This window comes from Watersipora subatra, chromosome 8 (assembly GCF_963576615.1).
Source record: "Watersipora subatra chromosome 8, tzWatSuba1.1, whole genome shotgun sequence".
Lineage (NCBI taxonomy): Eukaryota > Metazoa > Bryozoa > Gymnolaemata > Cheilostomatida > Watersiporidae > Watersipora > Watersipora subatra.
Genome location: NC_088715.1, coordinates 54,786,298 through 54,843,353, shown reverse-complemented (window position 1 = coordinate 54,843,353; position 57,056 = coordinate 54,786,298). Strand labels below are relative to the sequence as shown.

Sequence of the window (57,056 nt, the reverse complement as noted above, 5' to 3'; positions counted from 1 at the left end):
CCGCTCTGTTGTAAAACAATATTTAAAAACGTGGTTGCGTCAAAATTGAGTTGATTTTAAAAGAAAGAATTTTTCTTTGTCTATCAGTTGATATATTGTTTGTTTTTTAGGCGATCTCATTGTCAAGATATTTGAAGATTAAAATCGGAAAAAATTGATCGCGGTAAAAACGCTCAGGCCAAAAAACATGCCCAGACTGGCCTAAAATGATGTAACTTGTGATACAACCTGTCTCTACCTCTCGTATTTACTAGCCCCTATTGCAATAAAAGTCTAGTCCTACGCGGCACTATTGACATATATTTTATCTTGTATTTGCTCGTGTTGGCTAAAATAAAATTTTAAATCCAGCTACAGATACATTATTACCAGTGTCTCGAATGCCTCAAATGAGGAAAATTAAAAACTTGTCATACTAGCTTCTTCTAAATGCTGTGTAAACATCTTAGTACCGACTACCAATTCTACCGGTCTACGGTAATCATGTCAAGCAAACTATGTAGAATAAGGTCTTTGTAACGGCACAGTTCCGTCGCTACACACACTAATGATATACAGGCCCGCAAAAGCCCCGCCCACATGATGCCCTTCGCCTATCCTGAGGGGGGGAGAGAGGGGAAGGGGCTGTATATCATATACAGGGCACACACAATCAATTAATTTGAGCTTGTTTTTTATTGATGGAAAAAAAGATAGGATTAAACTTTTTGAACTTCGAGAAAGTGTAAAGCCTTATCGTGCAGACTTTGTAAGCGACTTTATGAATAATGAGACAATGCACTTACAAGTTTGTTTTTAATTACTTATTATAATAAGGGCAAACATTACAAAATACAATTTATTACAAATTATAAGGGCAGCTATCACATCTAGGGCCATATGTTACAAAAAGCATGATAGTATGATTATCAAATTATATCAACTCCTAACTTCAAATAAAATGAAATCACAATTTTACAATTTGGTTTGCTGTCTGTCAAAAATCGACAATGACTTGCTACTTAGCGATGCATGCTTGGGTCGAGCAGTATGGTAGAGAAGAGGTGTCCACGGTTCTCAGTATGTACCACATCCGGAACTGTCCGATTAACCTGAAGGGATACCTTTGCAGAACGTCCAGTCTGACAGAGCCAGGTAGCCATTTCACTTGCTGAATTTGCGAAGGACAGAGGTGGATCTTCAACATGCCCACATTTTTAGTGTGGTACACGGGGCCTCCAAGTTATGGTGTAGATCCGAAAGACCCAGCGATTTAAAGTTGAAAGCTTGCTGAGAGCTTTGTGGCAGATCGGCATTAAGCAGGTCTCGAACCACCAACCCCATAGTTGACAGTCAAAGCCGCTATTATTAGGCCACCCTGACACCCTTTTACAATTTAAATTGTTGTAAATCATCCAAATCTGTTAGAACGAAGAGAACAGCGTGTTTCTCATGACTAAACTGAATTGCCACAATGATTTAAGGGAGAACACCAAGTAATTCATAATTTCAGTAAAACTCATGAAAATTGAGAGTTGCAATGCCTTTATAGCTGTTGTTTTGATATACAATCGACCACCACTTATTCGAGCTTCACATTCTTGGACTTTCAATTGCCCCTTTGACTAATAAGTGGCTCTCGTCACAAAACTCGCTCTCGTTTCCCCCAAAATGTTGTATTGCAATTTTCATTTGTTATTACTACTGTTATTAATATTATACTGCACCCTATAACAGGTGTAACCATATTTTACACTCTCATGTATGCTGCATATGCATATTTACATATTGTGTCATATGGCAACAAAGAGTATGTATGCGAGACAATATAGGCTGTTTAATGAACAGCGCTCAATTTTCAGTCCGGAAATTTTTTTTGACCAGACATGGCCAACTCTTAATTAGTTCAAACAAAAGAGGTTCGTCTGTTAGGCTGTACGTAAAACTCGGAAAACCGTAGCATTAGATAAGTCCTACGGGTGACCACTGTAAACAGCAGAGAATCAATAATACATCAATTAATGTATGACAACAGTGGATGAGTTGAATATTCAGTGATCATTGCGATACAGTTTAAGGTGGGGGTTACACAACAACAATGCTGATAATAATGGAAAGATAGGGCTCCCGTGATTGAATCCTACATCATGTCAGAGATTGCCTCAGTATATTCTGCTCATGTCCGATATTTACGACCGTAAAATCCACAGCTACCCTAAGAGGTTTTACGAATGACTAGGCCTACCTACTTGATGACTGGAAGATTTACTGAACAAACCCTACACAAATTTAGGTACTAATTGCAGAATAATACACTGCAGAAATTATCAAACAATAATATGTTTGCAAGTTCAATAGTTGGAATCTATATTGAGTCGAATTGATCTCGAGGTGAAAAAATAACAACTATTTATTTATGATATTTAGAAAAACTGTTGCGCCGCTACCATTTTTGTTGATGTCATGTAATTTCATATGGAGGGAAGAGAATGCAATTGGAAAGAAACCTATACAGTTTATGCATACAGTAGGCACTCCTACGACGTAAATAAACCGTTTCAGGAACGATTATGTTATAGGGAATTTACGTTATACAAACAGTAAAATACATGTAAATTGCCTATCGAAGAGCTTTTCAAACTCACCTGTTTGACTATGCCAAAAGGAAAAACTTGACTTTTTTTTTTTAATTTGTAGGCTGTACAGTAACTGCAGTACTATTGGTTTGCATCAACAACTTTTCTCCTTGTTGCTGATCAATTTCGCTGGTTTTATAGACCATGATTGCGATAATTTTACAATAAATTGATGAAGAGTGTACATCTTTGACGTTCATTTAAACATATTCGCTTTTGTTCTTAACAGAAAAGTCTATTCTTCAAAGTAAAACTAAAAGCAAATATTTTATACGTCTACAATAAAACAAGACAACAAAATATTTTTACTATAAAAATGTTCTAACTGTTCTTCGTCTATCTGTACCCAGGAGTCAAAGTTAAGATAAAAGATAACTTTCGATGATACTTCAACTCGTGGCGTTCAGATAGGTGGACTGACGCTATAACACATGCACTAATTGATCACCTTTAAGCATATATGATCAATTGCGCAGCCGCCTGTTCTCTGTTATGACGTCACATCTGACGATCTATCACTATGAACTAGAATCCCATGGAAGTTGTATACTATATACATAGTAGATATAACGCTATATCCATATCATTTTTTTCGCAAGTGCGACGAGATAAATTAATATTAAAATCAAATTAGAGAACTCGCTTGATTTTCACTTTAGTTTATGCGGAATTGTTTCCGTGGTACGAAGCAAAAACTTTCACAAAAATTCTTCATGTTATCTAGAATTTACGTCATAGAAGGTATACGTTATAGGAGCGTCTACTGTATATGCACATATCAGTAAGGCCTTAAAGTTGGTAAATGAGGTTGCTTCAACCTGAATGCACCATGAAAAATTGAAATAATAATTGATGTGAAAAAAATGAAGCGATTTGCAAAAAATATTGATGGCATGTGAAAAATATTGATGGTATGTGAAAAAAACGAAATGATATTTAGGTTAGCCTTAATTAGAAAAATTATTCTTCTTTTGGCATTTGGTTGATAAACCCTTTCAATATGTAATGTATCAGCCATTACATTTAAACATAGAAGTTTGAAACAAGGCAAGTGCTTGTCTGTGTTACAACTGCTGCGCATTTTGGTTTGTTGCAGCAAAGGTAATAAGAGCATGGCATACTGAGTAGTGAAATTCCAAAAACACAACTTCTCACCTCAACTTACTTTCACGTCTTTAGTAACAATAAAACTAGATTAAGAGTAGAAACTGTCTGAAAGTAGCCTGAGTTTTTTTAATAATTTTTCAGTTATCATGTTTGGAAGACTAAATCTTAGTCATTCATCTTCCACGAGCTTAAATTATTTCCTGAGCAGTACAGGGTGGTAGGTGTTTGTTCAAGTTATGCCATTGTAGGAACTGTTAGCAAGGGCCTCCAAATTAGATCTTCGGCTGCCATATATCATGCTCTGCGCGTTACTGTCTTGTTAAGAGAACATTCAATTATCATCTTCAATTGAATTAGATGAAGTCCTCGCAAGGGTGAAAAATACTGGATGGCCAATTTCAATAACTGATTGAGTAAGTCTCAAAAGGACCAACCAGGTTTGACTTATTGCTGTGCAAATAAGCATGGAGAGCAAGCCTGGGAAGTTGAACAAAAAGGACAAGAAATTGACCTTACTTCCGGAAGTCACTAAGCCAGTCTGAAACCTTAATTGGCATAATGCATGCTAACAACAGCAGCTCAGGAAACCGATGCAGAATAAAAAATAGCTGGCTCTTATAAAACTGATCAGCTGGAGTAAGAGAGAATCTTTGGACTTTATAGAGTAATTTCCAAAGGGTATAAAGGGGAGACTCGAGGATAAAATCTCCAATAGTGCAACAAAGCTAATTAGTTGAAGATGTTGGTTGGCTTCAACTATTAAACACTAAAAGGAATGCATAAAATGTAGGTATTGGCGATGTAGAAGAATATATTTCCAGAAGCTTGATGTAAATAAATCACTTGTTGATGATAAATGATGCCCAGAAGTTGTACACAAATTCTTAAAATTGTAACAGCAGAGTCATATAATGCAACTGTAATGTTTGAATATTTTGTCTTGACCGACTTGTACCGACTTAACCTTTTTGCAGGCATAGCAACATTATTGTCGTTTCGCGATACTGATGCCAATAGGCAGAGCAACTATTATGTCGCCATGCGAACATTTTTTATACATTTATTTCTGGTTAGCTTATTGCCTTTTTTATTTAATTTTTTTACTAATAGTAAACTACAATATATTGATCTCTGTTAGCAACCAAAATATTAGCTGTTTTGAGAAAAAACGATCGTTTTTGCAATATTAAACAAACGAAAAATCCGCAATAAAAACGTATTTGAATAAAATGGAGAATTTTGTTTGTAGCTTGTTTATGCTTCTGTTACTGCTTTCTGAATATTTTCCCAGAGTGCAACAACTTTCTTTTACTGTCATGGCGTCCTCCAAAGGCTATAGGCAAAGGCAAAGCTATAGAGGAACAATAATAAGCACATGATGTCAAGACTGGTTGTAGGCCTCTGCAAGGGCAAATGCTTCCAAAATTACTATAGCTAGAGAAACACTTAGGCTACATAAGAATTTGACTTATAAATGTTTATTTGTATTTATCTGGATAATAAAAACAATATGCGTATACAATATCATAAATAAAAGTGTCTTAATGATTTTTTTATATCAATTTGTGAAAAATTAATCTGCTCAGGGGGTCTCAGATAGCCCAAAAAGACTTGCCTGCAAAGGGTTAAACTTGAATTATTTTGACTTAACCTCACCCTGATTACAGTGAGATGAATTGAATTGTGAGAATATTCACTGCAAGTTAATAATGTAAGTTCAAAACTAATCAATATATTTTTAAACAGCAAAAGCTCACCTCTGCTCAACTCCAATGCAAAACTGAAATCAAATGTACTGTTATTATTACAACCTCACCAAACTGTAAAATTTATCCTATATATGGTGGCGTGTGACAATAGGTTATAACATTTCATTGCTTTACTCTTGATTTCAAAATAGCGAAAAAGGGTCAAGTTATGCATTTTCAGATTTCTACAAACTTAGAAAACAGGTTTACTTTGAAAAATCAATACGGAAGACAGCGGTAATTCATCAAATTGAAATAGTCAGGCATTTGACAGCGGTACAAGTGGTTGACCTGGCCAATGCCCTAAGATGATGTTTTGAACTCCATCAATTTGTGAAAACAGGAAAATCAGATTGCAGCATCACGTGTAAACTATTTTAGTACTCCAATGCAACTAGGGAAGAATTGTAGGTAAGTAATTACCTACCTTAGTAAGTAATTATATGTGCGTAATCTGAAAGAAGATGCCTCCCAATCTGAATCTATAGCTGAAGTGACTGAATTAGTTAAAAGATAGCTTCGTAGGTACTCAATTATTATTTATAAAAGAATGAATGTGTCATGGATCTTCAATCGTTTCTTAGTTTTGCTTGTAGTCTGAAAAGTTGAAAATGCTGTTTTAAAGGAATAACAACTCCTAGCGAATATCTTCAAAGCATAGAACCAGAGTTGGTGGTTCACCATGGCAAAGAGCTAAATCTTCATCATATCATCATTGTGAGTTTATGATACAAAAAAAATTTGTGTTCCATAAAGAGAAAAATATGCTTAAATTAACATTGAGGTCATTTTAGTTGACAAAAATCAACTTTATTCATATTGAATTTGAAATAATACTATGGAAAGAATTAAAATCACCCATTCTCATAAAACAAAAAGTAAATCAATATTCGACATGTGATATAAATATCCGAAATAATAGGAAGAATTATGCCTGTTCCCAATAGTAATTTGTACATTTCCTTTCAATGACTTGAAGTCGTTGACAGAAAAAAATCAAACCACATATAAGATTGCGCTTGTCGACAAATTCATGCCTACAAAGCTAAAACTGAATAAAAACCACTCGGTGCACCCAAAATACTGTAACAGTCTAAATGATTATATAAACAAATAAAAATTCACAAAAACCATTCATCAATTGGTAAGCAGAAACACATACAGTATGTACAACAATGTTGTCTTTGGCTAAGTAATTGCGCACATCGTCAAATATCTTGAGTAAAATCGGCATCGATGACAAACAGCATGGTGATACAAGCGATTGCAAAATAAAACAGAAAGACTAACCCCTCATTGATAGATTTACGTTATAACCAGTTAATCAAGATTTTTTCGAAGGATACTAAAAATGTTATATATTTCAGAGATTCCATAAAACCTATCCCAAGTACCAGTGCTATAAAAAAAAGGAAGACACAACCAAAACCAAATTAATGAATAAACTTCCAGCGTGATGGCTTATCGTATAAAAATTCCAAGGTCTATCGATGAAATAGAAGACAACATAGATTAACTACCACTCTTTTCATGAGAACGCTAAAGTTGGTACATAGTTTTAGGGTAGACTATCCAACTAGGTGTACAGTGTTATGTAATTTGTTTTATAGCAGTTACCTCATCTGGCCATCACAGAACAGAAATGCTTCTAGTCCGATTTCCAAACTATGTCAATCATAAACCAATCAACTGTCTCGGTGCTCTTTTTGGAACCAAATCCTTTTTTCTCTATCAATTCTAAGCATAATCTGGGCAGTCAAGATAATCCCCAATCAACAATTTATATACTTCCCACAACAAACTGGGGGACGGCTGAAGGAGAATCCTCCTCCAAGTTGTCATTCGCATCTCCATGTTCATCAAGGCACTCCGTGCTGGATGTTGACACGGTGGCAGAAAGAGCCAGGTCTGACGGCGTCTGCAATTATTATATAGGTGATCCAACGTCCACCTTCGAGATCTCTCCTGACTTCATCTTACACTTTCATGGAACATGAGCTGAGCTCAAAAAGTTTGTGAACTGAAAGAGATGTCTACTCCACCCCAAATGCCAGAGATGTCTACTCTACCCCTCTACCACTATATTTCAGTTCACTCAGCCTGCAGATTTAATTTTTGGTACAACACATCTTGCCAAACTAAATTAATAAGCTCTGGGTGCCACCAAGTCAAACCATTAGGAGTTGGAGCAAATATTCATACAAGAATACAATAAATTTTGTTTAATTCATTCAGAAGCTAAAAAATAAAGACAAATAATTTAAACTATTTTAATAGCGTTAAAACAAATTCATTATAAAAACAACGTAAAATCATAAATTATATAAAAAAAAACTAAACTTGTAAAATTGTAAAGATAAGTAAAAAGAAGCATTTTTGCTCCATTAGAGTAGAGATAGGTGAATGTATACGCAGGGCTGGCATTGCATAGGCTCACTGAGTGATAAAAATACACAGCAGACTTACATCAGATATATTTTGCCGGTTTTACATTTGACTTTTGATGTCTCCAATAAATATATTACTTCTTTAGCAATAACTTCATTTCAATCAGAAATGTTTTTTTAAATTAGGCCATATAACAGTAATAAAACAAAAAAAAAGAAAAGAAGCAACAGTTAGCCATTAAAATCGAATAAATAGTTTGACAAATAGTGTTTAAAATGTTTTTCTCTGCTAAAAGAACGGATAGGCCTATTAGGTGGAAGATTGTTAAAGCAGCTGGCAACGATATTTTCAAAATAATTGTTAGTGGCTGTATGCAATTTGTTTATATCACATAAGTTGAAATGAGTCGAGAACCTGTAACTATCATGTAAAAAATGAGGACTCCAAAGTATGAATACTTGAAAGCTTGACAGTTCTCTAAAATGTGAATTCACATTTTAGAGAACTGTCAAGCTTTGAGAAACTCCTGACGTTGCATGCTAGAAATCATTTCGCATGTCGAAACAAGTATACACTTCAATACACTCAGCGTGCTCATCAACTGGCAGCCAAACTGCAGAATACCTTCACATTTTATTCAAAAAGTCGACAAGTCTATGAAAAACATACAAATATTTTTGAAAAAACTTTTTGAAAAGCCTAAAGACTGTGGTCCCAACATCTAGGAGCAGACATTACAAACAGCTCAATGTAGTCACGAGTCTGAGAGAACTTAGTTTATGATAAACGACTGTGTCCTTTTCCTCATGACTGTACATGCATTTGCAAAACAGCAAAAGCAGATAACTGCTTAAGAGAGCGAGATGCTTGCTAAAGCCTGGTTCCCATATCGAATGCGAGACCCCGGCGGGAATCTCAGCAGCAAAAACCTTGTGGCGCTAGCCTCGGCGGCTAATGTTCACATAAAACTGCGTCGCCGGTGACCGTATAAAAATGGCCGCAGGCCATGCCATCTCGAAAATGATGACCTTCACCTGTACAGGGCATTTTGGGGAGTAAGGTTTTGCCTGCGGCTCTCCGCGAAAGTTAAACCGCGGGCAACTACCGGCGGTACTCGGCGAGTAGGTTCACACCTCACCGCACCTCACAGCGCTGTCACCGGCGCTTGCGACGTATATGGGAACCAGGCTTTAGCTTCAAGCGTCTACACAGCCTCAGACTTCTAGATATATATACCCTCAACTACCTGCATAGACTTGGCTCATACTTACAGCCTCTATGAGTTATATAGCCTTAAATACCTAACTCTCTCTCCCCAGTCAGCGAGGCAGCGATTACCGTTTATGGTTGTGGCTTAATTAGATTATTACATCTACGATTTGCTCCACAGATGCATGCATATGTTGCAGTGATTTCTGGGTTACACTAGCTAGATTCAATCTATCGACAGGAAGGATATGGTATCCACAGGGAAAGAACAGATCGAGACATGCTCGCATGTACATCCTATTGCAATGTCTGGTCAATAAATAGGTTGGTTTATCTTCGCCTTTTGATGCTACTACAGTGCATAGCGGAGTGCTTTTACGGATGCTGTTTCTGGTCTTTTAAGGGTGCCCAGTTCACCCTTCCCATATGTATGGAAAGTTGGTGGTTGAGTCGCCGTCAACCCGACGCATAGACAGGTGATACTAAATTACATGTATAACTGGTAGCAGGTTCGTATAGCCTGATCTGTCTTAACCTAACATATATAGCCTCAGACATATGTATAGCCTAAGATATCTACATAGTCTCGGGCGCCCATATTGCCTCACAAACCCACTTAGCCTCACCACTTATGTAGTATGCGGCGTCTGCATAGCCTCAGATACTTACATGTAACATCATGCTTAAAGTCTTCTTCATGCGGCTGGTGAGTGGAGGAATGTAGGAGCGGGGCACGAGGTATGTGGAGACGTTGAATAGGTCGATGAACACCTTGTACCTGTCACTGCAAGTACATAAAATAATAGTTATTTTACTTTAACCATAAAACAAACTGTGATATCAGCTTCAGGGTACAAACTGAAAATCAGTATTAAAAATAATTACTTCTCTGTATATTTTATATTTCCTCCTTACATAAACTGCATATTTGCTCAAATTACTTTCACCTGGAACCCATTGACCAATATATTAACCGTTCAGTGTAACTAAATCTTACTCCTTTTTGGTTTGGTAAATACAAAAAGGCAAAATTTGATGACATTAAGAGACATCCTTAGCAAAATTAGCAAAATGCACCGGCGGGGCATGGTAAACCCTGTCGACTTTACTTTGACCAAACTGCATAACATCAAATATAAAAAAGGCCCTGCCATGTCTATGCTTACAGTGATGAAATAAAATAATTTATTGTTCGAATACATCGATTATTTTACTGAATTCTTCCACAAGCAAACTTGGCAGTGTTTGAAATGCACAGTTCAGGTTTAGTGTCCTCGGCATCACCCAACCCGAACTGATGATGTTTAGGGTACTGATATCCAGCAGGGGGCATCGCTAACTGATCATGCACACGCACATTGCCTCGCATGAAACTGTAATTTTATAATGATTAACAGCAGTTTATTTAATGATAATTACATTATAGAATCAAGCAATTTGTGACAGGCTTTTACTGCGTTCATTCATTAAAAAATAAGTAAAAGAAAGAGGAAACAACTTCCATTAGTTTTCTAAACAAAAAAACACAAACAATGCAAGTGTTTTGAACAAACGCTGACATGCTGAGCATAGTGTCAATGACATCAGCAGAGTGTACCAAACACATTGATGTCTACAGCAGTGTGACAAATTGGTTCTATTTGCAATTGTGAAGCAAAAACATATCTATGAAGCTGAAAAATAAATACGGAAACATTTCCCGGTATGAAAAAAATCTTTAAAATTTAAAACTAGCACACTGACCATGGGAAATAACTAATAACTTATTTGTAGAAAATTAATTGAAATTTCCCACATCACTAGAGTTTGCAGAAATACAGTATAGTACAGTGGCGTGGGAAAAAAACTAAAGTTTTGCGAGCAGCTGCTATATTATTCTATGGCTCTCAAAAGGCTCTTTAGGGTGGGTAATGTTAAAAACAAGTGCTCTCCACAGCACTTGACACACATGACGGTTATTATGCGAGGTGTGCACTCGGAATACAACCGTGTGTAAGACATTAACTACACAAACAGAGCTGGCAGAGTCAAGTACCCATAATCCTCAGTACTAACAAAACAGCAGAGTCATATGTCAGCTACATTACAGCAGACTCGACGGGTGCTGCAGATCAACTTGCAATTCCAAACTTGTAGATGAATTGACAAAATTTATATGAAACACGACTGGAGAAAGATTGCAGCCAAAATTTTAACATTAATAACAAAATTTTAGAGCATAATGCTTGTGGACAGACAATAACCTCATAACTGAATAGAAAGGATTTCAAAAACTACAAAGTTTTTTAACTTATTTCATCATACTAAAACTAAATGGTTTTGTTTTGATCATTTGTGTACAAGCTTACGTAGTATTTTATATCAGTCCATTTTTTATTAAATTATGTGTCTTTTATAATTCTAAGGCAAATATGGCTTATTTGCTTGAAATTAAAATATGCATTACTATGTATCCTTCGTTTTTTTGTGACGTCATTCTATCGCTGTCTGCCATCTTTATGGACAAATTTTATCGTTAAAAACACGAAGCTTCTGCAGTTAATTATTGCAAACAATGCTTTTGTTTGCAAAATTTTTATTTTAGTATCAAAACAACACCGAAAAATACTATTAATCAAGAGAATGACGGTCATTTTCTACAAAGATGGCGGCTTTTTCGTGGACGAGAGCATGTGCAAACAGGGTGATGACGTCAAAAAAACGATGGATACTGGTACGCTTGCCAGTCCCGTGCACTATGAGAGATCGCCATGAGTAATCAGTACATGCATGATTATCAAATGAAGCCATAAGATGACTGAGTGTGCTAGTGGTAGTATATTCGCTTTTCAATCTTATGCTCCTGGTTAGAATCCTGTAGGAGGTAATCTTTTTTCCTACCGTCCTCAGCATTGCCTCAGACGAACTGACTAACACAGTTCTTATTATAGTAAGGACTAGTACCCTGATGATCTAGAGTGCCGTGAGAGATCGTCATGTGTAATAACTATATGTACAATTATTTCAGAAATCCAATGGGTGGTTGTTTGGCTCAGTTATTAGAGTGTTGGTCTACCAAGCCAAAAGCAGGAAGTTCAAATCCTGTTGAAAGCAATTCTTTTTCCTATTCTCTACGCGTGGCTTCGTACAGACACCCAGATGAATACAGCACTAATTACAATGAAGACAAGCCAAACAGATACAAGCATTAACTGACTTCAAAAATGGCGAGATTGTGATGTCATACTGTGTGTAACCGTAATGAATTATATACCTGATGTTATAACATTAACACGACAAAAAATCTTTGGTGTCATGTAATTTGATAATCAAAGGAAGTTTGTTGCTTTATCGGTCACTAGCAAGCGCAGAGAGGTGTCCATAAATAACACAAATGTAAAATAAAACAATCGTATGAACTACGCATAATCGATAACTGTAACAGTTTGTCATTAGTGAAGTGCTACTCTATGCTCGCAATGTTTTTTTTCACAAATCCATGGCATTCACCTTTGTTGCGACTAGTTCAAAGTTTACAATCCCAACAAGCTAGCGTATCACATTCAGTTTGCTCATCACCGTTCCGATCCAAATACAAATTTATTAACATGCCAAATATCGTTATAGAATCATAGAGCTTTTCATGAAGATTCAAGCAAATATCGTAAGATGTTTTACAAAAACCCCAGAGTGCGACAAGCGTCTATCACGCGACCTGCAAGGGTGTACTCGTATTTTTCCTGAAGAACGGTATGCATGGCAGTAATATAATGGAGCCTTTAATGGAAAAGGCTAAAAACGAGGTTAAAAATGCTTCCTTAAAAAGCCTCAGTGTACATAGAAATAGTGTAATAACCCCCAGAAAAGCCTCGGCTCATAAAGGTGATAATGCCACCCATCCTAAAGGGAATCAACACACATAAGTGTGATATAATGCTTTCATAAAGAGCCTCGGCATGCATAGAGGTGAAGTAATCCGTGGAAAGCCTACTTGAAGATGGTAATGAGATGATATTGAGAAACTCCCTGAAGATGTGTAATCTTAGCTGACCGGGTAAATAGTTTCCATGAATGCTAATTGTGAACCGGGGCTTTCACAATGGCAACTGACTCATCCAGACTAAATGCATCGAGTCAGGCTTTATCTCAACACATTCATATTAATAAAACATTTTTATAACAGAGCTAAAGAGACATATAAAAGTGAAACAGCAAAAAAAGAAAAGCAGTCCCCATTAGGAAAATTATTCAAACTGTCATGAAGAATGTTTCAAAGAGGCGCGTACAGGATAGCGCAATATGGATGCCTTTGTTTTACACCATCTGAGCGCACCGGCAATGTTTCCTTTGATGAATGTTACTAAATGGTTTGCACCAAATTTATGCAAAAAAGTAATTCTCAACACAACTTTAAACATTAGACAATGCTTAAACTGCTTATTCAGCAGTTGCCTGCTCTCCAGTAATAAAGTACCGATAACTCCAATACATTAATTAATCCGACGAAACATTGCTATCAATAGCACTGCTGGATTTTAAAATATTTGTCAAAACTTTGAAGCAGGTTAGGAGGCAGGTAGCAGGTTTGGACCAGGTAGTGAAAGTGTGGAGCAGGTTACATGAATGTTCTGTAAGACAGCACTGTAAAGTTTTGGGCTTGTCAGCTATGGTTAGAGTTTCATTGTTTGGTTGTTTACACAAACTGCGGAGTAACACTGGCTTGTATGAAGTTGATGAAAGAACATAGATATCCCAGTCTATGACATGTCAAACACAAAGTGTATCCAGTTTGAATATTCCCAACCATCCTAGTAGCATTACTGCAGACTACTAACCTGATGGTTGACCTAAGGTACTGATAGCCAGATGAGCCTCCAGTTCCGACCTTGCTGCCAATCATCCTCTGAACGAGCATCACATGACTGTCTGTAAGACATGAAGACCAGGCTACATCATCACATCATTAGTCACACCGTCACATGACCAATTTACAAAATGTGTTACAAAAAACATGAAGACAAGTTTTAAAAATATCTATATAAACCATGAATGAATATAAATAAATGAAAACCTCTAAAAAATCATGTAAAAACATGTACTATGCTTCCATCCGATAGAGGTACGTGAATATCAACTGCTCATAAAAAATTTGTGTCCAATGTTAAATGATGCACAGCCAAAGCATAACGTTCATTTATAAGATTAATAGTTTAGGTCTCATAGAACTGTCGAGGATACGTATGTCATATCATTAAGTTTTACCCATAGAAGCACTAGTGGTACTATTGAATCAAATATTTTTATGTGGTGTCATTTTCATGCTTGCTGTCAGTGTGAGACCATCCAGGTATTAGGGTCACTATTAATAACAACGGATGCACCGACCAAATTTGATTTTTCCATGAAGTAAATCTTCGCTATGCCACCATCACATGGAAGCATTGTGAATGCTATGACACGCAAGCCCATAGTAAAACTAAAATAACAACAAGATTCAAGGCTGCAAACATCTTCCCAATGTTGTTGTGCAAAGTCTACACATTGAGCTGTTTCCCATCCGTGTTGTAAAAAGTAGTTTTACTTGACGAATTGAGCGGCTAAAGTTCAACGATATTTTTACATGCACCAATCATAAGCTAGATAAGAGAATAATCGAGCATTAACAGTTAGGCTGCACCTCATTGGCCAGACAAGTGATAACACGTTTCACCATCACACGATCATAGTTTTTGTACAAGGAAATATCGTTATAACGAAATTCGCTCTCATATGTTGAAGTATTCACAGTGAACAGATGACCATACAAGGCACAGACACCAGGATAGATCGGAAGGGAGACTTACACCTCCACTTGGTGAAATGAGAGTCAAGATCCTGAAGCATGGTAAGCATTTGGAAAGGCTGATGAAATCGTGGCTCATCTCTGTACATGTTTATCATGACAGCTCCTTGAAAGGCCTCATAAGATATACGCCTCTCGCCTGCAGTACACGGACAAACGTTATAGCCATGTCCAGACATGAAACACAAAGAGGAAGCACACTGCCTGCAGGAGACACAATAAAGAATGAGAAGAATGAGAGTACAGTATATTGCTATAGACAATCCCTAGTGTTTCATGCTACAAACTTGTGTCGTATTTTTCATCTTCAAAGCATGTAAATAGTTGCAAATGTCGCATATTTAATTCTTCGAAGCGATTCAAAACTACGATTCAATGGGGGTATTTTTGAAAACATCGTATCAACAACGAAGTACTGCGTATGATGTAAACTTCGATACCTGTATTCATATTATTGCATAAATCTTTGTGATCGGAGGTTGGATCTTCATTGACTTGTTTTCAACGCACGTGTTTTAAAAACATCTCCAAAATAAAAAATAATTAACTCCGAATTTGAAAGAAAAATTTCCCACAGGTTTTGACATTGAGATTTGACCTTGGACGCATTTTAATCTTGTCAGCCGCGATATAAAATTTGCGCCCGGCTGTAGCCAAAAGTGCAACAGGCTAATATAGGAAATGCGGAGTTGTGTGACCATTTCTTCGCAGAATTTAAACTCGTCAGCTACGAACAATTGGGAGTTGTGCGACCACTCCTGTGTATCATGTAAATACGTTCTCATTCCTACGATGAAAACCACAATTTCGAAGCTCAAAAATCCATTGCATGTCACACTAGTCTATGTTTCCATTCACAAGTTTGGGTCATCTACACGATGGAAAAAGCCAAATTCTGCGAGTCAAACGAGTTTTGATACTCGCTAATGTTTGCCAAATGTTTCATGCTTGCGGAAGATTGAAACGGCTCTTGCGAATGATGCACAAAAAATACGACGCAAGATATTCTATTTTAAACATTTCCCACACTTCAGTCATTCTCATTTCAATTTAACAAGTTCCGCATGCACTGTTATTCCCTTTGGCGTATAAATCCTTGTCATTTTAAAAGAAAACGCCTGCGTTAATCCGCAACGCGCAAATGTCCATTGAAACACTTATCACAAGGTAGCTCAACGTGTGCACAACTCCAAATACACATCGTCAGCATCATAGAAACATTGTGATAGGGTGCTGAAACCAATTTACATTAGTTCAATGAATAATTCTGGACAGACAAGATCAAATTAGGACAACTAGAAAACTCGTGGCTCTGAACATTCCAACTATCAGACCATTAATGAAGATTTACACAGCCAATAGTTTTCCATAAATGTTGCCAAATGTACTTATAATGACATACTAAGATAATGATGTTTAATGTTTTATCCAGTACACGCGCTGGTGTGAATTTGTGTCTACTAATTACGTAAAAGATTTTTGCTCGATCACAATGTAACATTGATAAAAAGCTTTGATATTCTAGGCAAGTTTTTAAAAGATTTCTCCAGAGCTCTTAAATACATAACAACAAAGACCTCTATACATAACAACAAAGACCTCTATACACATTTGGCAAGAGTTAAGAATGATTCACAATAATTAAGTGTTGTGATAATGCTATGATATGCACCATCTTCGGAAAAGAGATTAACTAACGCTGGACTTTAATTTCAGACGTTATAGCTTCATGCCTATTTGTATCTTGTTTTGTTACGTGACGAGAAATTAACAAGAGAAAAATGGTCCAAACAGTCACGACTGACCCATAAAGAGTGATAGCAGTTATTAACACCATTATACTGACTCACATAGAGTACTAAACAAATATATCATCTCTTCTCGCTTCATTTTTAAGTCGGAAGGCGCAGTCACAGTAGTTAGCACGTGTCTTTTATTCTAATAGTAATTGTCTCGTAAGAAGTGCCTTCAAATAAATTTTCTGTAAATTAATTTCCAGCAATAGAAAAACTTTTCACACTGTGTCACTCCAACACTCATCCCTGCTAACAAAAATCGGCGAACATCTGTAGCCAGGATGTTGGTTGGTATCATAAATAAAAAATGTTGCATTCATTAATAAATCGGCCTTCGAATTTTCAGTTTTCAGCAACACGGAATATATGTACATGTATATGTATGTTACAAATTTTCTGCTCATGTGTACAGACATTAAAAAAATATGGAACCTCGCTATGATAGAACTACCATAAACAAAGGTTTCGGCCAGTAAATATCTTGTTATGAAGGTGTTGATATTGTAGGAACAGTTACTAGTTAAATATTTGTTATTTACTATTCGCCATTTACTTGAATAGCTGCATTAACCTTTCTATTTAAAAGTTTGCAGCTTTCAATATTGAAAAAAGTAGAAGTTGGGTAGTTTTGAATTCACAGTTCTTCAAATGATATAATGAATCACAAAGAAACGAGGGGTTGTTTACTCATCGCAACTTACTGATTGAGAGCATTGCTCTATAGTTCAGACACCGCTTTATGAGTGTTTAACCAAACATTTGGAGCGAATGTTAACATAGTCAATTACAAGGCCAGTAGTAAATAACGACCGAAGGTCGAGGCAAGTTTTTATAGTGAGGAGTCAGATTTTGTAAATGAGTATAGAAGATTTTACAGTACATGATAAATGATGATTTAATATAACAAAATAAGGAATGCTCCTGAATGACATTGAATTTGGTAACCAAATATAGAATTGGGAGAGATAATAGATTGGTAAATCCTCACTTAAGGATGATGAAAGCTCAGAAGCTGTGACCAGAATACATATGTTTGCATGGAAACCAAAACTAAAAAGTTTCTTTACACGGCAGATATTTTTTACTAATTACTTGAACGGGAAAAAAGTTGCCCTGTGTAAGAATTGTAAATGGTTTGGAGACGCTGTCTGTAGCTACACACTATAAAGAAACTAAAAGATTAAAAAAATACGAAAGCTAAAAACATATACAATGGGTCAAAAGCATTCGGTTGGACATCAAACTGTTCTAATGAATAATTCATGTTTCCATACAAAAGTGTAGCAACACATCCCAAAAAGTGGTGCAATGCCATCATGGAAACAGCCGTATCGCTATCATTCTGTTGTGAATCAGTGTTGCTGTTTGGATGCGAAACAGCCGTGCGATACGCCTTATATGTGCCATGGTAATGGCCTAAGCAACCAACGGCATCACACTTAGGCATGCAAAGGTCTTGCTTGACCTTGACATAAGGCAACGCACAACCATCGCTTTACTACAGTACTCTATAGAACCATGATTTACATGTCAGCCCAGCATAGCGTTTTGGCACTGGTGCAACTACGTGTCGCTAGACTACCGCTGTGTGAAAACTTTACTAACGTTCACATGAAGGATTCTAGGTATAGACAACAGAAATGTCTTGTAGATTCTAGGATGGAAACATAAAATATTCTTGCAACTATAATAACAATATTTCACTTACAGCACAAGCGATACACTATAATGTTTGTAACAAATGATGATGAATGCGTCTTATATTTCTGTGTGTTTCAGAAAATGAAGAAAGCAGACAACGAAACATTTCAGGGAGGATACAACTTCGGGACTGTACAGATCTTACAGGAAAGTGCACAGCGACATGAAATGCTGTGTATTTTAGCCAACTGATGCAGCCACTAACGCTACACTTGTTGAAGTGCCAAACTTGACACTTGTTTAGGTGCAAAGGAGAGGTGCTGCCTTACCTCGAGACAGTACCTTGCTGTATTTCTCCTCATCCAACACCCCATCAAACGAATCCTAAGAATTAGAGTGGCAAAGTGAATGAATTACATATATTAAGATCTCTCATGGCGTGTGAATTTAAATTAAGTTAGTTTAATAAAACCACAACAGAACATCAATAACTTTATTAATAGCAAGTCGCTAAACTAAAATGATAAAAAACAGTGAGTAGGTTCGTTCTAAAGCATACAAGACAGTCTAAACATCAGCATCTATATTAAGAAATTCCATTTTTGTCATTTTGCGTGTCTGTTTTTCCATATAAACACAATGCATTTCCACTATTTTTGGCTGATTTCATCTAAATTTCACATGCCTCTGCTCCATGCCCTTTACCAAGTTGCTAAACTCTGTATGGTTCCTGAGAAACAGCTTCTTAATTCTTTCGCTAGCTACCGTAAGCCGATGTACAGACCGTAAGCAGATGAATCGGCTTATGAATAGGGTTTCATTTTTTTATTACAAAGCCTACACATTAGCTAAACCAATCAAATTTGGTCTCTAATGAAACAACCTTGTTGCCAATCAAGTGCAACCAATCAAAATTTTTTTTGCTAAGTAGCTCTTTTCCTAATCATTTTTCAAAACAGGAAAATCAAATCGCTATCATCATAGCAATATGAAATTCACCGCAATCGTTCAATGCAAAGGAAGCGTAGAAATCTTCCGAGAGTGGGATTCACTAAACAATTTAATACTCTTTTGTAGACAATTTTGTTCTGAATAAGATGCATTTTCCAGCAAGACAAAATCTACATTGATTCTCGAGATATTGCATGAATACTAGCGGTATATCAGATTTCCGAGAATCCGTTCGAACTAATGTGATCAGAATAACGATTTTAGCGCAGTAACGAAAGAGTTAAACACCCATCTACAGGTGATAGAATTGAAAATGAGAAAAAATCTACATGCATCACCGGGCTTACGACTAGCACAACATACAGACTACATATTCTGGATAGAACAAAAAGACTAAGAGTCAAGATTTTCACAGTTATGTGAGGGAAAAAACCTAATGAACACAATAGCTCCTTGTTTGTCAGGTAGCATGGTGACAGCAATGTTGAATGGTTTTTTTTTCCAATTTACGATCAAAAGAGCAGATTTCTGATAGCTGAAAGAAGTAGTAAAGCAATGGCATTACACTATTAATATAGAAAATAATGATAAGACATAGCACCTTGCATAGATACTGTGTCATAAATGCATAAGCATTGTTAGGTTATAAGATTAGTTCCGATATTCAAACAACTGGTTAAACTAAACCACACTGTCGCTAAAGTGAACCATGCACAAACCTTTGTTTTCAAATATTCAGCCATCAAGAGCCTTTTGGCTGCTGGATCCGTCTCTTCCTCAGCCGGTTTCAAGAAGTCATTTTTTAGCCAGCCATTTACAGCAACCTTGTACTTGTTCCAGAAGTGGAATTCGTCTTGGCTCAGACCTGGGGTCCTCTCAAGCCATTTCTTTAAACACAACAACAGTGAATAAATATCTTGCCAAAGAATGCTGTCATACTGAGGAACGAAATGAAAGGTAAGCAACAGGGTATTCATCAGTATAAAAGTAACGTCAAACAAATATGTTTATTTTCTACAGCCAAATCTCTTGTCTGAACTAATAAATTGGTCTTGAAAGGTAGTAGCTAATGCGTCGTCTGGTGGTGGTTTTTCACCATCACCAGAAGTTGAAGAGAACTGGAAACCATGTCAATTCTGTTATTATTTAGCCCAAGCTGCTTTCATTTGATAATCATCATAGAGTAAAAAAGATCCCTCATCACACACAACTCTCTCTTTTCATAACAATGTAACAGTGTGACTATTTCCACCAGCACTACAATCACCACTTTTAGAGCTTTTAAATGCTTGATACCATGGAGGGTGTCTAACAGAATTTAGGATTACGCATGAAGTTATCTTCTTCCTGCATCCTCAGCCGTTTGTGATCGGCACAGTAATAACATTATCGATAACACATGAGCGAAGCCAAAACATTTATTGCATAAACCAAACACATTTTCATAAGGCAGGCGTTCGAATAGGAGCATGAAAATCATTTAAATCTATATAAAGATCTCAGACCACATATTTTGCTGATGTCTCACCATACATGCCTTATCTCCTGTCAGCAAACCTTACCCAACTAATGTTATGTACTATCTTGCATCACAATAGAGGCAAACGCTATCATATTGTTCCTAAAAATGTGAGAGATGAGAAAACAATTTGAATGTCTCACATATACCACGTTGTATCCTAGTCGTCTACTCCTACACATAGAAATTCAGAGGCTTATATTATACACGCATATGAGGTAGCTATAGCCCAGGCCATTAAACAAATGCTAGCAGCTATATAACGTTTGTAAACTACATAAAAACTCATCTATATATCTTATTAAAAGCATCTGTACTATGGAATACACTTAGCAATATGTGGTTAACACAGCAATTACTTCATTAAACCTGCCAACAAATCCAACAGTATACGCAGAGTACTTGTTTACAAAGAGAGCCCTCAATTACCGTAACCTTAAAATGTTAAAATGGTAGTAGAGATCATGGGCTACAGCTTTTGCTTATTCATCGATGCGCGTACACATATATCCCATCAGTAGACTCTACCTGAAACAGTCATCATTTCTACCGGAAGAGGTTAAAAAACTACCGTATTCCTATTGAAATTGTAGAGTACACAGAAACGGCTCAAGTGTACTCAATCGGGTACTCTTTGCGAGTAAGATAAATACATGAATATTTAAATCTATGACAATGTTAATTAACCTTTCACATTTTTAAGATAATATTCGCTAGCCCACTTAGGCATTATTTATAACCCACCTAGGCATTATTTATAGCCCACCTAGGCATTATTATAGCCCACCTAGGCATTATTATAGCCCACCTAGGCATTATTATAGCCCACCTAGGCATTATTATAGCCCACCTAGGCATTACTAAAGCCCACCTAGGCATTATTATAGCCCACCTAGGCATTATTAAAAGACTTTGCTGTATTTAGCCATAGCGGATGTCTGGGCTACGTGTTGGCTACACATTTTGTATGTTTGCTTAGCAATGGCTAAATCACCTAAATAACCAAAACATGGGCTAAGGCAGATATTGCAGATATACGACAATCGGTAGGGGAAGTACTTAAACTGAGCGAAAGACAATGAATAGTCTCGACAGCATCTAGTGATCAAAAGTTCGGCAGGGCTGTAGGATACATTCAGTATACCACTAATATTTACTACAAAAAATCTGCATTCATCTCACGCCATGTTTGGAGACTGAGAAAAAGACTGTATCATACAGGTTTCGTACAACATTTTGCTTCATCGCCTTGAAGGCTATCACCTGCGCCAATCATTCGCCTTAAAAAGTTATAAAATAAGTGTGCACATACTTATTCTCTGTACTTTACTGGCACACTTGATGGTCTCTCACCATACACTGAACCACCAAGGTACCGGTGATAATGATAATAATACGAAAATAGTAATAATGGGTAATTGCCGAACTACTTCCTAACTTTTATCTGATGCGATATATGTGATAACTGGTGAAATTATAAGCAAGAAAAACATTGATAAGGATACTTCAACTAAACACATGAGATAGAGTATTAAAGCCCAGAACACAGAAAATAGAGCTGTCCAACTGCAGAACTCAAAAGCAAAAGCTAAGCTTTTCATAAAAAGAAAGAGTAATCTACATAAAAACAAATGAAAAACTAAATTAAGAATAATTTACACACTCAACAAAAGGTAAGGAATCATATATGTAAATTATACTAAAATAGCAGTGATCTATGTACCGAGTTTTAGATATCTAGTCTAAATATTAAAATCATTGAGGAGTTATCTACCCATTCTTTCAGGAGTTATCTATCCACACGATACTTTAAGGGAACTATCTATCGGATAAGGTTTTATAATGCTTCATGAGGCGTGAGTACTATGAAACAGTAGGTGGAACAAGAAGAGAGCTGGCAGCGAGTTAAAATCATCATCAGAAAAGCAGCAAAGAAAATTACTGGGAGTTACTGGGAGTACCTCAATGAGCTGCAGGAGCGAGGGCTGAGATTCTGACTCTTCAATCATTTTAATAGAGATGGGGTCGTTAAACACCGCCTTGTAGTATTGCTGGTTGTACCTCACTCTGTTCTCCTAGAGTAGACAGTGTGTGATCATTAACGAAAGCGCAGGACTGACAACACATCTTTACTAGCAAGTATAATTGTCAATACAGTGAACCCTCAGAATACGATTACCTTGATATACGATTTTTTCACCTTACAAAGTTGAACAGAGTGATTTTTTCACCCCACCAGACAAATTTTATTTCATCATACGAATTCATCAAATTTTTTGCCCGAATTTAAATTTGGAAGCATGTGCTTATTACGTATGTCAAAATAACCAAGACACTGAAAAGCTGTTGACTGAAAACATTTTTGCAACGCCTGAAACAGATATGATGACTGATTTCTTCCAGTTCAGAAATTCCCGTGTGTAAAATGGTAACATTTTTCTTTGAAAACCAGTAACAAAGTTGGAGTTGCGATCCCTTCAAACAGGTCAGTGGTTAGACAACTTCTCTTAACATGCTAACAAAAATCCACTTCATTATGAAAACAGCATTGCTCGGGCTTTCTTGCCGAATTATGTTGAAAAAGGCCCGCTAAAAGTCATTTTAAAAGCGTAGACAGAAACCGATAAGTGATAAAATTTTAGTGATAAAAAGTTTAAATTCAGTAAAATAGTTAAAAATACATATTAAAACTTAGCTTTAAGTGTTGGTGTCTGGTAAGCCAAACTTCTTTGATGTGAATTCACAGTTTATGTTATACATATGTCTGTCTTGAAGGTAAGAACTACCTACGGTACGTTCTGGACACGGTACATTACAATGTTACATTTTATTGCAGAACATAACCAATAAATACACTAAAGTCACTGTAAGTAACTATAGTTATTAAGGTTAACATACTATTTTGTTACTAGTTTTTAATATGTACAGCACTTACATAAAATTTTGCTGATTTTCACCAGGGGATGTTTGCATTAGATAATTACAATGGTTTCTATACCCCTACATGATTTTTTTCACCTTACGATGCCAACCCTGGAACAGATCAAAATCGTATTTGGAGGATGCACTGTACACTATAATGCATGATAATCCTACAATACGAAAGTGAAAAGTGCATATCCAATCATGTCATGGCATTTATAATATGTCTCTTTGAAGACAAAGACAACAATTTCCTGTAACGTTTGCAATGCTAGATGAATTCACTCACATCTTTAATGCCTAGAGAATTCTCCAGAAGTCTAAACTGCAGACTTTGGAATCCAGAGCTAGTCCCAAGAACCGTCCTACAATGAGTGTACAGACAAGAATTGAAACCCGGGCGTAAGTGGGACCAATTAGCCTTTTCTGCTTATCACTCACCAGTTTTATTGTTCTTCACTAATCAAAACATCGTTGCTTGGGTCGAAGGAGCCACGAGAGTTGTGCATTTGGCTGATGACTGTGGTGGTTCAGCAAAGGGAATCGAACTGACTTTGGTGACCACTCCTGTGCCTCGACACATTCTACTTCCGGTATTTATCCTGCATGTGAGTGTTTTTAAAAACGGCAAATGTTTGTGTCAGTAATTTTTTATTTTCCATAAAATTGTGAGTTTTTTTAATGCAGTTGAACCAGTTGTTGTAAATCTGCTGGTCGATTGTACATTTCACGGTTTCGGTGCTGATTCAATACAGCAGCAATGAGTCACCCCAGACCAGTTATTTAATGCCACTTTAGACACTCGCAAGCTACAAACCTAGCGTAAACCGCTATACTGGGAAATTACTGAATTTGAACCAAGATTAATTAGAGCTCTGCCGACAATGACATCTACATACCAAACCTTTGAGCATACGACACAAAATTTGAACAAAATAATTCTTCGAACCAGGATTTATTGTGACATCCAAAAAACTTTCAATATACCACATTCAACTCTTTTCAAAACCTGTCCGTTTTGTAGGCTAAACTTAAAAAAGCTGATGGAATATAACAAAAGATAGAAGCAATAAACATATAGATATCAATTATGTGAACTTAAACTGTATTTAGTGAAAATTAGAACGGATCATGGCGTATATTTTTATTATGGACTTAGCAACCAAAGCCACACATGCTGAGTCTACACTTACATTCATAAGTCTAAAGTAACCATAAACATGTCTTTTTATTGTTACTTTACCATAATATTTTAAGTTTTGCATAAAATTTTAACTGCATTTGGTAAAGTAAGCAGTGAAAATTACTTTGGCATTTTATAGAAAACGAATGAAATGTATGACAACTCCAAAACTAACCACCATAAATGTTGACCAAGAAGCAGTACGTACAGGAATAGTGAGGTCAGTATAAAAATTTAGATATACTTCTAAATGATCTTGTTATATTGATTGAAATTCATATATATTTTACTCTCTTACCAGTTCAATGAAAATTGTGAACAAACAAAACTTCACCACAATTTAGCCGGGCACTACTTTGTATGACCCTGTCACCAGCCCCCAGATGTTCCACATGATTTATAATAACAAAAAATAAGGCTATAACTAATCGTCTCACCTGAACTCCATGAAGTCAAGCGGAGTCATCGTCTCGAGTATGCTGAACTGGTCGCAGAGCAACTACAAATGTCCAGAAACAGATAAAACCAAATCAACAACCTGACCTAGGCATAGGCATCGTCAACAAGGATACTGTAGATCTTGTTGGCATCCACAAGTCGCACTTTACACAGTATGGGTGGGACAATTACCCCCTAATCTTATTTTATAAGACTAAAATGATAAGCGTTTAGTTTTGTTAACTGCATTAAATCAGACATCATGTAGTTAAACTATCAGCACAAGCAAGCCAGGTGTGGCTGACACATTATGAAATAGAGAAGTGATACGGCAGTGTGCAATTTTAATTTTTATTTGAAATCACACCATAAGCAACAGATTTTGGTCTTACAAAGAAATGATTAAAACTGAAAATGCTATGATATTACGAAAAAACAATGTGGGCTGATGTGCCACATCTAAAAATAGCTCTACAGTGGTGTGCAAAATAAACTTTCAAAGAGACAAAGAAAATCTGCATTTTTTGCTTACTTGGAGCCATATATGGTATGACTTGAAATAAGCAAATAAAAATGTATGTGGTCTGACCATATCTGTACAGATTGTTATCTTTGACTATCAAAACGAGGAAATGCGCAGAACTTACTCTACATAATCATTCAAGAACATAATTTTACAGCGGTTTGGTTTACATATTTAAAATAAGGACAAGATGATGATTTATTTAATATATCATAATATATATGTATATATTATAATGATATTATAATAATATAATATATATTATGACATACACATTATATCATAATATATTATATCATAATACATTATATATTATAATACAATATATGTTTATGGCTAATGACTAAATTCAAGAGTAGCAATGTTGTAAGTGAGAATTTAGTTTTATACAATAAGGGGTCCAAATCATTCCACACACTACTGTATATTGTTAGTCTAATAAATCTAGCATGAGAAAAATTAAAAAGTCAGTCATGCCTTGAAAATTTTCACAACTCTTCTACTCTCCTCTTCAGTGTTTTATTACGTCTGGGAGTCGAAATGACCTCTTGACAACTGATATTATTGGTCAAACAATGGAGGCGCAGCAGACAAAAATCGATACTATTACTAGTATCCTAGAATTGATACTAATATAGTGTTATCATCACTATATTAGTTCATAGCTACTAATAGCACACAAATAGGAGTAGGTATATTTAACATATAGTAGCTCCTACATGGAAACTCCTACAGCATAACATAAAACAAAGTCTAACTTCTCTTTAGGTGTACATCCTACAGTCATAACAGAACTGTAAAGGAACATGTGAACTCTCTGACCTTCATGATGACGTTGACCCTGTTCAGCCTCGTTATGATGAGCAGCATCATTCGCTCGTCAACTCTCTGCAAAGAACACACATTATATATGTCTTTGATAGACAGAGACTATTTAAGGTGATAGACAGAGACTATTTAAGGTGAGTTTGTCTAAACTATAATATATCGCATCTGGGGGTTGATGTAATAAGCTGCGAGTTTGGATTTAAAGGATTACGCTTTGGGGAGAGAAAAAAGTGCAAAGTTTGCGACAGAAATATAGTTTAAAATAGTTCTTCCTTGACACATAAAAAAATTTGTTGGTTTTAATTTCTATGAACCAGATTTTGAAATGTTTTAAAATTGATTTTTATCGATTTTTAATTTCGATATGCTGACTCATATACTGTTAAAAACTTATGTATACTATGATGTGTATTATTAGTATGCACTTTACATGACTTTAGCGTCTTATAAAGTGAATTTATTGAAGTTGAATGTGTCTAACAAGAATGCAGTTGCCAATATATTGTATGAAATTGAGGTAAAAAACAGGTGTGAACGGCTTTGAATTTGAACCTTTAATATCAGGAGTTATTCTAAAATCGATACGAAGCGACAATGAGCTAATGAGACAATCTTACAGAATAATACTTCTCAAACAATGTTAGTGGATTTTTGTGAAACTGTATACTGCGAAACTGCAAACACTGTTGATTGATTATCATGAGATTTTAAATACCATTTATTCATTATTGTAAACCTCTAGACACCAGATAAAGCACCCGGTACAGAATACTTTCACCTAGACAACAGTTGTTAGTACAAATCACATTTTAAAATATCATAAAAACGACTTCAACAATGTTAAGTGTAAACCAGTCTTCAATTTCAAACGCAACAGCAGCATGGCTATTTTTATATACAAAGCAGAGAAAATTCTAATGTATTCAATAAAGTGAAACAAAATTGTAATGTGTAGAGTTATCTTCTCTTTGAAAGTCGGTTAGTTAGCCAAAATACTTCAATGCAGCATTGCTGATCATTATTAACAAAGATAATTTCACCATATTCGTGAAACTAGAATCTTGTCAGTATGTATAAAACAACTATTAACTTTTTTAAATGTTAAATAAAATAGAATAGACAATATAAGATAAAAAATGATACCTACTCAATCAAACATATTGACTGGCTTTGTAAAACTTGCAGCGAATCAAACCAGGCAGCATCAAGAGCATAATCTATAGCCAGTATGTGGCGAAATGCCAAGAGATGAGACAGAGAGCCCTGACCTTGGTAGTAAAAGCTGAAATCTTATCAATGAATTAAATGCTTGGCGACAGAAAGAATGTTATAAATAGTATGTCAACATTAGGCACTGTGCAGAACAGATAGGAGAGAGCAGAACAGATAAGCTAAGTTACTTTTGGAAATTTTCCATTGGTAAACAGCCAAAATTGGAGAGAAAAAGACAGGTGTTATGAAATATTTATATAACCATTGCACTTGCAAGGATAGTCAAAGCAACTCCTTTCATGTTACTTATCAGCCTTATGCAATAAAAAGGTGCCTGAGCGGCGTGTCGACATGGCCATGACTCGACATTTGTCTTCGCAACTACGCGCGAGACACGATCGGCTTCAAATGGAGTAGACTACTTCAGCAATAAAACATTTCTTTTCAAAATTATAAAATTCTTACTTTTATTGGTTAACTGTAATAACGATAGGTCAAAAAAGGTCATTATTACTCAGGTTTTTATTCAAAATATAAAAACAAATCCAATTATCATACTGCCAGAAATATGAAAGCCCAAGTTTATGTTTTAGCCTGAATTTGTTGAAAAGGTTTGGTGTAGGCAACAAGAAAAAGGTGAAGCTTGATCGTTTCGTTAAACTAGAGGCAGAAGATTAGGACAAATCGCAGCTTGGTCCTAGATAAACTAGACTTCAAAAATTTTTTTTACTGCTGAATAAATGTCCAAAAATACTCTCGTATTCTCACAGGTTCTTTAGTATAACGTGTCACACTATATAGTGTGACACGTCATACTGAAGAACCTGTGAGAATACGAGAGTATTTTTGGACATTTATTCAGCAGTAAAAAAAATTTTACTGTTTATTGTTTTGTTTATTGTTTATTGTTTTTATTGTTATATAACAAACCACAGCTGCTAACGAAAAGAACTTCTGGCACTTTACACCTTAGCAAGCCCATTTCTAACAGATGTAATAGTTATATGAATGAATGACAAAAAATTAGGGCAGCTTTTCTATAGAAAAGCGCGGGGATCGATGCAAAATGAAAAGAATAATCCTTTCAGCGCACACAAATTACCAGATTGAAGGAACCAAAATAAAGTTCCTCTAGTTACTGTGTATTCGAGAGATGATCTAGGATTCTAGGTCAACTTACCTGCTCATTGAGCATGGCCTTGACAGAGTCTAGTTCATATAGTATCTGCTTGAACCAGAGCTCAAAAGCTGCAATCAAAAACCTCAAGCGGTATACAGGCTCTCATCATATACAAATACGTGGATGAGCTATGAACACAAGTCCGTAGCACAGTATCCAATTTTACAAAAAAATGTCAAGTCAGACGGATGCAAAATAGATTTCATCGGAAATAAACTGAAGCCAATGAGAAAACTTTTACAACTAGCTATGAGTAACAATTTTTGTATGGTATCTTTTACCTTCCCTCGCGCTACGAGATGCGAATTCGAGAATAAAGCAAATAAATACTAAAGGAATGGAAAATAATTATGAATGAAGGTAAATATGGCACGAGCAATAACAATCACTATGTTTCCATGGTGCGCAGTACTGCGATGCAGCCCCCTCCGAAGTCGAGGGGATTGTACGTTTCCATGCTGCGCAGTGGTTTTCAGCAAATAAGCCAGATAAGAGAAATTGTATAAACCGAATCGCCTGATGGAGAAATAGAATCGATCACGGATACCGAACGTCAGAAACGGTCTTTTTATGCTTCTGTCGTCATTATACTTTTATTTACAATACACATTCAAAAGGTTTTACAAACCTTAACACAAATTTTACAAAGCAATATATTTTTAACAAGTATTTTTAAGTAATATATTATTTAAAAGTTAATTTAGGACTTGTCATCTTTTTTTCGAAAAGTGTTGTCATCGATAACAATGTCTAGGAAAGTAATCACCTCATCATCCTCGTGGGTGCAGACCATAATTAAATTTAGGTGAAAGAAGATCGGAAGAATAGAAAAAAACAAGATTAGCGGGATAACATTTGTAGGCCTACTAGTTTAGGGCCCTCGAAAAATCCGTCACCACGGCATGAGAGCTATGCGCAGCCACTGCGCAATCGCTGTTTCCTTGATGCGAATTTGCACTGGCTTCGCACTGATCAGTGCGCAGTGATTTCAGTGCGAAGACGCTGTTTCCGTGATTCGGAGATAGCGCAACTTCGAAGCACTGCGCATCATGGAAACGTAGTGAATGAGAGCCAGCATTGAATGTGCATCATTCGAATGTCAATTGAAATACCTAATTGCACGGTAACTCAACTTTCGCACAAGTCCAAAAGCGCACCATGCATGTCATGGAAACATAGTGATACTATGTCACATATTTCCTTTGCTCGCTCTATCGCAGTACCTAAGCTTTGCTGAGCCTACACTTGCTCTGACGTAGGGTAACAAGAAAAGCCTTTTTCACTAGTTATTACTGTATTAACATTAATTTGTTACGTATAATTCAAGCTTCTACAGTTAGTCTGCTAAATAGTTTATGTAATGTATTTATATTTATTTTAGTGTTATATCTATCTATTCGGGGTATTTTTGTTATTGTTAAGCTATATAAAAAAATAAACAAAATGGACTATTAATAAACCCCACATCGTTATTGTGTGTATGTCTCTTAGTCAGTAAATGCTACGAGCTTCCACATATTAGCCGACTTCATCCAAGTTCCACACGAATATGCTCCATGCTCCCCACAAAGTCGCTAAAATTATTTGGTTTCACAACTCCATCTGGTTCCTGAAAACCAGCACCTCTCACCCACCTATCCGGCTATCCTCAAAATCGTCAGGCTTACCACTAATACAACACATTCTTGTAGATAGAGAATTATTCTAGCATTGGACAATCTCGACAAATGAAGCAAATACCGGACTAAAATAACTTCGCATTTTAACTCTTTCGCTACTGTAATCCGATGTATCGGCTTTCGCGGTAATAAAAGTACAGGCCGTAAGCCGATGAAGCGGCTAATCAATAGGGTTTCACTTTTCTTTTCATTACGAAGCCAACACATTAGCTAGACCAATCAAACTTTGTCTCCAACGAAACAACCTTGTTGCCAATCACGTGCAACCACTTGAAAATCTTTTTGCTAAGCATTTCTATTTCTACTTATTTTTCAAAATGGGAAAACCAAATCACCATAGTCATAGCAATAAGAAATTCACCGCGATCGTTCAATGGAAAGGAAGCGCCAGAGATTTTGCGAGAGAGGGATTAACTAAAGATTTTGTACTTATCTTGTAGAGAATTTTGTTCTGAATAAGATTCAATTTACAGTAAGACCATATCTACATTGATTCTCGAGATATTGCATGAATACTGCGATATATCGAATTTCCGAAAATTAGTTTGAATTAATTTGGTCAGAATAGTGATTTTAGCGTTTAGTAAGGAAAGAGGTAACATTATCTTTTGAAACGTTACTATTACTCAAATCCAGCTAACTTATGTTAACTTCAATCTCAGCTCTTCACGTCAACAATGTTGGAGTTGTCTTTCCTTTACCTTGGTGAGTGACGATAAAGAGATGTTCATCATGCACTTTCCCTCCTCCAGGTTTCTGACTCTTCAGATTCTGGGCAGTGAGCAGCTTGTCTAGCTGAAAACCACAAAAAGTAACTTACTTAACTATCAAATAACAACCTAAACTTTAGCCATAACCCACTAACCACGACCTTGGCACAGTGTAACATTTATAGCAATTTAACAGTTTGCTTGTTGGTATGGCTTCTACTAGCTCTGCCTATTTCCTGGTGCAGAGCTTTCATGTGCAACAAGCTTGTTAAAAGTCCATTACCATTTTAAACTAGCGAATTGGAAGCAAGTTTTATCGATCATCTGTTATAATCATATTAATCTACCAATTTTTAAATGGTTTTGAGCAGTGCAAGCTACTAGCTAGCTTATTAAAAACTTATGGGTAGAAGGCATTCTGTAGTAAAACTAGGCCTACATCCCATGGGTTCACCATCAGGCGTACTAGATGAATTCTATTGACTAATAAATCGACAGTCGCTTCTTCTCCATAATTCGAAGATTGGCTCTTCATCATAGTTTTCGATGCGCAGGAATATACTCAGCTATACCCGCAGGTTTGATTCATCCAAGGAGATAGTTTTTTCAAAACTAATGGTTAGAAAAATCTGTTGAATGAAGAAACCTCTCATCAACAGAAACAGAACTTCAAAGATTAAAACTGCCGCGAGTGATTTCTGTTGCTACTAACTTGTACTGTTTGTTACCAAGGAAAACAATTCGATTTCAACCATAATGAACCTCTAAAACAGTTCACAGACTTGGTAAATCCCTAGGGATTAAGGACCAGCTAAGATTAACATTTGTCTGAAAGTTTATCGATTAGATAAGCTGCTTTGGTTTCAATAAATTATCTGGAATTTATAAATGTTTGTTTCCTACAATCTTCCCTGCATAGAAACCTGCATCCAAATATTGCTCTAAAGGAATAACAACTGCTTACTACAGACTTTTGATGCGATGAGAATTCAGTGATTAAACTAAAGAATAGTTTGTCGAAAAAAATGAGTGTTCAAAATTGTGAACAATCGACACACATCACTGATCTCTTATGGCACTTAAATGTTTTCGTTTCTAGCAAGTTAAAAGCGATTTTAAAACATTTGGAAAGGTAAACTACATTAAACGGTAAGAATTATAGATAACAATGAATAGCTTTGAAGATCATACTAACTGGTGAAAGTAACAAAACCAATATTAAAAACTAATAACAAGCTTTCAGATTATTTAGCTGACAAATTATCTGCTTTCATGTATAAAATGGGCCACAAATTATTCATTATTGAGGTAATAAATTTTTACCAGAATTTGCGTCTAGATGCAGCCTAATTGTTAGTTGTGAGTAATCACATTCAATTTGCCAATAGTAAAAATATATGGAGCTTTCAAATCATTGAAGTCTGCGCAACAATACACACATTACATACACTTCTTTTTAGGGGAAAATAACAAATTTTATCCTTTCTAAAGCCGAACAGCTAAAAAATTTGCAGTGAGCATCCTATGAAATTCCTGACACAGAAATGTGAGACCGCAGCATTTATCATCTCTCAATACTGCAGGTGATTAAATGCTTATCACTCACTACTCTGTCTGACAGAATATATTTCAAAAATGCTTATCAGAAATAATACTATAAATAAACATGCCAATATTAGATGAACAATTCAAGAGTATCAAAAAAAGGTTTTATGAATAATTGCATAATTTAGAGTCATAAATCATAAAACTTTAGCTCACAGCGACAGATAATGATTTTCAAAAGGCAGGAAACAAATAGAGAGGAAACCCTAAAAACAGCTTTAGTGATATTTGCTTATTGTAACAGCAATAGTCATCCTCCAAGGGTATATTATTAGACTCTTTCTCACTATGGCTTTTGTCTACTGAAAGTGCAATTAAGAGGAAAGAAACAAAAGCCTGTTACAGGTTAGTGAAAGTCATTTCAGATGATGGACAGGGTTGCCTACACGCTTACCACTAAGGAATTTAGTTCTATCATTGAAAACATCTGCACAGCAGAACTGTTACTAAACATATTTTAAGTACAAGCTCAGCAGGAAACTACATTCCATTGTTACTAGACTGGCGCAGTAAACAAAAATATATTTTGATAGGTTCATGGAGCGCCATCCTCCTTATAGGATAGGAAATACATACTGGCCAATACCTGTGTTCAATTTGTTATGAGAAAAAAAGTGGTACACGCTAATGCTTTTTTATTCATATGAGGACTTAGTTGGCCACCACAAGCTATTGTCTTTCGTAATCAGGTTCAAAAGACCAGATTTCTAGTAGCCAAAAAAGCTATAAAAAACCGGTTGAACTATCAATCATCGATTCCCCAAATTGACGATACGAATAACATAATTCTACACCATTGAAAAGGGTGGCTTGAAATTTAATAAGGGCCATATAGCCTCTGCCGATTACAATTTTCCTCTCATTGTAATGTCTATTTGAACAACTATGTTTTCATGATATGGTTTCCATCCAATATTGCTGGATGAGTCATTATTTCTTTCAGCAAACACCTGTGAGCAGGTGTCAGCGCAGTCAATTTATATCATACCTAATCCTCACCATATTTGGATTATAAAGAGGTTTGCTCAGCCATGAGACAATTGGTTGAAGGAATTGCTGAGAAGATCATTATTACTCTACCCTGTACCAGTCCAGACTGTATTTATATTTATTTAACAACACCTTCATTATAAAGTATTCGTATTAAACTATTGAAAAAAGGATTAAATGTTTTCATTTCATGTTTAAAAAAATGTAAGGTAACACTAACTTCCATGATAAACTGATATGAATGCAAATACACTATGATATTGCAGCTTCATAGGTACTTCAAGCTGCACAGAATAAAGGCTCCCACATATGGCTTTGGCTCAAACTGAAACCTATCCATCAAAATCATCCTCCAAACATGGAAATAATTATTAGAAAATTCATGGAATGCAAAAGCTGCTGGCACAACAAAAATTACATATTTACTGTGTTGTTGCTAAGGTAATAAAACACAATTACCAAATATAAACTATATAGAGAATTCCAATTAAAATTTGACGATATGAAAAATGCTTCAACTTGGTCTTATCATTTTCATCTCAAATATGGCATGTTCACTGCTTGAAAAATTTGTTGGTGAGCATTCGGTCAGAGTTGAAAATCATTAATATTACTGGTGCTGTAAAAACAATTCAAACCTGTTGTGTCACCTCTTAGAGAGACTTTGAACTTCATTCCATGAAATTTGATAAAATATGTAACAGTTATGAGAAAGTGCAATGCTACAGTCAAAATTTGCAAAAACTGCGCCTTTTCAAGGTCAAGAGAAATACGGTAGAAGCAAATACATATATATTTTTTACGAGTGCACTGAAACGATGTATTTGATGATCACACAAGTTTTAAAAAATTGTAAAAGAATACATATTTTGCTAAATTGTAGCTAATTAAAAATATTTAAACTAGCAAATATATAAGGTTAGTGAGAACGAAACTTTGACAAATTTCAAGGTTTTTCAGGAGCAGGTACTGAGCATGCTCATCAATTAGCTGGCTTGTAAGTAATAAAGATTATCAAACTCTGGGACAGGTTATCTATTATATAAATCTCAATGTCTGTCAGCTGCAGCTAAGCGCCTGTACAGCTATGGTGACAAAGTTTTGAGAATGAAAAAACCACTGCAAACTCCCAGCCTCCAGTTCTGCGAACATTCACTCATCCAATACACTCCCCTGTCCAACTGGGTAGGCCTATACTAGTGCTGGGCACAAGCACTTCTTGGCCAACGAGCTTAGACTCGTCCTCTTCCATTCGAGTTTTTTGAGTATCAGGTAGATGGTAGTGCTTGGCATGAGTACTTCTTGGCCAACGGGTTTTTTCGGGTATTGGATTTGTTGATATGGGTTTTATGTCTAAAATTCCTAAACATCTAAACTCTAAATTTCTAAATAAAATTGACATACAAGCTCTGTCCCAGAAAAAAGTAAGCTCGTATGTCGAGACATGAGAGTACAAAAACCTCCGGAAAAATAGCGCAGACTAAGAAAGGCTAAACACGCCCATTATTCATATTTTGGACATACAATACACTAGATACTACAAAACGCCTACAATAGATACTATCAAAACGCTTGACTAATTAGCATCAACGTGTTAAACACACAGATCCATTCAGAAAATTCATGAATGGGAAATAGCGGCATGAGGGGAGGTGAAGGAAAGGTCAAGAGTTACTAAGAGCAATCCCTTATATTGACAAACGATCAGGTCACAGTTAATCTTGGCTTAAGTTGATAAGATCTTAGTAAGTCCTGAACAACACCTTAGGTTGCATAACTGTGATATGAATAAAGATATGAAAGAGTCGTGATGAAAGGTCGATAGAAAAGGTCGATAGAAGAGTTTTATTGTAAAGGCTGGTTCACCGGCATTCATCGTTTACTATATGCACCGCGACGAAGCAACGCGGATACAACGGAAAATTATACAGCCGTCTAACTTTCCTGATAGCATTCGCCTAGTATCAACGACAGCCTATACAATGTGCACTTCTTAGGCGATAGTAATTCACTGTGGCGCATCGCATTGTGCGATGCGATCGACCTCTGCATTTCCATTTATGGTAGTTGCTGCGAGACTAGTAATTGATTCCAGCGCGTGGCAACAAAGAAGTTCAATCAAAAAGAAAAAAAATAACTCTATAGAGCGGAATAATCCCTGATGCAAATGCGAATGGGTTTGTGATAATGTGAACACTTTATTACAGACGATCACCAAAGTATTGTGGCATCAACGCCGAGATCAATCACCTATATGGCGATATAGCGTATGCTAGACATTAGCTAGGCTGAATCAGGAGCACAAGCAGAGCTATATGAGAAATTGGGCATCAACAAGACTTAATGTTGGCAGAAACTTTCTACGGACTTGGGACATATTTATATTTTCGCATTTTGGTTATGGACGCCCCCTCATCAATCAAACATCTGAGACATGAATTATTATAGTTAGCAATTTTAGAAGATGCATCTGTTTTCAGAACGCTGGTGAAGTGTAAGTGTTTGCACAACATTAAATAATTTAGTGGCAACCAAAGTCTATTTCATACTTTTTATTTCACAAGTGCTTCAAAAAATAGAATCCTCAATTGTTGACTATTCATGATTACAGCAAGCAATGCAGTTACAACGTTGCAAGCTTATAATAGTAGGAAGAGAAAACATTAGCGATTCATGCATTTAAGGACGCGTATGCTTTCAGATTTTGTGAATGTAGAGAGGAGTGTTCGTGGGTGCAGGTGTAGGAGTATGTTTACGGAATTCAGATTTCAATTGTCTAAACTAAACTTTTTATTGAGTTATTAAAAAGAACTGAACCATAAAAACATCATTGGCAGCAGGTATAGGTGCCTGCCTTTATGAAGTTGTAAAGCATTGCTTGGGATCTTGATCTCTTGTTAAAGTTTGTGGGCTACGATAACTCAACTGCTTGTCATATGACAGACATCGTTCAGCAAAAGGTAAAAATACTGGTGGATTTATCTAGGGAATAAAGGAACTTTCATGTCTATAATTGATCACTAAAAAGATGCATAAAGAAGATAACTCCAAGTTTAAGAGAACAGCCAGGACTCAACAATCGCTAATAGCATCATCAAATTCCATTATGTATTGATCTCACTTATTTATTTTATTTACAATTACATTTTTATTGATTTTTATATATTCATGTCAGAAAACGGTTGGCTTAAAAACAATTCAAAAGAGCTACACCTTCGTCATGAAAGCAAAGCTACAATGCAGTAAGGTACAAATGGTAAGCGTCGATCAGCTTCTTTGAAAGCTGCAATCATCGCCTTTATTTGACCTTTAATGAGTGTGATTACAAGTTAATAGAGCTCTGTATATTTATGATGAGAGAACATAAGCAGAGCTCAGCGATAGCTGTAACATAGCTACTAGGAGAACTGCCACCACGTTGGCATATGTTAAAAATGACTTCATTAAAATGTGTTTCATTAGATAACTATGTTAGCAATGAATGCGTTTGTGACATTTTATAAATTTCTTATTTTTGCGATTTGAAAACAAAAATATTTTTCAAAACTTGCTTCAAGGAATGCAATGGCATCGTAAGAAAATAGTTGTCGAACAGAGAATTGTGAGGACTGCGTTGGCATGCTTGAACGTCTTTTAGCCAATAAAGCATGTATAATGACCCTTGTTAAACATCAGTGTCCTAAACAAGTGTACTTTACACTATAGCAATTCTCAGGGTATTTAGTTAAATAGTTTAACGATTTTCTGCCAATGCTTATGATGTTAAAGCTACATTTAATAGCAAATATTGATAATTTCTAGATTCTAAAAATATGAAACATCAAGGCAGAAGACAAATATCAGTAACCATGTAGCTCGAATCGAGTTCATTGCTTCTGGTTATCTTAGTCATGCTAACTGTTAGATGCTACGCATCTACAAACCGAACATTGGAAGTTAGTGGAAAACAAAACTGCACTCTTAACGGCTCCTAGTAATTATATTGAAATTACCGATGGTCAACATATTGATTTTTTATATCATAAAGGTAGTTTGTTCAGAGAGAAAACTTCTCAAGTGAACCTCAGCAGCCTAGTATTGATATGCACAAGTTAAAATTGGTTACTCCTCGTGTACAAGTATATTGAGAGTGTTCTGTGTACCAACAGTGATTGCACATTCAAATTTTACTTGGCACATCAGCTGTTTATTCAAAAGCACTGAAATAACTCAGTATTGATTAGCTTCGCTAGGGCTAAAGAATACTTCACAATTGCTGTAAGCATTTCTACATCATTACATAGCCTTAAGAATCCTGTAAAAAACACATATTTGAGGCATGTTCACTGTTTACGTAGAAGAGTACTTTTCCCCCTCAAATAGTAACAAATTCAAGCATCATACTTATACAATCTGTTTACTACTTACATCAAAGTTTAAAAGATTTTAGTAGAAAGTATAGTTGTTTCTATCGTTTGACGTTTTGTTTGTTGTTTAAGGTGATCTGACTGCGAGGATGTTTCAGGATTGAAATTGACAAAACTTGATCGCTGATAAAATGCTCTGAAGAAAATGACGAGCGCAGACTCATGCGAAGAAGAGATCGTTAGTGGTGCATATTGTTTACAAGTGATAAATATATGGTCTCAGGGTCATCAGGTGCTTATATGTTTACACAGCATTTAGAAGGAAGCAATTGAACAAATTCTAACCAACATCTCTTAAAATCATTTAAAATGTTTACAGCAATCTATCTTAGGGTATATCTGAAGTTTCATTCAAACGATCATGAACAAATAGTAACGCTGCGTAACACTGCAACTTGAAAATAATAGCCGATCTCATTACGAAAGGGACAAAAAGGAAATGTGACTACCGAAATCATTTTAGTGAAGAAATTTGTTGAAAATTATAAGGAATTCTTTGCAAGAGGTCATAGAGGCACCTTCCTGCCTCCCGTACGAGCACCCTTTTGGAGCTAAATGCAAAATGTTCGAAATGGAATAGCTTGCACGGTATTTTCTTGCACATCATTTACAATAGCAGTTTCCATTATTCTCAATCATCTTTTTTCAGTCAACTGAACATTTAATATTTGCCAGTTGCTGAAGATAGCGTTGCAGTGATACCGAGGAAGAGTAATTATCTCTAAAAGGTATTGTTGCAAATATTTTGTGCCCTGTTTATGTCTAAGTGCAGGTCTATAATAGTCAAGGCTAGTGACTAGGTGCAGTTGCCAGAGTTATCCCGGTACTTTTGTTTACCAGTTGCTTTTGGCAACTGTGGCTACAGTTGCTTTCAGCAACTGTGGCTAGCCTGTAGTAGGCCAGCTAAATTACCTGGATAACTTTGGCAACTGCACCTAGCCATTCATCTTGACTGTGAACCTTCATTTGAACCGGAACAGGCCTAAAAATCGTTGCAACATTACCTCTTGGATGATTATAGTCCCTGGATATCTTTCTACAGTTATTGTATTTTGTCTTGATATTTGTACTTTCTAAAGTAAGCCGTCCTGGAAAGCTAGCATTAGCCGCAGAAATTGGACCTGGATGCATGCAGTGCCTAGATACCTGCGAAGGAGCATGGCACCTAGGGACATGCAGTGCCTAGATATTTTAAGTGTATGTATATACACATGCAGTACTTTGATCATTGTAGCGACTATGCATGGGTGTATGCAGTGCCTAGCTACCTGCAGCAACTGCACCTGGTAGTGACAACATACCAGTAGTCACAGCACATCAGCAGCTACAGTGTTCCAACACCTGTAGGTGCTTTACCGCGACACGAATCCCACCGGAATTTATGTAACACCTACTCATGGAGACATTACCGGGCCAAGATGCAAAACGTCGTTACAATACCTACAGTAGAGCTGTAGCAGCCAAGGAGCATGCACCTGCTGCCAGTATTTGAACACTTGTTAATAGAGCAAGCATTTATAGACTGAAAGCCAAGACAAGTATGAACAATACTAACTAGAACAATTTAATCAAATAAGCTTAGCTCTACTTTGTCCTTGGATAGAAGGTTACAAGTTTTAAATCTATTGTGTTATATTGAAGTCTGTATCATGACTGAAATATGCACTCTTGCAGCTCACCGTTAATTGTTAAGAGATAATTGATTTAGAAACTTGAAGTAAATAATCCTGTTCAAATAAAACCAACATCTAATCACTATTTCTTAAGCAGACCACGCAAACATTTGAATCGCATCGTATTAATGCATTCCTAAATTGATAATCATTATATTCGCAGCATATCGCAATTATTTGCTTAAGTTATGTTAATCCATTCGCCGCAATTCTTTTCCTATCCCACAAATATAATGGTATGCTGCATAATTTACTCGAAAAAAAATTTCCGTAGCTAGACCAAAACTCATAAGCGTTGTCGTTACAATTTTCAAGACCTTCATAAGCCGAGAGTCAAAAGCCTATAACAATAAAATCAATAGCATCACATATTTCTACTAAAGTGCTAAGTCAATATGGTACAGATTGGACACAAAAAATTCTAACCTTGGAAGCATCACCCTGACCGAACGTTAAACCTCGCCCATTCCATAAACAATCTCTATGCCAAAAAATCGATCATAACATGATGTTTGCTGAGAAATCATAACAAGTTTAACAGTAGATCAAAGTGATCATTTGGGCTGCCGACTTGAATTCAGAAAAAGACATTAAGTATTATTCATTCATGAGAGGACATATAATTTGAACTCCACTAGTCATAACCTGAAAAGGTATATATATGCTACTCTACTTCATACATCTTTCATCTATGTACATTTCATACAGGCCAACTGACTATTTACTGCAGTCCATTCCAAGATGGCTGTTTTCCCAGTTAGATTCAAGGTGAGAGCTAGGTAGCACATAATAAGAAAGCATTTACAATGCGAGCAAAAAGTAGTAGGGTCAAAATTGAGTGGTCTGGGACAATGAGTATGTGAGACTCTCGGCAAGTTAGATGTGCTGCTTGCAAATAAAATATAAAAATCCTATTTTGTCATTGTGTGTGCGTGTGTGTGCATGTCAGCACGCGTAAACGTATACATTTCTGCATTTTTAGCCCGATTCCTTCTAAACTTTACATGCATATGCTCCTAAGCCTTCTGCCAGATCACTGAAAAAATTGGGAGTAGAAAAAATGTCAGCTACCTGATGATAAGCCTCTTAAAAAACCATTCGTTGGTTATTTGATGGGATATGAAGAAAATTCCGGGTATCGTCGGGCTCACTGTTAACAATGGTTATACAACTCGCTAGGCCCCAAGTTCTACCTCTAATTATAGCTACTATAAAAGTCGTCGAGTAGTACGATATTTTATGCCCATTTTTTTCGGCACTGTTGTTCTCTCTGGCGCTTTAAAAGCATCTTAGTTCATGACAACTTTAGCAATTGAACCCTTTAGTTTAGCAAAACGAAATTTGAAAAGTACCATGACTAACCTCTAAAAAACTATGATATGTGTGCACAGGAGAGACAGCCAGATCTTCTAGTCCATTCTGGATGGTTGAAATATCTGTTGACTCTTCTCCACTCATAATTCCTCCATTCAAGCCATCAACACTGAAAGATAACTCTAACATCGTTACAGAAAACATCGAACATATAGAAAATAAAATAACATATATTATTAGACAAGAAGATAACTTCTCTTTGTTACATTTCTGTAAAACGCTATGATCTGTGTCTGTGAAACGACGAGCAAATGCACTCCTGCCAGACTACTGCAACGTCTCCAATGCATAAGAAATTGCAACAAAGTATAAATATTTCTAAGAACATGAAAAGTTAAACCATAATAAGAAAGCACATTTGAAAGTTATATAAAACAATTATATGTTAGGTAAATTCAAACAAAACTTTGTTACAAGTGCATGACAGAAATAGTAAAATAAACTCAGTTTTGCTCTTCTATATTTGCCATCTACCTATTAACAATTCTAATTTTGTCATTGTGTATGTTTGTAGAAACACCAATTGTTTTCCCGTTTTTTTGTCAATGTTTTCACATTTTTTGCTCATGATCCAAGCTTCCTGCAAGTTGTTTGGTTTTACAATTATAACTGGGTCTTAAACACCCACATGCAGGCTATCTGATTGATAATTAAAAAAATCTCCTGTATGGTCAGGCTTACTGTTAGTTTGTTATAAATATTTATTAACATATAAACAATAGTGGAATTTCTTACCTATAAAGTTAATACAGAAAACTGAGACACAGTGATGCTGATGCAACGTTTCATGCAGTTTCAGACAATGCTGATGCAAGGTTTCATGCAGTTCTGGACATTGCTGATGCAATGTTTTATGTACTTCTAGACAATGCTGATGCAATGAAGGCGCCTATAAGGCCCATAATTGCTTTAGTTCGAGCGTTTACTATATGTGAGTCAAGAAATAGACCGGCAATTAATTACAGGTTATTAAAGAACTTAAAATATTTGTGGTCTCGCCGACGTGCACTCAGGTTATCATAGGCATAGAAGACAAACAACAATTAGCCCTCGGTTGATTTACTAGCGTGAGACAATTAGGAGTAATTTTTAGTTTTGATCAAACTCCATTCATTTTATAGCTATTGCGGCACTGCACAGTTCCGGTTGTGGAAAGTTCCCGTGTCAAGGATATTATCTAAAGTTGAGTGTAGCAGGATATTACGATGGTTAGAGATTTGTCACTTCTTGTTTAGAACATGAAATACCAGAATCAACAACTAGGAATCCTCAGAAGAAAACCTTTCAATGCAGTTTGGGTTTGATTGCCTTAGCACCCAAAGCAACTGGCGAACAAATGACTTTTTAGAAGCCTTATCGAAATTTGTATCAAAAAACTATTGACGCATGTATTATGTCCCTATACGTATATGCCTCTCTAAGCCAATTTTTTTGTTCAGCTCATGTTATGTTCAACATTACTCTTGCTTATGCTACCCTGCGTGCCCAACGGTATGCTTATATAGAAACTTTACCAAAATCCCTTGAGCCATTCAAGTAAATACTGCATGCCCGTCATTTCATTATTCAGGCACTATTATACGTCTAAATTTCATACTGGCTGAGCGATTTTACATTTGGCCTACAACAAAAGAATATTAATAATACCAACACCTTACAGAAATTGATATGGCAAGTTGCCAGTCTTACAATACTGAACTTTGTATTGTTCTAGACAAATGAGCATTTAGCCTTTCAAACCTTCTAATTCACTATGTTTCCATGCCGTGCATGACGCAGATCTGGAGTTGTACGCATGTAGCGTTACAGTGTGATAAGTGTTTCAATTGACATTGGCATGATGGGGATTAACGCCGGTGCTTCGTCAACAAAGATAAGGATTTATACGCCAAAGGTCATAAAGGCGCAAACAAAACTGTTAAAAGCGAAATATATACAACTGAAGTGTGGAAAAGGTTTTAAATGGATTAGGTTGGGTAGCAGTTCCTTGCGTGTTATTAACAAGAGTCGTTTCAAGCTTTCGCGAGAATGAAGCATTCAATAAGAATGTTGTGAGTAACAAAGCTCGCGTGACTTGCAGATTTTTGCACTTGCCATCTAGTGGGATGACGTAAACTTGTGGATTAATCGAGTCATGGAAACTTAGCATTTAATATGTCATAAAGAAACGATATAGCAATGCTGCCAGAGTTATTGCAAAAATCAAAGTTTAATTCTGTAACAAATTTCATTCTGAAAGCTGTTATTATATGCACAATGATACAGAGTTGAACTGAGGTTGTACATTAGAAGATAAAGCAATATGGCAAATAGACTAAGCAAGACTTAAACTGATAACATCACGTGGACTAACCGGTAATAAACTATGGAAATTTCCAAATACATTCTATTTATAGTTTCAATCAATCATCCAAATGAACAATGGACTCAGACGTCTCGACGAGAGAACTTGCATGGGAGCCAATTCAAGTAATTGAGTATTTCAAAGCGCTTGACAGATGACTATTGTGCGATATGGTGATATTCTCTCGTCACTCGTTTCTAAATGTGAACAACTTGAAAATCTCTCATGATAACAACACATATGAGTTGCTCCATATTTATTGATGAAAGCAAGAGGCCCGCTACCTAGACAATTGAAAATAGTAACACCGCGGCACTGAAATTCCTAATGGAGCATTTAGACAAAATATCAACTTATCCACATGATGGTAATGGTATGTATAACATTTTAGTGCCATTGGTAATCATCAATATGATGTTTTTCATAATGTTAATTCACATGGTAAATGACTCATAATGTCACATGACTCAATTCCACCAAACACGGCCTGAATGGCAGTAAAATGTCATGAATCTTGTCATCATTTTTTCTGTGATACTTTATCTAAAAGCGTCGTATACTAGCCATTGAAAGTACATCTTCCAGGTTATTTTTAATCATTCCTTCTTGGTTTTTTTTACATTTAAATAGTCATAAACGCAGATGAGCCACTAAAAGAGTTTATCAATGGGATGTAAGCTAAGTAAAAGCATTTCAAAGAAGTACCAGGATACTGGAACAACATGTAGTATACAGAGAGATCTATCATTAGGTCTTCGCGATGCACAAGCCAGAAATTCATTACGAGATTATAGAATGTCAATAGCCTGTTTCACTATGTCATGTTGGCTCATTTTAGGGCATCTAGCGACAATCGAATGCATGTGTCAGCAATGTCACATGTCCTAACTATTTCTAAAGGCTGGTTCACACTGTATCGCCATATCTCGGAGTTGATTCCACAATACTTCGGTGATTGTCGATAATAACGATGTTCACACTATCACAAACCCATCCGTGTTTGCATCGGTGGTATAGTGTTTTAATTGCTCTTTTTTTCGCATGACTGAAATCAAATACTAGTCCCGCAGTAATGGTCATAAATGGATACAAATAAAGCACGTTATCAGCGACCACGAATTACCATCACCGAAATGGTTCACATTTGAAAGGTGGTCATCGATGCTTAGCAAAATATCGTGAAAGTTTGACAGCTGCAAACTCCTGACGTGTCTGCATTGCTGAATCAATGCAATCGGTTTATGGTTCACATAATCGACAATGAACGCCAAAAGGAAAATGCGGACCTACGGCGGTATAGTGTGAACCAGGTTTTAGGTCACAGACAAACCTAGGTATAGAAACTAGATTTGTTTATGTTAAACTAAAACAAGACATAATAACCTCTATGCTTCACATAGTCAGTTAACGATTGATTTATAAGTTGATAATGGCTGCTACATATGTCGCCAAGTTGTTAAAATAAATTATATTATTGATACGCATCTATTGTTGTTGATATAGGTGAAAAAAATTATTTGCAGCATTATTTCAATCACATAGGGTTTGAAGACTAAAAGGATTGCAGCCAGTTCAATCTAGCTGTAATCAACGTAAATTTCCTTTACTCGATGCCAAGTTTGGGCTAAAAAAAAAAACTATCAACTATTACGTTTGTTAAGGTGATGCTGAATATGCCAGCTTGTGAAAACCGCTACTAGCTTTCAAGCCAAAATCCCTTTTCATATGTATGAACCTAAAATGATATACATTCACTAACTTTTCCATAGTGTGGATCATGTGGATTACCGTGTGACAAGTGATTCAATGGACGTTCGCAAGCGACAAATAAACATGGATGCTTTGTTGAAAGAGATAATGATTTTCATACCAGAGGTTATAGAGGTACACTTCCACCTGGCTTAGCAGCACAGTTCCGTGGCACAATGTAGAAACTGTGTAACATGGAATAGCGTGGGTGACATTTCCTTGCGCATCATTCGCAAGTGTCCTTTTCGTCTTTCTCAAGCGTGAAACATCTCATAAAAACTTGTGAGTATAAACGCTTACTTTACTAATGGGTTTTTGTAGTTTTCGTATGGCAGATATGGTAATGAAGTCATGTACATTATTAAAAAACTTTGTCGTGATGTTTGAACATAACAAATAAGCGGTATATTAAGAATTCCTATTAACACTTTCAGAAAAAAACCAAGTAGTGTTGTCATATAGCAGCTAGGTATTCTAATTTTGACAGAACATGGACATGTTTGGTGTCTGTCCTTTGTATATGGTAGCAAGACTATTACAAAGAGGCTCAGAAAGTAGAATTAGTTGGAAAAGGCTTAACCGCAAAGTTAGAACAATCAAAGGAGAAGCTAATCAGGGAGTATGAGAGCCATGACAGAAATAAAGCCTTCATCTTCTACGCTCCATGTAAAATTAGTGTGCTTTGAAACACTCTGTAACAACAGTGCGGTCTGTTAGTCACAAAACTCAATGGTATGCTCAAACGATGTATTTAAACTTATCTCATTAAGTGTAATCAAAGTTGGTACAGATTTTTCAAGTTCTATCACCAATAATTTCGATCAACAAACATTTAAATGGCCCTTGTTTTGCTTGAACTTTACCTTGAGCTAAACTAATGGCATTTACAGCATTTATAGCATCTAAATGCTCTCATAGAAAGGTATGGTTAACAATATAAACCAAGAGACTGTACTTTGTTACATGATCTCTCAAATAGCTTCAAAAAGTTTAGGTATAATCCTGTGCCCTAGTAGAGTGCTTAACATGGTATTTTTAAGAAGTAGGTAGTAATAACAGGTAGTAATATAATATACTAATTAATATAATATCTTTAATAATAGGTAGTAAACTATTATTGGTATTGATGCTGTGAACAAAACTCTATTGATGGCCGTTAAAAATTCTGATAAAGCATATATATGTGTAAGGAAGCTATTTGCACTAGTTTTCAAGCCACTTCCCTCACTTACACCAGTTGATTGCAAAAAAGAAGCAACGCTTCACCAACTAGAATTATATTTGAGCTTGTTGAAATTTGCAGTCAATTTATACAGTTTCAAAAATGGATCCACTTTCATAGTCTAGAGTAATCGCAACTCAACCATAGGCACATTTTTTTATATTTATCTGATACAAACAATCATCAACTCTTGTCAACAATGTTTTGACTGAATTCGGACACTGTCATTTCACGCCCTTCACTTGTCCTCCCCCTCAGGTCAGTTCTTGAAACAATTCTTGCTTACATAAAAATTTTGAAACCTTTTCCTCGATTCTAAACAAAAAATATGACTTTAAACCATAGATTGTGAGTCAAATATAATGGGTGTTGCTTCTCATACATTTGCTAATTTAAAGGCAACCGTTTTTTCAGAGTTTTATGCAGTAGGTCTATTTAGAGTATGTAGTAGTACCAATCCTTGCATACTAAATTTCAGAAATGCTGAGATGAGTTGTAAAAACAACAAACATTCCTAATCACATGCATCATGATTAGTAAATTATTTTGTTAGTGTTTACAACCATATATCTCCATAACGTAAAAGAAATGTTCACAAGCTCATTCCAACACGTTCAGAGGTTGTAGGACTTGAACGGTAACTTTTGATTTTCCACTAGTAAGCACCCATTTAGTGCATAAAAACTGTATACCTACTTGTACTTAATTTTGAGTTAATGTTAAAAACATGTTGTTGTATTACGTTGGTAAAATTGAATGGCAACTAAAAATGAAAGTCGCCATTAGGTTCGTCACGATCATCACGATAGTGTGACAAATAGAAATTAAACTAATAATTTAAATTAGGCTTTATTTTCAATAAATACTATTAGTAAAGTGAATGAGTAACTAACACAACCTGCCCATTGCAAAACAAGCCCGGTTCAGCTACTAAAAAAGCTTTGCTCATTTTGGTAAAAACATATTTATAAATATTCGAAAGGCAAAACGTGACGGTAAAGACTTACACTGATGTGTGAGAGTACGGACACGCCATTTTCAGCTCTATTAGTTTTGAAACCTATAGCATAAATATTAAAATTGTCTCATTCACTGCAAGTAAATGTTACGATGTCGAATGCGTACTAGCTCTTGCATTACTTCGCCGAACACGAGTTTACCTTCAAGAAAAAAGGGGCGGGTTGTTTACACTCTCTAGGAACTGATTGGATAACGCAGGCACACCTTCAACGTTCTTTACTTTTCAGAAACGATTTTCTTAAAGACTGGCATTTCATAAACTATTAGACAGCCTATATTCCACAAAAATCGGCTTAGAAATATTTTCCATTTGCTAATACATGTATGTAGTTTTTACTATTCCTTTTACGCTCGATTTTAAATACTCTTAGATAGCCTATATTCCACAAAAATCGGCTTAGAAATATTTTCCATTTGCTAATATGTAGTTTTTACTATTAATTTTACGCTCGATTTTAAATACCTAGAGCGCAAACCTTATTTAGAAACTTCTCTGACTATTGATTCTCGAAATTTTGGCGTAGCCGTTGCTGTGTGTGTGAAAGTTACGCGACCAATGGAAGTGTATATGGACATCGCTAGTTGCCAGCAACAATGATATACAGCTCCCAACTGGGGGGCTGTATATCATTGCTAACAACAAGCCGTGCCAAAATAATTAGTATAACAACTAACATATAATATTAACCTATACTAACTTATATGCTAACAACATATAAGGTACACTTAGTTATATTTATTTATGTATGTGTATCTTATGGTACCTATTTACAGAATAGGTCTTGTAGAATATTACAAAACAACACATACTGTAGGCCTATTGTTAATTAAAAATTGTTTATTAATTGGGATAGTTTTTACTCAACTTATGAATTAAATGAACAGAGTAACTTCAAAAATATTTGCATCAACAATTAAACTAACAAATAAATTTGGAAAATAATTGTTTTGGTAATTTAATTAAATACCTCAAGACCAACTAATTTAATTATTCATTAAATTACCAATTTTGTTTATCATATAAGCCAATTCATGATTGAATCAGTGAATTAAGTATTTTGCCCAAGAGCTGAATTACTCCCTAAATTATCAAATGAGTATTTGATTTAAACTTCATTGTTAATTGATTTAATAAATTATTTGCCAAAAAGCTGCATTAATCATTCAGTTTCGAGTTAACATATCTAAATACGCATAAAGGTACAAAATTTACATTCAATTAAAATGCTAATTTCATAATTTCATAAATAATTTAATGCAATTGTTATTGCACAAACCGGGTTGATTTATCTGCTGTTTAGCAGCCGTACCTAGAGTTTTCACACAGGCATCAAAGTGTACAACTCCTCTACCAACACGTTTCTATGTCCAGGAACTAGTTGTATTTGCAACCAGTTTTTGAGCAAACTTTTTAAGAAACAGATTCACCCAAAAACTCCTAAAAGCGTGTTAAAATTAATAGAAGAAAAATTTGAGCCTAGACTTCCGCTAAAACAACGCTTGCAGTCCATGAGCCATCAGAGATCATCATCTCTTAGCATAATAGTTATACCCACAGATATATAAACCTTATCTATATTTATTGTTTATATACCTATGGTTAGACCACTTGGTGGCAAGATGGAAGCATGGTTTAGTGGTAGTGGTTTAGTGGCATATGTGCTAACAAGTGTGCAGGCTTAATGCCCGTAAATTGCAATCATTTTTATTAACACAGACGGAAGGACGAACACGACTCTTATTATAGTAAAGATTTAGACTAGCTTATGTTACTCTGATTTATTGGGTAAATTTCTTTACCCAATAAAATTGGGTAAATAAATTTACCCAAACCTTTATTCAGTGGCAACTGCATTACCTGCCACTGTTTATAAGCTGTTTTAAAATTAAAATTATTATGTAACAAAAGAAGTAATAAATGTTTTTCAACAATCCGTTCTAGCTGTGCCTCGAACTTTCAAATGTTTGAATTATACATTGGCCGGACACACGCAGAAATAAACAAGCACCTTCATTTAAAAGTTAAAATTTTAAATGTTGTATATGTTGATTAAAAATATATTTTCTCTGCAAGAACTTTTTTATTATTTGTAAGACGCCGAGCATTCATCTAGTATAAGCATAAAAATAAACATATTTATCTAGGTAAATGGAAGTTTAGCCGAAAACATAATGGTCAAAACCGCTTTGCTAAAAGGCTGTCAGTCGAACTTATTAGTCAAAATTTTGACTAATAGTCAAAAGACTATTAGTCAAAATTGAAAACTATCGAAAAGATTACAACTATTGTTTTGCTATTAATCATAAAAAATATAAAATAAAAAAAATATAAAAATATACATCTATTCATAACACCAAACTTATGCTACCTCAAAATATTTCACTATACATAGCCAATAAAAACGATGAACAAGCTAGTCGGTAAAGTTAGGAGCTTGCAACTAAAACAACTTTTTGCATAGCAATTCAGATTTTGAATTGAAAGGACACACAATATACTGTGCATGTATATATTATCAATCCTAAATGTTGCAGACTTTTATAAAAAATTAGGTTGTATGCTTATTAAAATTGTGTGTGAATCATTTTTACGGTAAAACAATTAGAACATAACATATATTCTTAGCTGTTACAGCTAGTACAAAATTGTTAAGTAAGTATTTAACAGTAAGTTAAATATTAATATCATACTATCATTATAATAGTCAATAATATTTTGGTCCAATATTATTATTTTTGATTAAATGGTTTGAGTTTTTGACTAACAGTCTAAAAGTTTGTCAAAAACTATACAGTTCCACAAAAGGTTTCAATTTCGACAAATGACCTTTCAGCAAGTGTGTATTTCGGCCAATAGAATTTTGGCAAAACCATCTTCACTCACTTTTTTGGATAACTGGCATGTATATGCCAACAAAATGTTATTTGTTTGCACAACAATCAAAATGACTTAACTAAGCTTATTTCCAGTACGCAGATAAACCATAGAGCCATACTACATGTGTAGTACATATTATCAGTCAATAAAATATGCGCAGTAATATCGAGGTCTGAGGAAACGTATGCGGATGGCAACTTTAGATTGCACTGACATTTTCGCTTTAGTGCACATCAAACAGCAAACTGGGGTACTTAGGATATGACTATCCGTGATGGACTTTTATCAACTCAGTAATGATCATAGAGATAGTAATCATAAAAAAAAACATTAATGCATTTTCACTCAAGTCATTTTGTTTATTGAGAATCGAGTCGATTTATCTAGGATAACAGTGAAGATTTAATTCAATTCAATTTTACTAGTAGGATGTGCCAAGTCAATTCAATTCTACAGTAAGTAAAAGATACCATAGAATCATTACAATTCATTTGTTAGTTGAGTCTTTACGCTTGCACAAGCAAACACATTAACTCAATTGTTCATCTCTGATGACTACTTCCCAGTTGTATTCGGTGGCCTGTTGTAAGATTGTTTCAGATATGCCTAGTTTGCATTTAACATTGTGACAAACTACCCACGGTTTTATTAAATTTTGCAACAAAGGTTTGTCTAAGTAATCTAAAATTTTGGTTATAAAATTAGGATCTTTCTATTTACAAATATAATATATTAACTGACTTGCCCTTTATCTCAAATATCTCCTTATCCCAATAAAGCACTATACACTGTATATATCTGATATTTATCTTCATATGTTTCAAACAACAGCCACCTCCTCCCTCGTCTTTTATTCTCTCCCTTTTTTTGTCACTTCCTTCCTTTTTCTCTTCATTTTGTGTATAAATACAGCTAATTCACTTTTCACATTTATTTTAACAATTTTGACAATTTTTACTTTAACACTTTTTTTTACTACTTGCAATATTTTCTACTCATAAAATGGCTTCTGGAATGATTTACTTTCATAGGTAGAGGTTTTACTGTATACTAAATGGTGTCTCCGTAAAACACTGTTTAAAAATTACAATCGTAAGGCTTCTTGCAAAATTATTTGCGCAAGCATATTTAATAGGTTTTTATTCATTTTCTTTATTTTTAATGGTACCTGTACTAGCAATATATTCTCTACTGAAATGATGTTTAATGACTTTTGCCAATTTTAGTCATGAGAAGAGCTAGCAAATTAAATGTAACAGTAGCAGACTTAGCCAATAAACCATTAGCAATATGAAGACACTGTTCCTTGTGACAATGCTGTCAGACGAATCGGCTGAACACTTTTTTACTTTCACCAATGCTAAACAATAACTTTTGTCATAGCCATAGCTTGAGGGGTATGAGTGTAACACTGCTGCGGGTGTCTGAAAATCACATCTGTGGCAAAAGGTTAGGGAGCTGAGAATTTTATCCTGAATTTTGCATGCCGTATCAATAAATGCAGTTCTCTTGAAAAAATACATGACCATTATAAGATTTTAAATATAATACTTTATTTATTATATTTATATATATTTATATAATACTTTATGTATTTAAAATAAAGGTTTTTGAGGTACTAGCTTTAATAAAAAGGACAGGCGAGATTCAATATTCAAGCCTCACCTGTTTGAATTACTGTTTAAATAATTTGGATGCTTTTAGGGTTTTTAGTTTCTATGGCATTAGAAACATCACATTACAATTAAATGTAGTAAAACTGCTTATATCAATATCAAAGAGCGGAGCCCTCATGAAACATGTTTTATAGTCCATAGTCTAAATCCCTATTCGCATTCCTTTCAAGTTTGACTTTACACTCAGTGGAACTTTCAGAACTAGTTATTAGCACACTTGAGACGTTGATAGCCTGTGATCCAACATGTTCTATCGCATGCCTATTGTCAAAAACTTAATGGTAGTGTTACTTTGTAGAGATTATGTGAAGTGTAATTGGTATTATCTTTTGAGAGATAAGAATTTGGAACCACTAGTAAGACCCATTAACTTTTAACTTTGATTAATTATTAAAATTATTTCTGTTCAAGGTTTCATACAATTTACTCATGCCAATGGTTTTTGTTGGCCTGTCTGTATACTTTTGTTTTTGCCCAAAAATAGTTTGTTATAAAACAGCCAATGATTTCAAAGAATTAGTTTTTTCCATAATAATATCATGAAACAATCAAAATAATATGGCAAATTTGATAGAGAAATGTGTAATCGATGACAAATATTAAAGCGAGATTGGGTCTTTAAAGATTATTGTAAAGCAGCCAGTACAGCGCTTGGCTTATGGTTGGCTGACACTCATCATAATGCAAACAAAATCTTTGCTATAATAAGAGTAGCGTCCACCCGTCCAAAGCCATTTTAACAGCATCAGCAGAAAAAGTTTCCAATTTTTGGGAATGGAACTCAGCTATTCAAATTTAGAGTAGGGCAATCGAACCACTACCCGACTCATCCACTTTGTAAATTTATTATCCACATAATGATTACTCATTACGATCTCTCACAATGCACAGGACTGTCAAGTGGACTTGTATTCATATTATTATGTAAATGTAACATTATTTTTTCTTAATTTGTTTCTTCACTTCTCAGAGTTTTACTTTTTTAATCCCGAGCTGTTCCAAACCTTGTTTTCTTTCTAATTGATTTATTTCTAACTCTGTTCTATTGTCTCAATTCTGCATGCTGAGTTACTGACAGCAGGTAAAAGAGCTCACAATGTTTAGTTAAATGCAACAAACAGGTTTGCATATGTTCATATCTCCCAACTAGTGTTAATAGAAAGATATTCGAAAATAGATGGACTCGAGAAATAAGAATGAGAACGGGATAATAGTTTTGCATTGGCGCTAAATCTTCCTTCCAATTGGAAAATCTGTTGGTTTATGTTGATCAATCCACTTACTAAAAACCTTGTAACTTCTACTCGTCTAAATGGACATATAATGTAGCACTATAATGATTGCCTGTAATGAGTTAAAACAAGTCACTCTGTGTCCTCATATACCATACCTATACTACAGAAAAATACAAAAAAAATGCATATGCATAAAATGTTAGTAGATTTTATGAGAAATTTAACCGCTATCAAGTTTTGTCAATTTTAATCTTGAAATATCCTAGCAGTCAGGTCATATCAAGCATCAAAAACAATATCAGATGAAAAAATAATATCAAAATAATCTACAAAAAATTGGTAAAAGCTCATTTTTAAACTATACAATAACAAATTAAAATTTGGTTGTGTATTGCTAAGGCAGTAAAGCACTGTTTATTGCTTTACAGTCATTTTTTTAATATTTTTAATGTCTTTTTTGGAAAGATGTCACAATGCTATGCTTTGTGACAGTAATTTTGGCACTTGCAGTGCTTGATATGTTGAGTCACCCTCTTGCTTTCGCTTCTTAGCTCATGTTTTATGGTCTTTGCTTGTTAACCTATGTTAATATATTGTTAATCCATTGTTTATCTATTGTTAACTTACGTTAATCTATTGTTAATCTATGCCTCTTGACCTAAATGTATGCTTTGTATGTATACATGTATTTATTTGTACTACTTTTTATGATAAAATCTATCATTATCGTCCATATTTTTTTTTAGCCTAATAGCCTACTCTCAGTACAGGGTATTAGCTTGGGAGCATTAGCTGAGGGCAGTTAGTTAGATAAACTTCAAGCTGTAATTTTACATTTGACATGAGTATATTTTAATTTTATTAACGGTAATAAGAACAAAGCAATTCCAACTTTGCCATGGCACATCAAAAACAGTCTTTGTCAAGGCTCACAAAACTTTATTCTGCAAAGTAAATATTGTATAAAAAATGAGAATATTACCAGTTACTCAACACTTGACGTTGCAATATTCAAAAAGAGAAATTGTTAAAAAAATCTGCAACTGAAAAGGGACAAAATAATAATGAGAAGTCGAGCAGATGCCAGAACTTGTGAATTGTTACAATAATCCTTTTCAGAACAGACACATATTTCACTCCTTTGTCCCAAGAACTGTGAATCTGTGGCGCAACCATCTACGTATCCGTGGCCCTCACAGCCCCTATTTAAACAGACAATAATACAAGTCAGTGGCAATTATATGATTTATTCTAGTTAATAAAGCTGAGTTGATAAAAGTGGAAAATTTCGATAATACATTAACTGGTTGTTAAATCTCACATTATGTTATGTAAAAAAATAACTGAAGGAACATTAATCGGTCTAGTGTGGTGTTTATACACTTCCAGTGGCATTGTCCTCTTTTTACTTGGCTCCGATGTAAACATATTCTACAGCACTGCATAAAGAGAGTTATGCCAATGACAAAGTATCAATAAGCCTAATGTGGTTCCATTTCACTCTGAAGGCTTTACAGTCTTTTTGACTTAGCTCTCATATAAACCTATTCTACAGGTCTGTATAGACCGAGTAATATCAATGATGAAACATAAAAAGAACCGCATTGGCTCACTTATACTTTTGTACCTATACTCTCTTCACCTTGCTCTGACATAAACAACATGCGCAAAAACTTAGGCCGTCAAATATTTTAGTTGAAATCGGACTGTTTACACTTAGCTGATTAATTAATTTTTAAAATGGCTTCTGAAAATTTCCTTCATGGCTTCCTAAAAGTGTAAATTATGTTGTCACATTTTACTTCAGACTTACCAAAAGAGTCATGTCACTGAAAGTATAAGAGGCCATTTTGGGTCCATTCTCATTCTCTTAATGACATTAATCTTTTTAAAGATTAACCTAAATTAATTGCTACTCTATTCTTTTGAAAAGAATTACTGCAATCGAAAACTTCCTATTTTTTGTGAATTTTTTACATCCAAACCAAAAGGACCTCTCATCAATGAAAATAGATTCCTTTGCTATCTTAGTAATCGGAATAATGAAACTTCTCACCTTGTATACTCTATCCTAGTTTTGTTTCTGCTATAAGTCGTTGTATAGGTTACGCAGATGTGCTGTCGGTATTCAGGCAACTCTGTTTCACAGTCTATTTGATACTGCTCCGCCATTGTGCCTGGCGCACAGTCATCGCCACGCACATATGAGCATGATATGCACTTGATTCCTGTCACAACTGCAAGCATAACAAAAAATAAATAAATTAACTTGGAAAATGGAGGAGTTGATCTAACTTTCTGTTATATTCTAAAGTTTGAATCACCTCGCCTTAAGGAATATCAGATACACTATCTTGCTAGAGAATTTGCTTAAAAGCAAACTTACACAAAGTTCCAGTTGATTTTTTGAAAGAATTATGATAATTTGTTATCGATTGTGAATGTTTTTTGTTTGAGGTGATCTGACAAACATAATGTTTTAAAGGTTGACTTGCAATAAAATTCACATTACAGTTATTTGGTATGAAAAGATTCCCCATGTCTTACTCTGTTGTGTTGTAGGTGCAAAATATGTGGGAATGTGATTACAAGCTCTTAAAAGCTAAAAAACGAACAGTTAATCGCAGCCACATGAGACCGTCGTAGTTTGGATTATCTTTCCAAAACGGCTCAAATGGGATGTACTTGTTACAGGATGGTTTCTGTTTACACTTTCATGCAATCTCATTCGTCAAAATATTTTCACAAATATACTTCACGCATTCAATAAAACCATGTTTATTGTTCTTATGCGTATGTTTTATCGTCATTGTAATGCTGTCACTTTTAGCACTGATATCTTATAACTTACCGTAAAAAATCATTAAACTTTTCAACCTTAGCTCGAATGAGTACATATCATTGTCTGATAATCATGACGAGCCTGTTGGTCACCTGTGATAATCGAAAAGTGCTGCAAAAATTATTTGCGAAGTATTGGGTCACATGACCAGATTAAGACTTGACAATTAGTCCAAGCCGAAAGAAAACTGTAAAGTAGCGAGCATCTACATTGTATATTTGATACGGGGTCTTCGGTAAAACCCAAAGTGTTTGTCATAAACTAGTGCTACAATAAGTTTTATATTGAGCTTTTTATTGGCCTTTCAATTCTCGTGAGAACATCACAGGACAAGACGATAACCAAACTGTAATGAATACGTCAAATAAATAAAGAGATTCCAATCTATGGCGGCTTTTCATTTTTGAGCGTTTATGAGCTTGTAATCATATTTCCACGTGTTTGGCGCCTACAACACAGCAGAGTAAGACAAGGTGAACTTTTTGCTACCAAATAACTGTAATGTGAATTTTGTTGCAGGTCAACCTTTAAGATTATAATTGAAAAAACTTGATTGCAGTTAAAATGCTCAG

At 35.3% G+C, this 57,056-nt stretch overlaps 1 protein-coding gene across 1 annotated transcript; it reads right to left on the bottom strand.

The window, feature by feature from the left end:
• Nucleotides 1–6,264: 6,264 nt before the first annotated feature.
• LOC137401445 (tryptophan 2,3-dioxygenase-like) lies at nucleotides 6,265–47,978 on the bottom strand. The gene is made up of 14 exons (XM_068087786.1): nucleotides 47,841–47,978; nucleotides 41,507–41,627; nucleotides 31,462–31,555; nucleotides 29,082–29,149; nucleotides 26,684–26,749; nucleotides 25,338–25,399; nucleotides 24,007–24,082; nucleotides 22,757–22,870; nucleotides 19,996–20,163; nucleotides 18,655–18,709; nucleotides 14,890–15,027; nucleotides 13,882–13,972; nucleotides 9,737–9,851; nucleotides 6,265–7,388 (listed from the first exon to the last, which is right to left on the bottom strand). Exons 1-14 carry the CDS (start codon nucleotides 47,867–47,869, stop codon nucleotides 7,251–7,253), a joined length of 1,335 nt encoding a protein of 444 aa, XP_067943887.1. The 5' UTR covers nucleotides 47,870–47,978; the 3' UTR covers nucleotides 6,265–7,250.
• Between the last annotated feature and the right edge of the window lie 9,078 nt (nucleotides 47,979–57,056).

Excerpts from the sequence above, each read along its gene's own strand:
- LOC137401445 (XM_068087786.1), bottom strand. The coding sequence starts at position 47,869 with ATGGCGTGTCCGTACTCTCACACATCAGT. Across the intron at positions 26,750-29,081 it reads AGGCCATGCTCAATGAGCAG|AGAGTTGACGAGCGAATGAT; the intron begins GTAAGTTGACCT and ends TGTTCTTTGCAG. Across the intron at positions 15,028-18,654 it reads CAGCAAGGTACTGTCTCGAG|GCGAGAGGCGTATATCTTAT; the intron begins GTAAGGCAGCAC and ends CGTGTACTGCAG.